The 71,822-nt window shown below is 45.8% G+C and overlaps 3 protein-coding genes and 1 pseudogene across 4 annotated transcripts in view; 2 read left to right on the top strand and 2 right to left on the bottom strand.

Moving 5' to 3' along the window:
- LOC125508801 (xylan O-acetyltransferase 4) overlaps positions 1-5,932 on the top strand; it is a 6,120-nt gene extending 188 nt beyond the window's left edge. Inside the window, exons 1-4 of the mRNA XM_048673597.2 lie at positions 1-568; positions 700-1,071; positions 1,173-1,328; positions 5,266-5,932. The exon at positions 1-568 is cut by the window's left edge and continues 188 nt beyond it. Coding sequence (XP_048529554.1) covers positions 108-568; positions 700-1,071; positions 1,173-1,328; positions 5,266-5,659 — 1,383 coding nt within the window. The 5' untranslated portion in view covers positions 1-107 and the 3' untranslated portion in view covers positions 5,660-5,932. The remainder of the gene's footprint in view (positions 569-699; positions 1,072-1,172; positions 1,329-5,265) is intronic.
- LOC125508803 (DEAD-box ATP-dependent RNA helicase 35A-like) lies at positions 2,251-5,259 on the bottom strand (annotated as a pseudogene). Its single transcript, XR_015604614.1, has 2 exons — positions 4,023-5,259; positions 2,251-3,133 (listed from the first exon to the last, which is right to left on the bottom strand). The product of XR_015604614.1 is annotated as a DEAD-box ATP-dependent RNA helicase 35A-like (transcript).
- A 33,799-nt stretch (positions 5,933-39,731) lies between the features above and the next one.
- On the top strand, positions 39,732-51,026 carry LOC125508800 (clathrin heavy chain 1). Its single transcript, XM_048673596.1, has 30 exons — positions 39,732-39,965; positions 40,114-40,318; positions 41,825-41,913; positions 42,022-42,100; positions 42,216-42,343; positions 42,633-42,731; positions 42,813-42,921; positions 43,093-43,172; positions 43,256-43,483; positions 43,570-43,635; positions 44,224-44,340; positions 44,812-45,009; positions 45,127-45,243; positions 45,340-45,399; positions 45,510-45,596; positions 45,714-45,797; positions 45,883-46,017; positions 46,094-46,156; positions 46,229-46,333; positions 46,418-46,530; positions 46,620-46,872; positions 46,970-47,106; positions 47,189-47,467; positions 47,563-48,565; positions 48,663-49,148; positions 49,338-49,508; positions 49,591-49,776; positions 49,942-50,064; positions 50,148-50,258; positions 50,439-51,026. Exons 1-30 carry the CDS (start codon positions 39,921-39,923, stop codon positions 50,607-50,609), a joined length of 5,127 nt encoding a protein of 1,708 aa, XP_048529553.1. The 5' UTR covers positions 39,732-39,920; the 3' UTR covers positions 50,610-51,026.
- Positions 51,027-53,576: 2,550 nt separating this feature from the next.
- Positions 53,577-54,398, bottom strand: LOC125555952 (putative calcium-binding protein CML25/26). Its single transcript, XM_048718755.2, has one exon. The coding sequence runs from the start codon at positions 54,277-54,279 to the stop codon at positions 53,788-53,790; it is 492 nt and encodes a 163-aa protein (XP_048574712.1). The 5' UTR covers positions 54,280-54,398; the 3' UTR covers positions 53,577-53,787.
- Between the last annotated feature and the right edge of the window lie 17,424 nt (positions 54,399-71,822).

Here is a 71,822-nt window from a genome sequence, read left to right as displayed (position 1 = left end):
CACCACCCCCAGATCCCCTCTTCCTCGCTGCCGACACCCACCCACCAACGAACCAGCCACAGCGCCCCCGCGCGTCCGCGGCGGCGGTCACACCACAAGCCGCCGCCATGTCGCCTCCCTCCACCGCCCCGCCGCCGCCCTCCGCCCCGGCGGCCACCAAGCCGCGCCCGCGCCACCCCCTGGGGCTGGACTCCCTCGCCTCCACCAGCCGGCCCCTCTTCGCCGCGGCCCGCCGGTCCCCGGTCGCCACGCTCGCCTGCGCCATCGCCCTCCTCGCGCTCATCATGTACGGCGAGGACGCGCGCACCATCGCCGAGCTCTCCATCGACGACTACCTCTACCCGGACGCCGACATCTACAACGTCTCCGGCCTTCCCCCCATCGAGCTGCCCCCGCCCACCTGCGACCTCGCCCACGGCCGCTGGGTCTTCGACAACGAGTCCCTCCCCCTCTACCGGGAGAAAGAGTGCAACTTCCTCACCAAGCAGCTCACCTGCCTCGCCAACGGCCGCAACGACGATTTGTGGCAGTACTGGCAATGGCAGCCCAACAATTGCTCCCTCCCCACGTATGCTCGACTCTCGATCGCTTCGTTTCATTTTCCCTCTTGGTCAGATCTGCAACAAACACCTCCTTGAGATATTTCATGGCTGATCAATTAGATGGTTTGGTTGGTGAATCGTGGATGGATTCGATCAGGTTCGACGCCAGGAGGTTCATGGAGAGGATGAGGGGGAAGCGGCTCATGTTCGTGGGGGACTCGCTCAACAGGAACCAGTTTTACTCGCTGGTGTGCATGGTGCAGTCCATCTTGAGCAAGGGGAGGAAGAAGGTGGTCAAACGGGGATCAAACACCATCTTCCACGCCAAGGAGTACCGCGCCACGCTCGAGTTCTACTGGGCGCCATTCCTTGTCGAGTCCAACTCTGACGACCCCAATATCCACAGCATCGAGCACCGGATCATACGGCCCGAGAGGATCGAGGGACACGCCCAGTATTGGAGGGGTGTGGACTACCTCATCTTCGACACCTACATCTGGTGGATGAACACCGCCGACATCAAAGTTCGGTCAGTCAGTCCGCCGACCATCTCTGTAAACATTTTAACCACACTATTGTATCTGCTTGAACTGCATGCTAAAGGTAGCTCTTCTGTTTGAATTTCTGCAGGAGGCCAGATTCAAGGTCTTGGTCGGAGCACGACGAGGTGCCGAGGATCGAGGCATATGGCCGGGTGCTCAAAACGTGGTCGGACTGGCTGAATGAGAATGTCGATCCGGCGCGGACATCCGTCTTCTTCATGACAATTTCTCCTATTCACATCAGGTGATTAAAAGTTGCATTTGTGATGATTTTTTCCAGCCATATGAGTAATGGTGGTTCATTAAGGTCCCCGATAACTTGTTTAGGTCCTAGAGCAATTTTACGACAATGCAACAATCTTCATTGCTTTGGACTACTGTCTGTGCAATAGGACACCAAACCTAAGCTTAATAATTAAAAATGTTCGTTAAGTCCCAGTCGCGTTCTAGAGAAGCAAGCTACCCTCTTTCTAGTGTGAAGGTCACAATGTCATTGTCCATCACAAGATGTGGTCAAATGGAGCTCATCTGTTAGGTTTGCTCATGACCCACTAGGAACAGAACTGGCCTAATTTCTGGCTCTTATAGTGAGCATGGCAACTGGCAAGTCAATTTCACACTGGACCTTTGAAACCTCCGTACGGTGTTATACGCTTGGTATCGGCACTTAATATTTACTAGAATTTCCAAACCTTAGTAATGAACCAGATGGATTTGAAAGCTCAGTTTGAAATGTCTTGATGTACCTCTGGAGATTCACATGCTAACTGAAACCATTTAATAAAGGGAAAGAAACGCCCATAGTATGCCTTTAAAGATCTCTACAAATTTCTTTGTGGGCCCGGCTACCAAATAGAAGATTAAAAAGCATCATTTGGTACAACAACAAAAGGCGGACTGTTTCACATGGGTGTGTGGTACAGGGTGTGATGGAAGTGGGTGGCACCTTGTGCACCACAACAAAGCAATATGCATTACTAGGTTTTGACTTGTGAATACCCTCCAGAAAAGAAAAAAGGAGTTCCCTACTGTATCTGGATTGTCATCTCATTGTTTATTGATGTCTACACATGTAAGGTAAGGTGTGGTGTATGTCAAGCATGGATGAACTCACGTTGCAGCATTTTAGCTCTTGAAACAGCATTACACACAGTAACATGAGGCAATCATATCTCTCCTCGGTAACCTCCACCACCGTAGTAATCTCTTCTGGAACCAGCCATCACCGCGGACCTCTGGTGCTCCAGCTTAGGACAGTCAGCAATACGGTGCCCAAGGCCACCACATGACGCACATCCCTTTACACCACTCGCCTTTGCGATAGCCTCAGCATCCTCCAGTGGGTCAACTAGCTCAGCGAGCACTGGTGGTATTCTTTGCTTCGCTTCCTTGAGCAGATGCTTCAGGTCAAGAAGCGTAGTCTCTGTCTGGTTCTTGTTGATGAATGTAGTTGCTATTCCAGTTTTCCCACATCGGCCAGTTCGACCAATCCTGTGGACATAGTTCTCTATCTCGGCAGGCATATCATAGTTAATCACATGCTGGATATCAGGGAAATCAAGACCCTTTGAGGCAACATCAGTAGCTACCAAAACATCCTTCTTTCCATTCTTGAAGAACTCAATCGCACTCTGTCTTTCCTCCTGATCTTTTCCTCCATGGATTGCAACTGTTTCAACACCCTTTAGAAGAAGATACTCATGGATGTAGCCAACATCAGCTTTGTTTTCACAAAATATAAGAGCTGGGGGTGGAGTCTTTTGAAGGCACTCAAGGAGGTATATAATTCTGGCATCTTCCTTGACATACTCAACTTCTTGAATGACATCAAGATTTGCTGCTCCAGCTCTTCCAACATTGACAACAACTGGCTTCACAAGGGCGCTCATTGCAAAGTTCTGAATCTTCTTCGGCATAGTGGCAGAAAAAAGAAGGGTTTGCCTTGGTGCCTTGAAATTATCTTTTACCTTGAAATGGTTAAGAATCTCCCGAATGTCATCCTCAAACCCAAGATCAACAAGCCTATCAGCTTCATCTAATGTTACATACCTGTGCAAATCAAGAAAGCGCTATTAAGAAATTTGAAAACTGCATGCACTGCTTTTTAAAGGCACTGACAGGTTCTACTTGCATTTAAAAGAAGTGGTTATCTCCTAGGTAATTGGGGGGGGGGGGGGGGGGGTATGTGATATATCTCTTGGTACTGCAGCAGTGGGTCAACATCTAGGATCAGAATGGTTCTACCAAGCCAATCTATCTATTTTCCTACAGAGTTTGATTACTTACCAGTGATGGGGATTAGTTGTTTAATATATAACTTAGGCAAGTTTACATCTAAATTGCTGTCTATATAACAATGCCTATTGTAATCATTGGCATTAACTAAGAAGGACACTGAAATTGTCGTTATCTCATTTAAAATCTTTGTACCCAGTCTATGATAGCAATTTTTCATTTAGACTGATCTCGGATCTTGCTGGTGTTCGATAGGAGGGCCTGCAATATAACAATGCCTATTGTAAACTTTGGCATTAACCAAGAGGAAAAACAAAGTCTTAATCTAATCTGAATTATTTTCTACCCAGGCTATGGTCTCATATTCCTCCTACATCCCTCCCCATCAGCCGTATCTTCTGAAAGTCACCCCTACCTGACATATAAGTGTACATCCCATTCATTCGATAATTATAGACACGCCAACCGCGCTCTTAAGTTTTACCCATTAGAAATACACTCACTGGCCCACCCACACTAATGTATCCCGCGTTTTTCGTGAAGATCAGAAAAAGACAGTAAGTGTATTTTCATGAGCTTATTAGAAAACAGGGTTCTTTAGAAGCATATCCTGATGTTGCTTTCATATTACTCCATCCGTCTTGACACAAGGCTATGGTCAAGATATGAAAACACCACATTGATCAGAATATCCGATACATACCTGCAATTGTCAAGGTTCATCTTCTTTTTGGCGAGAAGATCCTTGAGCCGTCCAGGCGTGGCGACCACAATATGCACACCCTTCCTCACCACGTCGAGCTGCGTCCTCATGTCTACACCCCCAATGCAGAGCAGGAACCCAGCCTGCTTGAGGGGAGCGAGGAACATATCGATAACATCATATGTCTGCTTGGCCAGCTCCCGTGATGGGCAGATGATCATCCCGAAGGGCCCCTCCCCAGGCACAATTGGCATCAGCATCTCCTCCTGCAGCGCCACCATGATGAGCGGCAGCACGAACACCAGCGTCTTCCCAGAGCCGGTGAAGGCGATGCCGATCATGTCGCGCCCGGAGAGCGCGACGGGGAGCCCCTGCACCTGGATGGGCGTGGGCTGCACGATGCCCTTCTCCCGGAGCATGCGGGAGATGGGCTCGGGGAACCGGAAGGTCGCAGAAGTCACGGGCGGGCGGCGGGACCTCCTCGCCCTCGACGAGGATGCGCCACTTGCTGCGGAGCTCGTCGGCCTTCTCGCGCGGCATGCGGCGGAGACGCAGCGGCGGCTTCCAGCCGGTGCGGAGCGGCTCGGTGTAGGTGATGTCCTTGGCGATCTCCCCCACGGGCTTGAGGGTTGTGCGGTAGGAGACCTCCTCGGCAATCTTCTGCTCCTCCTGTATCAACCGCTCGGTGGGGGTGATCTCCGGGGCGGTGCGCTTGCGCAGTGTGGACGTGACGAGGAGGCTGGGCTTGGCGGCGGGGGCGGAGTTGTTGGTCGGTGGGAGGGAGGGGACGGCGGGCTTGGGGAGGCGCTGGTGGCGGAAGCGATCAGCCTCCATGGCCCTGCGCTTGGCGACGGGGACGTACTCCTCGTAGTTGTCCTCGTCATCGGAGTTGGCAGCGGCGGCGGCAGCCATTGCTGGGGTTTAGAGGCAGGTGGGGGTTTTCGTGGGGGACGGGAGGGAGAGGTGGGTAGGTAAATCGATTAGATCCGGTCCGACCCTGGGAAGGAGACGGTTTCAGTTACCGACTCGGCTTGGAATTGAGTCGGTTGCTGTCCCCCAAGAGATTAAGCGCGGCCCACCACCAGACCCAACAGTGTCATGTTTTTTTTGTTAATATTTTTATTTTTCGTTTGTGCTAACCATTATCAGGTTTTGAATCATAGATAGATAGATCAGCATGATGATGGCACACACATTTCCTTATGCATCTCTCACTAACAAAAATTTCTCTTGTGATGCTCAGCCCAGATAAATGGGGAAACCCCCACGGGATCAAATGCGCCAAGGAGACGCTCCCGGTGCTCAACTACACGGAGCCCCTGGACCTGAACCACGACATGCGGTTGTACGACATGGTGGCGAGCACGGCCAGGTCCATGAAGAAAGTGCCGGTCACGCTCATCGACATCACCAGGATGTCGGACTACCGGAAGGACGCCCACACGTCCGTCTACTCCGTCCGGCGGGGCTACCTGCTCACCCCGAAGCAGAAGAACGACCCTCAGAACTTTGCCGACTGCATCCACTGGTGCCTTCCCGGCGTGCCCGACGTCTGGAACACGGTGCTCTACACGAGGATCTTCTCCAAATCGCCCCCTTCTTCGCCGCCGGCTCTCACCCTCCCGCCTCCCCAGTGAGAGAGACGCGGAGCCCCTCCATAGCAAGTGTCTTCTTGTTCAATCTTTTCTTTCTTTGGTGGTAGTCCGGGTAAAGGCTAGTAGAGGAGAAGAATGTGGTGGGCTGTTTACTGATGGCATGTAAAATCGTTCAATTGAACTGTAAATTAGTTTTGACCTAACCAGTTGAGCAGGCTTCGTTATACTAGTAAACAGCTGCACTTGTGTTGGATCCATATAGGAGGCGTCAAACAACAAACTGTGTCGTATACAAAGAAAGATTGTGACTGCTGATGCAAGGGGTGTCCTTTTTTTTTTTCTTTTTTGCCCTTTCTCTCTGTTTCTGTATACCGGAGTAGAATGTCTGAATGTGTAACTTCCGTGAAGAATTCGTGTTTGCAAAGCGAATGTAGTGTGGCATTCATTACGGAACTGTTTACTGCAAGCAGAACTGAGATATTGTCTGTCGTTTCTCTTGTGATTTTACTGCTGGCGGCATGCTCAAGGTCAACATCATGCCAGTGATACACATGATACACAAAAGGTACTGTTTTCATCAGTGGCCACAAGAAAATGATGTTATTACGTTTTACTTTTACTTATTATATTTAGAGTTCCCAGACCTAAAAAAAATATATTGAGTTCCCGGTTCTTTGCAACTTGTGCTGTATGTGTTCCCTGAATTTGTGTCGCCTCCATGTTTTGTCAAATTTCAAGCGGTTCTTTTTCTTTGTTTGAGGGGATCAAATTTCATGTATAGTGCCACCCACAAAAAGAGAGAGAAGGAGGGAAACAGAATGATCATAGCTGGCTATAGATGACATGACAATTTGTTATAGCTACCGGCCAGCTATATTATTAACCATGCTCTAATAGTATTTTTTTTTCCAGAAGTACAATTAGCTGTCATGATCAATGTAAAGGTTCGGAGTATTTAACAAAAAACTACCATAATTCGTGAAACCGTACCTACAAACTACCACTTTATAAATTTGTGCTGAAAACTATCATTTTTTTACTAATTCTTTACAAAAACGCTAGCGACTGATTTGGACGAAATTAAACTCGATTATGACAGCCGCCGGAGTACTTTATCTTCTCCGCCTCCGGTGAAGGCCGCCGCCGCCTCGATCTCTTTCTCCGGTGACCCGCATGCCGCCTCTGCAGTTCATGGCGGAGCTGGTGTGGCCGGAGCGGCTGGCGACGGTTGGTCTTCGCCGCCGACGCATAGCCGCGGCCACACACGGCAACGAACGGCAATAGAGGCGACGTATAGCCACGAGCAGCTACTACTGCCCCCATCCTGATGTTCCCTGGCGGTCCTACTGCCACGTACGGCCACGAGAAGCAGCCATGGTGGCGGTGCACGAGCACGCGGCGGCGCCCACGCGGGGCGGCAGATGCGGCGACGGCGCATGGGCACGCGGTGGCTGATTGCGGCGGGAAGGCACGAGAAGCAGCGGTGGAAGCAAGGGCGCGAGGAGCGGCGGCCGCCATGGGCGACGAGATCCACCGCGCGGGCGTTGTGGGGCAACGAACCATGACCACGGCCATGCGCTGGACCGGCATGGCGAGGCGCCTCGTGTGCCCGGGAAGAAGGCGGCCGAGGAGCTCGCAGTCGTCGTCTCGCGTGGACGACACCATTGCTCGCCGTGGGGCACGAAGACGAAGTGTTTCTTGAAATGCCTAAGAGAGATACAGGAGGAGCAAGAAGATAGACACTGATGTGTGGGCCAACTCTGTCATAATCGAGTTTAAACGAGTCGAATCAGGCATTTTTCATATATGGTAGGTTTTAGTCAAAGATTAATGAAAATAATAGTTTTTCATATAAATTTATAAAGTGATACTGTAATTTGTAGGCACGGTTTCACGAATTATGGTAGTTTTTTGTTAAATACTCAGAAACAGAAAGGTACTACTAATATGATCAAGTCCAGGGAAATAAAAGCCACCTAACATACCGGTGATGTGTGCCTGACTAATTAATCATAGCTAACATCTCCTTGTGTAAACAGTTGGTGCTTTGGAAATGTGCATGGCCACAAACTGTACTCTGATGGTAAAGTGTTGGTAGAAAAATGTAAAATGATAATACTATGAAATTAGGCTGGTCACAAACGGGAGGAACTTAGGAGTAACATCACACACTCCAATACAACTTTGCTTATGTGGCACATATTTAATGAAGAGAGAGGTGCTTGTGGTAACTAGCTAAATTACCGGAACATCACACACTTCAAGAAACAATGAGTCTATAACTTAATAAATACATTGTTGCATGACACTACATAGATGTTCCTACCCACTTTGTAGGTAGTAACATAGTCTAGGGAAGTGTGTAAGTTACTAGACTATGTTCTTATCCATTGTGACCAGCCTTATATGATGACAGATCCAATGACACTATTTTCACCTGTTACCAATAAAATATTGACGAAGACTCGTTGTCTACCTACCGTAGCCCAAGCAGCATATACGCATGTTTCTTTCCAGCTCAGACCCAGGCCTAGCCACATGAAGTTAGCTACGGGGATCTAAGCGTCGGTACTTTATATATAATACTCAAGTGGGAAGTGGTAACCAATATGTTTGGTCCAGTCATTCATCTCGTGCTGTCCATGTAGCCAGCCATCTTTAGCTTCAAGTAATGTTCACAAAGGAGTGCCTTAGGAAATTTGGAATTGCATATATGGAAGTACTACACGCCTGATGGTTCTTGCATGTCGGTCCAACGTCATGCTGCATAGAACTCATGTATAAGTAAAACAATATGCTTTTGCGTCTATTTTTCAGTTGCCGTTTGCAACATTTGCTGGATCAAGTGTTTGTTACTGTCATAAATAAAAAAGTTATATGGTGTAATGATTTATTTTTTGTCTTGCGGCTATGTATCTTCTCGGGCAAAGTTATGTCGAAAGAACTCGAGGTGTGCAACATCTTGGCTCCACACCGATGAGTTGGACGTAAAGAAGGATAATAAGCACGGGGCAATAAGATGGTATCTAGTCAAGTAACCAACCTCTTTTCGAGTGTATGTGATAGCATATCAAATGAATACAATGGCTTCAAGCACATTCATATAACATTGATCTAACATAGTTTCCCATAATCATGGAAAAAGGCTACAATACTATATCACACGTAAGTAATCAGATGCCCCTGCCACATGGTTGTGTGCTCAAGCGCCTAAAGGCTCATGGCATTCCAATGCGTCAAATAATATGGAATGATTTACTGTATTTGTCTACCGTCGTCATGACGTAAATATTTCAGATGCAAATAATGGTTTGACCAACTGCGACGTGCAAGGACAACAAAAAGGCGACGACAAAATATTGTTAATGTGTCGGAACATAAGTGCCAAACAAATGTAGATATAAAAACATGTGTATATACATGGTTGGTACAACAATAATGAACAAAACGTTTTTTTTTGGCTCAAGGAAAAACTAGCATGCTGCATAGAACTCATGTATAAGTAAAACAATATGTTTTTGCGTCTATTTTTCAGTTGCCGTTTGCAACATTTGCTAGATCAAGTGTTTGTTATTGTCATAAATACAAACATTTCTGATTCGATACACTCCCCTTAAACACAAGGATGACTCAGATTAGCTCATACCTCTTCATAAGAAAGGGCATGATTGTTCTATTTACGTATACGCTGTACATGAACGGTCACCCTCTCGCACTGGGCCGGCCCATTCATGCTTTTGAAAACACTTACTACTTAAAATTGTTATTGCATTCCAAAAAATATTTTAAATTTCTAGACAGGTTTAAAATAGTAATAAATTTCAAAAAGAAGAATAATGAATTGACGGAAAAATAGAAGAAAAACAAAAAATAGGAAAAATGCTTAGGCCTTGGCCCAACCAGGCGACGACATTCTTAGCAGTTTTTTAAGGCATGGGTATTTTATTTAGAATTTATGTAAAATTTATTAAAATAAGAATATTTTTAAATTGTTTTTTTGGAAAACTAACATTTTTTGAATTTTTGAACAAATTATTAAAAAGTGCGAGCATTTTAGGAAAATTAAAAATAAACAAAATAATGAAAAGGAAACAGAATACGAACCAAAAAAGGGAAAAACATGCATCTTTTCTGGAAAAATATTTGATAATCTAAAAATATATTCATGATTTTGATAAATATTTCCTGGATTTGAAAAAGGTTCATGGGTTATGCAAACAAAAGTTGTAAATAAACTGAAAATGTTCACCAAAGTATTAGCAAAAAATGAAAAAAAGTGTGGATTCGGAAAAAAAATCATGAATTATTTTAAAAAAATCGCGAAGTTGAAAGAGATTCACAAATTTTGAAAAGGTTTTAAATTTTTGGAAAATTCATGCATTTGAAAAAATCCAAAAAAAGTAAAAAAAATAAAGAAGAAAAATAGAAAAAGAAAAAAGGAAAATAAAGATTATAAAACCAAAAAAGAAGAAACTAGACTAAGAAGATGCACACCAAGAAGAATAAAAGAAGTAATTAGACACAACAAGTTAGTCGTCCCGGATGGTCATAGGGGGTGAAAGTAAACTAGAAGGTTGGGAGTTTGAATCCTACCTCTTGCACCTAATTTTCAAAGGTTAAAAAATAAAAATAAAATGGGACAGGCCTAGGGTGGAGGGGGTGTGATGGAGGCGTGTACACGTACACCTAGGACGTGCTGCATATGGAGGTGGGTATACCTCATGGTGAAATGACTATATTGCCCTTATACAGTTTGTGAGGGGGGTGCCAAAGCAATGATCAATAAGTGTGGAGCACAGGGCAACAAGATGGTATCTTGAGTCAAGTAACAACCTTTTTTCGGGTGTATGTGGTAGCATATGAAATGAATACAATGGCTTCAAACACATTCATATAACATTGATATAGCATAGTTTCGCATAGTCATGGGAAACGGCTACATACTATATCACGCATAAGTAATCAGATGTTCTTGCCACCTGGTTGTGCGCTCAAGTGCCTAAATGCTCGTGAGTCATGACATTCCAATGCGTCAAATAATATGGACTGATTTACTATATGTAACATCCCAATTATATTAAATTTGGATGTTAATAGAATCATTCAATGCATATCATATTTCTTTGCATTTTGGAGTTTTTGAAATATTCAAATAATAGTTTTCCACTCGAGAAAAACAAATGAGAGGGGATAAGATGACTTCCTCAAAATATAAAAAGAGTGGGAAATTTTATTTTGAATATTACTTTAAGTTTTGGAGTTGTTTGGTATTTATTTTATTTGCAAAAAGTGCATTAGTTGCATTAGGAAAATTATTTTCAAAATGTTCTGTGCTTAAGTTAATGTTCATTAGGCTCTAAATATTATGTAGTTATTTTAGAAATTAATTTGGTGTTTTTATTAATTCAATTGAATTAGTTATGAGCATTTTGGTCTCCTGTTAGAAAACACACACACACACACGCAGCCTGGACCGAAACTGGATTCGGCCCAGGAGCGCCCGACCGGCCCAGCTGGCCATTTCGGCCCAAGGTTGCCCGCGCGCCCGAAACCTCCCGCACCGGTCGACCGCCCGCGGCCCCCCCTCCCTCGCTCGCTACCGCCGCCTCCTCTGACTGGTGGGCCCCGCTCCACCTCATCTCCCCCAACCTCCCGCTTTCCCCACTCGGGTGAGCTCGCCGCCGCGCTCCCGCAACCGCCGGGCGAGGCCCTCGTGGATAATGTATATCCGCGGCACCCGCACGCCCTCCCCTCGCCTATAAATGCCCCAAGCTCCCCTCAGTCGACCTCGCCGTCCCGCTTCTCCCCACGCCGCCCATAGCCGCCGCTGTCGCCGTTTACATCTCGCCGGAGTCGCGCCGCTCCGTCGTCCCTTCCGCCGCCAGTAAGCCATCATGGCCCCCCGCGACAAAATGCACCCGTTTGACACCTTTTCCTCGCCTAGGTCCCGCCGGAGACGACGCCCCGACGACGCCCGACCTCGCCGGAGCCCACGGAGCGCTGCCGCCTTCACCTCGCCGACCCCGACGCCCCTGAGGAGCCCCGACGCTGCCATCCGGACGCCCAAGCCGCGCCACACCTCCCCGTCTTCTTCCCCGTCGACGAGGACCACCGCAGCCGCCGCCCCCTCCATCACCGACGTCGTGTCGCCGTCCTCTGCTCGTCGCCGACGTCGCCAACCGCTGTAAGCCGCCGCACCTCCCCTCGTTCGTTAGATCGAAGATCCACGACCCAGATTAGATTAGGTCCATTTTTTTTATTTCGCGAAGAGGTACGCGGTTAACCGCGGTTCCCTTAGACCATGCGGTTTATTTAAACCGAGCGTCGGTTTTTCTTTAATTAGCCATCGCCGTTGTTTTTTTATTTAGCGGCTGTTCGCCGTATAGCCTCCGCAGCGGACGCTGCTCGGCCAGCCAGGAGCTGCCACGTGGCCAGGGACTTGTTTGCGATAGTTCTTTTTCTGTTTAGTCCCTGTAAATAGCAGATTAGTCCCTGATCTTAGATTAGCCATAACTTTTTAACCATAGATCCAAACTCGATGAAACCAGCGGCAAATTCTTCGTATTGTCTAGATCTATCCAGTAGCATAGTTTTTGCAAACTTTTGTCAGATTCAAATTTGAATTTATTCAGATTCGAATTCGAACTTCAAATAGCCATATCTCCCAAACCGTAGCTCCGATTAAGTTGATTCTTTTACATGTTGTCACCGTAGCAAAACCCTATCACCTGGACCTTTGTCACAATAATTTTCACACACTAGAATCTGCCCTTTAATATTTTTTACTAGTATGCATAGTATGCACTATATTTCACATCACTCTTTGAACCATAGGCCTATGATGTTTTGCACTTAGAGTATTTCTGTAGTACCTTAGTGTGTTGTATGTTCATTTGGTTTTTACGAGACTTTTTGCTATGCATGTTCTTTTGGTTCTCTGGAATGTTTGCTTATGTTTGTTATCTTCTTTGCGATAGATTGCCCGGAGTGCGAAGCAGAATATTATCAGTCTTTAGAATTCAACCAGCAGTACCAAGGCAAGTTGCATCTTGATCATGTTTCATTACCTATGTTTTTATTATGCACTTAGTTCTTTGCGGTAGGACTGCATGGTAGGAAACTGGTGCCGCATGACTTTGCTTTTCACCCAGTAGTTCATTGAGGTAGGTCTGAACCATATAACTTTGTCACCATCGTTTTACTTTATGTTGCTATGCTAAGTAGACGTGGATTGGGGAGTGACCATTGTAAAGTTTGAGTGACAATGTAGTAAAAAGGACCTAAGTTAATTAATGAACTACCTGGGCAGAAACTTGTGGGAATGGTGGCGAAGTACAGTGGGGCACACATGGGAAATCCATGGTGGTGCACCACTAGTGGACCGTCCGCTCAGACTTAAAGAAATCAATCGTATTCCCATGTCTAGAAGCTTACGTGTGCAGCCACAGGCCAATATGGGCTCTGGCTTAGTTGAGTAGTTAGTGTGACCCCTTCCGGGATGGGCTAGCAGATGTAGAATGATGTAGGTGTACCGGCCTATCCGTGGGTTAAGGGGAACATTTTCGAAAAGCTATGTCTCAATCTTCCGATCATGGAGGTGGTCGATTCTTGTGGGGAAAAGTGCACAACCTCTGCAGAGTTTCGACCTAATCGATTAGCCGTGTCCCCGGTTACGGACAACTTGAGCATCTAGTAGTGGAAATGCCGGGAGATCTCCTCACCTTTAAATTAAACAGTTGGGTTTTAAATGAAACTTGGGAACGGATGGAGTTGGGTTTGCCAACTCATCCTATGCAAATGTGTAGTAGTAGAATAACATCTTTTCTAATAGGGAAAAACTAGCTTTATGCAAAAACTAAACTTAGAGCTTTCCACCAGACAAATTGCATGTAAAAGTAGGTTCATTACACTATGATGTGACTTGCCAGTACATTCAATGTACTGACCCATTTGGCTGCAACTTATCACGTTGCAGATATATCCGACGAGGATTAAGGTGCGATAGGTCGATGTTCTACACTCAACCTTGCTCGTGGAGTTGGACTCATTACTTCTTTGCTTCCGCAGTATTTGCTTATTGGCTCTATGCCCTATTTTGTAATAAATGTATTGCTCCTGGACTATCGATGTAATAAAGAGATGTGTGTTATTTCTGTTATTTCATCGAGTACTGTGTGTGCTAGCAAGTCGATCCAGGGACTAGCACGGTAAGCACAGAGACTTCAACTCTTACCGAGTCGGGTCGCTACAAGATGGTATCAGAGCACACGTTGACTGTAGGACGCGGCCCCTAGAAATGGAGAAAAGCCATAGGATAAAAACTATAGTTTTCATTTTCCATATATATCCTTTGGTCTCGTACCTTCTCTGCTTCAATACTAATTTCTTCTCTTTTTCAAAATGTAGATGTCGTCCGCCCTTGTTGAGTTCGAGCAGCCCGATGAGACCATGCCCTTTGGAAGGCAGCTAGTGAAGATCACGAAGCATCTGAAGATTGGGCTTCCCACATTCACTGGAACCTTCACAGCCACCCTGCCCGAGGAGACACGTTGGAGGATTGATGCTCATATCCCCGAACGCATCCTCGGAAACCGCACCAAGCCCATTGATTTCCATGTGGATACCGCAACATGGGGCTTGGGCAGGGGTATCGCTGCTCACATTGCTCTCGGACGCATTCGGGAGGTGTATGACGAAGACCTCAAGAGGACCTCCTTCATGATGTACGGACGCCGCGACGCAAATGGAGATGTGGTGCGTACCCTGGAGGACGAGATGATAGCATCCCATATCCAGGACATGGAGGAGCACATTCGTATGATGGAGCTGGAGCTGTCTGACAACATGGTCGTCATCAAGAACCTCATGACCCGCAAGGCCGAGCTAGAGGAGGAGCTCCAGGATGCTCGCATCAAGCACGAGGGAGAGCTGGACGCACTGCAGGAGAAGATAGACGACCTGAAGCTTGAGCTCAAGGAGGCCGAGGAGAAGCTGGATGAGGGAGAAAACATCCAGGAGGATCACTCGTATGGTGCCTATGTCAGCCAGGAGAGGGACCAAAATGATGAGCTCGGAGATGACGACACGGAGAGCGATGCAAGGACACCCAATGTAGACATGGTTGACTGGTCCTCATCTAATGAGAGTTAGATTTTATACCACCATGAGAGTTTAGAAATTCGATTTCGTTACCCGATTAGTTTTATTTCATTTGTAAGACCTTGTCAAATCTTGTGACATGGCTTACCTTAGGTTTGATTATTCATGTGAACCTCTTTCTTTGAAATTGAATTGGAGTGATTTGAAGTTTTATTGCTATCATGTGCATATGGGTAGTGTGATTTTACTCGCTAGGCCTTGTTCTATTCTAACTCCTCATCCACTCTGAAACCCATCAGATGCCTCCAAGACGTGACCCCGGATTCAACTTTCCACCGAAGCTTACGCAATTGATCCAGCAACAGAATGCTCTTATGCAGATGCTCATTCAGAACCAGAACCAGAACCAGAACCAGAACCAGAACAACAACAAAAACAACAACCCACCACCGCCACCCCCGGTTGACAGTCTTACCCGTTTTCTGAGGCTGAACCCACCCGTGTTCTCCAGCAGCACGGAGCCGATCGTCGCAGATGATTGGCTCCGCAAGATAGGAAGGGAGCTGGCCACGACAGGATGCAATGATGCGGAGAAGGTGAAGTTTGCTGCCCACCAGCTGGATGGACCGGCAGCTGCTTGGTGGGAGAACTACACCACCACATACCCCATGGAGAATGTGACTTGGGCTCAGTTCCAGCGGGCGTTCCGCACTGCTCATGTCTCAGCTGGAGCCATGAGTCTAAAGAAGGAGTTCCGCAGCTTGCGCCAGGGAGGACGCACGGTATCTCAGTATGTTGATGAGTTCAGTAAGTTGGCCCGTTACGCCCCAAAGGACGTGGCCACTGATGCAGCCAAGCAAGAGAAGTTTGTGGAGGGACTGAACGATGAGTTGGGAGTTCAGTTGACCGTGGAAACATTTGCAGACTATCAGGAGCTGGTTGATAAGGCTACCATTCTTGAAGGCAAGCACCAGCAGATGGAGAATCGTAAGAGGAAGTATGGTCACGGGAAGTATAACTCGGGAGTCAACAGAAACCCCGCTACAGCCCATACTCAGGGAGTTCTGGATCAGGCACTAGCAAGTTTGGAGGGAATCACCATAACCATGGGGGCCACATTCATCATGGAGGGAATGGACACAACCACCATGGTCACAAGCAGGGCAATGGTAATGGAGGAAATGGCAATCGACAACATTTCAATTCTTCCACACTGATGAAGAAGGACCTGAGTCACATCACCTGCTTCAAGTGCAAGAAGACAGGTCACTACTCCAATGAGTACCCTGAGGCGCCAGAATGGAAATGGAAATGGCGATGGGAATTCTGGAGGCAAGAAGCCCAATCCTTTCACTAAGGGACATGTGAATCATGTCAATGTGGAAGAGGTTTATGAGCAGCCTGACGCAGTGATTGGTAAGTTCTTGGTTAATTCATTTCTAGCACTCATTCTTTTTGACATTGGTGCATCTCATTCATTCATATCAAGGGGATTTGTGGATAAACATAAGTTGCCTACCATAGCTCTTAAGGCACCCATTCTAGTGAGTTCCCCAGGAGCCGAGTCTATGGCTAGTCAGGGATGTTTCCAATTGCCTTTGAACATAGGGGGACATGTTTTCCCCACAGATATGATTATACTAGAGTCACAAGGGTTGGATGTAATCCTGAGGATGGATTGGATGTCCAAGTATGAGGGAAACATTGATTGTGCTAGTAGATCGATTTTTCTCACCACCCCAGAGAAGAAGAGGATCAAGTACGTATCCAGGCTTAAGCCTAAGAGGACTCAGGTGAACTCTCTTACGGGAGTTGTCCAGGAAGAAGTACCAGTGGTGAAGGATTATCCTGATGTATTTTCGGATGAGCTACCGGGTATGCCGCCAGATCGGGAGATTGAGTTTTTGATTGAGTTGCTGCCAGGCACAGGGCCTATCTCCAAGAGGCCATATCGAATGTCTGCTAATGATTTGGAGGAAGTCAAGCAACAGATTAAGGAGTTACTAGAGAAAGGGTATATTCGCCTGAGTTCATCACCTTGGGGAGCCCCAGTACTTTTAGTGGAGAAGAAGGATGGAACCTTGAGAATGTGTGTGGATTACCGCTCTTTGAATGAGGTGACCATCAAGAACAAGTATCCCCTACCGATGATCAATGACTTGTTTGACCAGCTAGAAGGAGCTAGTGTTTTATCCAAGATCGATCTTCAATCGGGTTGTCATCAATTGAAGATCCGTGAGAAGGATATACCCAAGACAGCTTTTACCACAAGGTATGGGCTTTATGAGTATACAGTCATGTCCTTTGGTTTGACTAAGGCCCCTGCCTATTTTATGAACATGATGAACAAAGTATTCATGGAGTTCTTGGATAAGTTTGTTGTGGTATTCATTGATGACATATTGGTTTACTCCAAGAATGAGGAGGAACACGCTGAACATCTGCGCTTAGTTTTGGAGAAGCTCAGAGAACATCAACTTTATGCCAAATTCAGCAAGTGTGAGTTTTGGCTCAAGGAAGTCGGATTTCTGGGACATGTAGTGTCAGGTGAAGGGATTGCAATGGACCCTACCAAGGTAGAGTCAGTCACGGAATGGAATGCACCCACCACAGTTGGCGAGATTCGTAGTTTTCTTGGACTTGCAGGATATTACCGGAGATTTATTGAAAATTTCTCCAAGATTGCCAGGCCCATGACAGCATTGTTGAAAAAGGACACCAAGTTCGTTTGGACTGAAGAGTGTGAAGCCAGCTTTCAAGAGTTGAAGAAGCGTTTGGTTACAGCCCCAGTGTTAGTCCTGCCTGACGTACACAAGGACTTTCAGGTGTATTGTGATGCTTCACGTCAGGGACTTGGAGGTGTTCTTATGCAAGAGGGGAAGGTTGTAGCTTATGCTTCACGACAGCTTCGACCTCATGAGTTGAACTATGCCACGCATGATTTGGAGTTGGCAGCTGTAGTGCATGCACTCAAGACATGGAGACACTATCTTATTGGGAATCATTGTGATGTTCACACAGATCACAAGAGTTTGAAGTATATCTTCACGCAGAAGGAGTTGAATCTCAAGCAAAGGAGATGGTTGGAACTTATAAAGGATTATGACATGAGTCTGCATTATCATCCAGGAAAAGCCAATGTTGTGGCAGATGCTTTGAGCCATAAGAGTTATGTTAATACCCTTACAGCAGGAGGTTTACCTCAGAAGTTATGTGATGAGCTTAGAGACCTTCAATTGGAAATAGTTCCAAGAGGTTATGTTGCTGCACTCGAGGTGCAGTCCACCTTGTTGGGAAGAATCAGAGAAGCCCAGAAGTTTTACCAAGGTATTGCTGAGATAAAAGAAATGATGAGCAAAGGGAAAACAGAAGGATTCCATGAGGATGAACATGGAACCATATGGTTTGAGCAACAGATTTGTGTACCCAATGACCCGGAGATCAGGAAGTTGATTCTTCAGGAGGCTCACGACTCACCATATTCGATACACCCAGGCAATACCAAGATGTATTTGGACTTGAAGGAAAGTTTTTGGTGGGCCGGTATGAAGAGAGAAATTTCCGAGTATGTGGCAATATGTGATGTATGTCAGAGAGTAAAGGCAGAACATCAGAAACCAGCAGGATTACTTCAGCCGTTGCCGATACCTGATTGGAAATGGGATAAAGTTGGTATGGACTTTATCACGGGGTTACCCAGGACCCATTCAGGTTATGATTCCATTTGGGTGATAGTTGATCATTTGACCAAGGTTGCTCACTTCATTCCAGTGAAGACCACCTATACAAGTGCTAAGCTGGCAAAGATATATATGACTAGGATCGTATGTCTGCATGGAGTTCCAAGGAGCATCGTATCAGATAGAGGGACACGGTTTACCTCAAAGTTTTGGAAACAGTTACACGAAACTTTGGGTACCAGGCTAGAGTTCAGTACAGCCTTCCACCCACAGACGGATGGGCAGACAGAGAGAGTCAATCAGATTCTAGAGGACATGTTGAGAGCGTGTGCGCTAGACTATGGGTCTAGTTGGGATGATAACTTACCCTACGCAGAGTTCTCGTACAATAACAGCTACCAAGCCATTTTGCAGATGGCCCCTTTTGAGGCATTGTACGGAAGGAAATGCATGACAACTTTGATGTGGGATGGAGTTGGAGATCGCAAATTGTTTGGACTTGATTTGATCAGGGAATCTAAGGAGAAGGTCAAGTTGATTCGAGACAGACTTAAGATAGCCCAGTCAAGGCAGAAAAGTTATGCCGATACTAAACGCAAGGAAGTGATCTATGAAGTGGGAGATAGAGCATATCTTCGAGTGTCCCCACTTCGAGGTATTAAAAGATTTGGAGTCAAAGGAAAGTTAGCACCACGATTTGTGGGACCATACAAAGTTCTGGAACGTAGAGGAGAGGTTGCATACCAGTTGGAATTACCAGAGGCTTTGTCGGGAGTTCATGATGTGTTTCATGTTTCCCAGCTGAAGAAGTGTCATGCAGAGATGGCGGACATTCCTTTGAGAGATACAGTGCCACTCGAGGCAATTCAGTTGGAGAATGATCTGACTTATGAGGAGAAGCCTATTAAGATTCTTGAGACTGCAGAGAGAATCACTCGTACCAAGATCATCAAGTTCTGCAAGGTTTAGTGGAGTCACCACACCGAGGAGGAAGCCACTTGGGAACGAGAGGAAGATCTTAGGCAGGACCATCCACACCTTTTTGCTGGCTAACCCGAATCTCGAGGACGAGATTCATCTTAAGGGGGTAGGTTTGTAACATCCCAATTATATTAAATTTGGATGTTAATAGAATCATTCAATGCATATCATATTTCTTTGCATTTTGGAGTTTTTGAAATATTCAAATAATAGTTTTCCACTCGAGAAAAACAAATGAGAGGGGATAAGATGACTTCCTCAAAATATAAAAAGAGTGGGAAATTTTATTTTGAATATTACTTTAAGTTTTGGAGTTGTTTGGTATTTATTTTATTTGCAAAAAGTGCATTAGTTGCATTAGGAAAATTATTTTCAAAATGTTATGTGCTTAAGTTAATGTTCATTAGGCTCTAAATATTATGTAATTATTTTAGAAATTAATTTGGTGTTTTTATTAATTCAATTGAATTAGTTATGAGCATTTTGGTCTCCTGTTAAAAAAACACACACACACGCAGCCTGGACCGAAACTGGATTCGGCCCAGGAGCGCCCGACTGGCCCAGCTGGCCATTTCGGCCCAAGGTCACCCGCGCGCCCGAAACCTCCTGCGCCGGTCGACCGCCCGCAGCCCCCTCGCTCGTTACCGCCACCGCCTCTGACTGGTGGGCCCCGCTCCACCTCATCTCCCCCAACCTCCCGCTTTCCCCGCTCGGGTGAGCTCGCCGCCGCGCTCCCGCAGCCGCCGGGCGAGGCCCTCGCGGATAATGCATATCCGCGGCACCCACACGCCCTCCCCTCGCCTATAAATGCCCCGAGCTCCCCTCAGTCGACCTCGCCGTCCCGCTTCTCCCCACGCCGCCCATAACGGCCGCTGTCGCCGTTTACATCTCGCCGGAGCCGCGTCGCTCCGTCGTCCCTTCCGTCGCCAGTAAGCCACCATGGCCTCCCCTTCTTCGTCAAATGGCTCCCCGTGGCAAAACGCACCCGTTTGATACCTTTTCCTCGCCTAGGTCCCACCAGAGACGACGCCCCGACGACACCCGACCTCGCCGGAGCCCACGGAGCGCCGCCGCCTTCACCTCGCCGACCCCGATGCCCCTAAGGAGCCCCGACGCCGCCATCTGGACGCCCAAGCCGCGCCGCACCTCCCCGTCTTCTTCCCCGTCGACGAGGACCACCGCAGCCGCCGTCACCAACATTCTATATCGAGGTACGTAGAACAAATTTCCTGCAGTCCGTGCTCAACCCTCCTCTATCTCTCTTCTCAGCCAGCCAGCGGACGCGCGGAGCCCATCGTTTGTTTGCTCACATGCGGCCCCACATGCCAGTGAAAACGCAAGAGGACCCACTGAACCTGCACATCTTTCACCTCGACGTGCTGGTGATGAAAAACAAATCCAATAAAGATCTTCGGTGGCCGCTTTTGGAGTTACTCAAGAGTAGTAAGATTCTATTTACAGTTTAACCCAAGATGCACATCTCGTGGCTTCAACTACCACTCTATTTTCTTTCATGACACGACCTGGATGCTGGATGTCCCACGTGTCGGTAAAAGGAGGAAGAACACGACCAAATCTTCGGTTCTGCTCTTGGATTAGACTAGTTGTGCTAACTTAAAAATTTTATTGTGTACTCTCTCCGTTCCAAAATACTTGACTTCCATTTGTCCAAAAATGGATGTACCTATATACTAAGACATGTCTAGATACATATATATTTTGACAAATAGAAGGCATGTATTGTGCAACAGAGGGAGTAGAATGGATGCAAGTTTTTGTATTGGGAAGAAGAGTACATCCATATATTGATAGAGCGCAATTTAGTAGATGTTCTATCACTTTTAGCTAGCATAGACGCAAGATCGAGCCTCCGCAGATCAACAATGAATGCATCGAGAAGGCACTAATCCAACTTACAGGAGTAGTAAAATGTATTCTTATGGTTCTTGTTTTCTTTGGTCTTGCTTTTCTAGTCAAATTATCGTTGGAGTTCATGCAAAACGGAGGTGCGTTTGGGGTCGTGCGTTGGAGTTAGCCTTACAAGTGGGACCACAGTTAAGGAAACCGACTATCGACAAACCCCCACCTCGCCCGCCGCGCGATGGCTGAAGTTAGAGAAACGACGAGGTTGAAGAGATTGCTCTAGCACGGACTCCAAGAAATAATATGGTGTCAGATGGATGTCGTGGTGGTGGCGTGTGCCGTACTCCTGGACGTGAATGCTTGTTCTGGCCCATGCCACCCTATTACTCCTACTACTTACTCCTACTATATAGTACTAGTATCGAGGATTCGAGGTGCCGGTTACGTACAGCGAACACATTAACATATGGCTACAGTAAAAACACCCGCCCGACGCGCGAAGCATGTGAAGCTAGTACAAATTTAGAGAAGCGACTCGAAAGCCATTCATAAATTTAGTAAGTTTATCACATGCATATCATTTTATTACATACAACATGTCATCAACCCACATCGACAATGAGGATACATTATAAATACTAAAGTTTTCACCACACAACGAATAACAAGCAATGAAATGAACTTCAACTCAACCATTCCTCAGCGTTGGAAACGCTTGCTTTGAACCACAAGTGATTCTCTGGGACGGGCCATCGATTGTCGATCTGGAAACCAACGCAGGACTGATCATCCAGGCTGAAGCGGCCTACTATATCAGTACCAGGGTAGGGAACCACCCAAATTTTCGAGGTATAGACACAGTTGCTTCTCATAAATGGTACGGTTAACATTGTGTCAACAGCAGTTGGATCGCCTTTCACCATCATCGGATAGTTTTGTCCAAGGAAGAGCGAGTTTTCTCCAAGACTATCAATTCTGTACCAGGGAGAAGGAGTTGGCGCTATCACACTAGTATCCATCCTGAATACCATGCAACGGGTGTTGGAATAGGTCCGGAGAGTGCGACCATGGGAGACTACACCTGCTTCGTTAGCAGTAACATCATCAGTGGGCTGTATACACACAAGAAGAGGTGATCCATCGGAATTAGTTGCCAGGCGCCACAGAGTATATGGGCGCTGCTCGTCCTCATGCTCGTGACCATCACCATCGTCATCTCCCCCTTGGTTATAAAAATTTTCAAGTATAGGTGGTGGGATGTTCACAGGACCTTGGAAACACAAGAAGAAGGTTAATTAGTAAAGGGAAACTTGCTAACCTGCATGCATGTGGATGAAACAATTATAATTACGGTGGAAGACAAACGTACCGAAACTATGAGGATCCCATGCCAAAACAGTGCCACTAGTGGTGGCAGCAATCACAAGGCCCTCGTATTGAATTGCATCACAGTACTCATCCGTGTACAAAAACTGATTTTTGAGCAATGTCCATCGAGTCGAACCACAAAGGACGGCAACAAGCTTGTCGAAGATAGCAACAACTTGATAGTTGTTGTAATTCCAAGAGCAGTTGGGAACTCGACAAATTGCTATCTTCCGTAGAAGACAGTCACAATGATCGTATTTGAACGTGCGTACAATACCGGTGTGCTCAACCTCTGGGCAGTGTGCTGAGATTTTTGGAAGTGGAACCCGGTCACGAGTGTAGACATTCACAAGTTCCCACTCGCAGTTGGACCCAATGTAAACAACCCAATCTCCATTTGCGCCCGCCCAAGCCTTGCCCTCAAGCGATGGCATCTTAACATCATACATATCATTATCAAGCGGCATCAACTGGCACAGGGCGAGGCCTCCGTCGTGCCGGCGCCAGTCATCAGGGTCATGGCGAAGAAGATAGGGGAGATCAAACCGCTCCTTGACTCTTGGGTTCTTTGTAATGATGTTATTAGTTGAGTCGAGAATGGGCTTGAACGAACCTGCCATGCTAGCCGAGGTGATGACGTCGCACCGATCAATGAGTTCCTCCACCACGTCATCTTTTAGATCGCGGCAAGAATAACGATATCATTTCCGGCATGTTCCCTCCATGGAGAAGACGATCGAACAATGGCAGAAGAAAGGGTGAAGGGCTGAAGGAAAATGGAGGAGGGAGAGGAAGAGCGTGCGACAGCAGTTCCAAATCGAGAGGGAAAGGCGAAGAGTCAGTGGACGGTTGCGAGTTTGCCACGGTTCATGAAGAGGCGCCCCGGCCTACACGTCCGTTCGGAAATACTCCTACTACTCGTCGTCGTCTCACTGATATGTTGGAACGGGACCACATGTCAACGAAACATGGTGTGTAATTTCTCGTGCAAAATGCGATCTGGCCGCGTTGGCCCGAGGTGCCGCATTAGTTATCGACCTTTATTTTTTTAATGGCATGCCGATCAGTTTTGAAGCACGACTAACTAGTACTGTACGTAGAGAAAATATAAACTACTCTACCACTATCCCACCTCCAGTACTAGTAGTATAAAAAAGATATATAGGCTGGAGCTTCAGCGCTTTCTTGCTAAGGGCTGCCCACTTGCTTCTCACACTACCACCCTCTCTCTAGATCTAAAAAAGAGGGCCCCTCTCTCCCTCCTCACCGGTGGTCACAGATCCGCCGGGGAAGAAAAGGACGTGCATCGTTGATGCACTCGTCATCGGCGAGCGAGGTCACGCACTGACGACAAGGCCGTCCTCTCAGACCTAGCGCCCGCGCGGGATGGCCTCCCTTCCCCAAGCTCGCTGTCGTAGTGTGTGCGGAGGACGATGACCACGAGCGAAGCCACTTCCCGCCGACCCTCAGGTATGCTACCTCTTTTCGAGCCATAACCTTGTTCTATTGCCCCATCTACTACATCGCTGCATGTGGATCTTTTTCCACTCCACCATCTTTCCAATTTGCTATCCTCTACTCTGCTGGCCACGCAGACGAAAACCATAATTTGCACTATTAAAGGAAACCCTACTTCATGCAGACTAATCCATGTCTGGGTTGAATAAGGAAAGGAAGGGAGACTGTATTGTCCAAGAGAGTAGGCATCGAACCCGCATCTAGGTTGAAAAGGGGGAAATCAGTAGTTAAGGAACGAGTCTCGTGTCTCTTGGTTGAAGAAGGGTAGAAAGGCATGACAACGCAATAGAGAATGACCAGGTCGATCGATTTGTTGTCCTCGCATAGGAAAAAGGTGGCTAAAGAGAACAAAAATGGGACGTAATCCACATATGTTGCCTGGATATTTGTTGCTCTGGGAAACCATACCTCCCTCACCACTCTGCGTCCGTGGAGGTACATCGTACTGGTGCGCCCACTGTCCAAATGGGCCTCCCATGCTCTTATTGCCACTTTTTTGCTGTTAGTATAACGCCAGCAGTGAAGTCAAGCAATGCTACTGCTAAAGTGATGCCACATTTAACTAATGCCGCTCTCACTCTAATGCCACCCATAAATTTAAGCAATGCCATTTAATGTCAATGGATTATTTCAGGGTTAGCTGTTGATTGTGGATGTATTAAAGATTTTTCAGCTAAGGCATTCTAATGTTGTTGCACAGCCAGTATACCAACGATGAAACTTGTTACTACCTTCAGATTTTTAAACTGTTAATGTTTATAGATTACATACCTCACTTTCATGAGATAAGTTAATTTTTTTGTACAGTGTCACCAAAATGCCAAGGCGCTGATGTCATTTTATTTTGGTTAAACTGCACAGACAATTATGAAGACAAGAGGAAAGGTCAAGAGTGGGCACCTCCTCCTCCGGCCGTTCTCTTGAGGAGGTCTGTATGTTTGTCTCTAATGCCTGTCGACTACATACCTGACATCATGATGTAATGTTAAGTCATTTCCTTTTGTAAAGTGTCACTGAATTGCAAGGCGGTGATGGCATTTTATTTTAGTAGAACTGCACAAAATTTGCTTAAAAGAAGAGGAAAGGTCAGGAATGACTCACTTTTCCAGAAAAAACTATGTATGCCTTCCTGACATCAGCCGCTGTTGCTTTATTTATTCCTTCAAGCAGGTGGTTAGAAACAGTCTTGCTACCTTTTCCCATTAAGAAATTGGAATGCTTATATTTGTGAGTCTATGCTTCAACTAGTGCCACTTTTAGAGTAATCACACTTTCAACATCTATGCAAACATGGATGCTCGATTTTAGTGGAACTACACAAAAAGTCCAACTGGTTCAACATTAGGAGCATGTTTTTTTCCAAACATTTATATCCAATTGGTGGCACTATGAGCTGTTCATTACGAAGGTACATGGTTTGCTACTATCTTGCTACTCTTTTTGTACTGTCATTAGATAGTAATACTAGTGGTTTGCATGTGAATTTATTGGCAGGGTGGACCTACATTGGAGGTGCAGGACAGGATTCAATGATTGGATGCTCAATTTCGGTTGTATCGATTTCACCTCTTCCATCACTGCGAACATGGATATCCTTGGTCTGATGAAGAATAGGCGCTATATTTCTACTCTGAACCAGCAAATCAATTCAGTATGAAATTGTCCAGGGCAAAACATAATTGTATCAGATTGTCCAGTGCAGAACATGACAGATGCTAAGCGGAAGAGACATGTTTAAACCGAAAATACAAGGTGTGGTATATGTTTACTAGCTGCTTGATATTTGTGCAGACAGAGATGTCTGCCCGTTGCTATTTGGCAAACAAAGAAAGTGCCCGCAATTTTGGTTGAACTACACAAGAGAATAGTATAGTCACTGCATGCAGTGGCATTTGAAAATAGACACAGAAAGATTGGATAGTCACTTCATGGACTGTAGAAAAGTAGTACTGTACTATTTATTGGCCAACACTAGGTGCTTCATTGCTTTGGTCTGATTATACAATGAGCATCATTTTGCCTAAGTTAAAGTTTGTATTCCGAAAATAGTCTCGCCGTGTGATCGGGAAAAGACCAAATCATATTGCAGTGGATGTTCCTCCATCATGTGTGGTTCATTCTCATGGTTCTAGCTGTTGGTGAAACCACTTACGTTTGCAAGAGGAATTGTAGACTTCATAAACAAATTTGTCTTTCAGTTTGTACTGAATGTTGGCCAAGAGAAGCATCCATGTTAGTAGGAAGAACATATGTTTTTTCTAGATCTTTGCTTTTGGAGCTACATATTTGTATATGATCTGCGAATCATTGAGATGCATTAACATGTTGATCTTATGTATGGGAATCGTACTAGTTAGTTTTAGTTGCGACGCAAGATCCGAAGTGGCTGATCTTTGCTTTTGGAGCTACATATTTGTATATGATATGTGAATCATTGAGATGCATTAACAGTTACTTATTTCTATTCGCTCAGTGTTTACAAGTTACTGATTGATCACTAGCTAGCCTACAAATGCGCTCTTGGCAGTTTTATTTACGACGCAAGATGCGAAGTGGCAGTTTTTTGAATAAAAATGCCTACCTCTAAAGAAACTGACAGGCTACACTATCGATCCTACACGGATAAAAATGCCTACCTCTGAAGAAACTGACAAGCTACACTATCGATCCTACACGGATAAATAGCGGATCACGCACGTACTACCTCCTTTCCCGTTTGCAGGGCTCAATTCAAGAAATGACCTACTCGATCCTACATGAATAAATAGCGGACCATGCACGTACTAGTACCTCCTTTCCAGTTTGCAGGGCTTAATTCAAACCTCTCACCAACCAAGGTACTCCCTCCGTCCGGGATTTATTAGTCCCGTGAGCAAAGCAGCAAGACCAAGGCATGGCAATAATTAACGGCATGCAGAAGTTTAAGCCTAATTAATTCCATCGATTTAAGTGGCTGCATGCGTGCCCTCGACTGCGACTCGTTGCATGCTGCTTCGGTACTGCCTGCGAGCGATTCTGAGTGCCTGCATGCAGTCAGCCATAATTAAGGCAGCTAACTGATGCGAAAAAGATACGCTTTAAATCCGTGGAATCATTATTGACAAGGAGGGAGATGATTCGAGTGCACTCGTTTGACCGCCATGCCGGCGTGCGACCCAGACGGGACGGGACGACACAATCATAATTTTAGTTTCTCTAGTTTTCCACGGCAAGCTGGCGCGCTAAGCCATTATGCATTGAATTCCGATGACCGTTGCGCTACCTTCCGCCTATAAGTACTGTTTCCCGGCCTTCTCAGGTGCCACCATGACCCAACTCGCCATATCCTCATAAGCCCCTGTTGTGAACGTAGCAGAAAACAAAAATTTTCCTACGGTTTCACCAAGATCCATCTAGGAGTTCATCTAGCAATGAGTGATTAGATGTATCTACGTACCTTGTAGATCGCGAGCGGAAGCGTTCAAAGAACGGGGATGAGGTAGTCGAACACGATGTGATCCAAATCACCGGAGATCCTAGCACCGAACGGACGGCACCTCCGCGTTCAACACACGTACGGTCAGCGTAACGTCTCCTTCTTCTTGATCCAGCAAGAGGGAAGGAGAGGTTGAGGAAGATGGCTCCAGCAGCAGCACGACGGCGTGGTGATGGTGAAGCTGCAGTACTCCGTCAGGGCTTCGCCAAGCACTATGGAGGAGGAGGAGGAGGTGTTGGAGAGGGAGAAGGAGGCAACCAAAGGCATGGATGAAGAGCCCTCCTTCCCCCACTATATATAGGAGGGCCAAGGGGGGGGCTCCGGCCCTAGGAGATCCAATCTCCTAGGGGGGTGCGGCCAAGGGGGAGGAATCCTTCCTCCCCAAGGCACCTAGGAGGTGCCTTCCCCTCCTAGGACTCTTCCTCCTTGAAACCCTAGGCGCATGGGCCTCTTGGGGCAGGTGCCCTTGGCCCATGTAGGCCAAGGCGCACCCCCTACAGCCCATGTGGCCCCCCGGGACAGGTGGCCCCACCCGGTGGACCCCTGGGACCCTTCCGGTGGTCCCGGTACAATACCGATGACCCCGAAACTTGTCCCGATGGCCGAAACAGGACTTCCCATATATAAATCTTTACCTCCGGACCATTCCGGAACTCCTCGTGACGTCCGGGATCTCATCCGGGACTCCGAACAACATTCGGGTTACTGCATATACATATCCCTACAACCCTAGCGTCACCGAACCTTAAGTGTGTAGACCCTACGGGTTCGGGAGACATGTAGACATGACCGAGATCGCTCTCCGGTCAATAACCAACAGCGGGATCTGGATACCCATGTTGGCTCCCACATGCTCCTCGATGATCTCATCGGATGAACCACGATGTCGAGGATTCAAGCAACCCCGTATACAATTCCCTTTGTCAATCGGTATGTTACTTGCCCGAGATTCGATCGTCGGTATCCCAATACCTCGTTCAATCTCGTTACCGGCAAGTCACTTTACTCGTACCGTAATGCATGATCCCGTGACCAGACACTTGGTCACTTTGAGCTCATTATGATGATGCATTACCGAGTGGGCCCAGTGATACCTCTCCGTCATACGGAGTGACAAATCCTAGTCTTGATCCATGTCAACCCAACAGACACTTTCGGAGATACCCGTAGTATACCTTTATAGTCACCCAGTTACGTTGTGACGTTTGGCACACCCAAAGCACTCCTACGGTATCCGGGAGTTACACGATCTCATGGTCTAAGGAAAAGATACTTTGACATTGGAAAAACTCTAGCAAACGAACTATACGATCTTGTGCTATGTTTAGGATTGGGTCTTGTCCATCACATCATTCTCCCAATGATGTGATCTCGTTATCAATGACATCCAATGTCCATAGTCAGGAAACCATGACTATCTGTTGATCAACGGGCTAGTCAACTAGAGGCTTACTAGGGACATGTTGGTGTCTGTTATTCACACATGTATTACGATTTCCGGATAACACAATTATAGCATGAATAAAGACAATTATCATGAACAAGGAAATATAATAATAATAATGCTTTTATTATTGCCTCTAGGGCATATTTCCAACAGTCCCCACCGGCCCGACGTCGCTCGCTCGGCCCCCGACCTCCCACCGTAACCGGGAACTCCCCGAAATTTTCCTCCCCCTCGCTTCTACCACGGTTTTTTTCGTCATGGATGGCCCAAAGAATGTCATGCAGCTGCGTCTCCGGCCCGCCCAGGACGAAAAGCCCATTTTCTGTCATGATTTTTTGTCATAGAAGTAGAAGCCCACCACATCTATGATGATACCGGGTTTTGTCACAATTATCGTCATAGAAGTGTCATATGTATGACAGAAAAAAAATTGTTCGGTCCAAAATGTCACGGATGTGTCTTTTTTTTGTAGTGATTCGGACACCGGAATGGTTCCGGGGGTTATTGGATATATACTGGAGTGCCGGGGGGTTACCGGAACCCCCTCGGGGGTTATTGGGCCTCATGGGCCCAAAGTGGTGGAAGAGGAGAGGTAGTAGGAGGTGACGCAGGGCCCCCCTTGCCCCAATCCAAATTGGGAAAGGGGAGGGGGCGCGGCCCCCCTTCTCCTTCCTTCTCTCCACCTCCTCCTTCCCCCTTCTCCTAGTTGGAATAGGAAAGAGGGGCAAAACCTACTTGGAGTAGGATTGCCCCCCCTTGGGCGCGCCTCCTCCTCTTGGCCGGCCCCCTCCTCCTCCCCCCTTTATATACGGAGGATGGGGGCACCCCATAGACACAACAATTGATCAAGTTGATCTTTTAGCCGTGTGTGGTGCCCCCCTCCACCATAGTCCACCTCGACAATACTATAGCAGTGCTTAGGCGAAGCCCTGCGTTGGTAGAACATCAACATCGTCACCACGCCGTCGTGCTGATGAAACTCCCCTCAACACTCGGCTGGATTGGAGTTTGAGGGACGTCATCGGGTTGAACATGTGCTGACCTCGGAGGTGTCGTGTGTTCGGTACTTGATCGGTCGGATCGTGAAGACGTACGACTACATCAACCGCGTTGTGCTAACGCTTCCGCTTTCAGTCTACAAGGGTACGTAGACAACACTCTCCCCTCTCATTGCTATGCATCACCATGATCTTGCGTGTGCGTAGGAAAATTTTGAAATTACTATGTTCCCCAACAGTGGCATCCGAGCATGATTTTATGCGTAGATGTCATATGCATGAGTAGAACACAAGTGAGTTGTGGGCGATATAAGTCATACTGCTTACCAGCATGTCATACTTTGGTTCGGCGGTATTGTTGGATGAAGCGGCCCGAACCGACATTACGCGTACGCTTACGCGAGACTGGTTCTACCGACGTGCTTTGCACATAGGTGGCTGGCGGGTGTCAGTTTCTCGAACTTTAGTTAAACCGAGTGTGGCTATGCCCGGTCCTTGCGAAGGTTAAAACAACACCAACTTGACAAACTATCATTGTGGTTTTGATGCGTAGGTAAGAACGGTTCTTGCTAAGCCTGTAGCAGCCACGTAAAACTTGCAACAACAAAGTAGAGGATGCCTAACTTGTTTTTGCAGGGCATGTTGTGATGTGATATGGTCAAGACATGATGCTAAATTTTATTGTATGAGATGATCATGTTTTGTAACCGAGTTATCGGCAACTGGCAGGAGCCATATGGTTGTCGCTTTATTGTATGCAATGCAATCGCCCTGTAATGCTTTACTTTATCACTAAGCGGTAGCGATAGTCGTGGAAGCATAAGATTGGCGAGACGACAACGATGCTATGATGGAGATCTAGGTGTCACGCCGGTGACGATGGTAATCATGACGGTGCTTCAGAGATGGAGATCACAAGCACAAGATGATGATGGCCATATCATATCACTTATATTGATTACATGTGATGTTTATCTTTTATGCATCTTATCTTGCTTTGATTGACGGTAGCATTATAAGATGATCCCTCACTAAATTATCAAAGTATAAGTGTTCTCCCTGAGTATGCGCCGTGCGAAATTTCTTCGTGCTGAGACACCACGTGATGATCGGGTGTGATAGGCTCTACGTTCAAATACAACAGGTGCAAAACAGTTGCACACGCGGAATACTCAGGTTAAACTTGATGAGCCTAGCATATAACAGATATGGCCTCGGAACACGGAGACCGAAAGGTCGAGCGTGAATCATATAGTAGATATGATCAACATAGTGATGTTCACCATTGAAACTACTCCATCTCACGTGATGATCGGACATGGTTTAGTTGATTTAGATCACGTGATCACTTAGAGGATTAGAGGGATGTCTATCTAAGTGGGAGTTCTTAGGTAATATGATTAATTGAACTTAAATCTATCATGAACTTAGTACCTGATAGTATCTTTCTTGTCTATGTTGATTGTAGATAGATGGCCCGTGCTGTTGTTCCATTGAATTTTAATGCGTTCCTTGAGAAACCAAAGTTGAAAGATGATGGTAGCAATTACACGGACTGGGTCCGTAACTTGAGGATTATCCTCATTGTTGCACAGAAGAATTACGTCCTGGAAGCACCGCTAAGTGCCAAGCCTGCTGCAGGAGCAACACCAGATGTTATGAACGTCTGGCAGAGCAAAGCTGATGACTACTCGATAGTTCAGTGTGCCATGCTTTACGGCTTAGAACCGGGTCTTCAACGACGTTTTGAACGTCATGGAGCATATGAGATGTTCCAGGAGTTGAAGTTAATATTTCAAGCAAATGCCCAGATTGAGAGATATGAAGTCTCCAATAAGTTCTATAGCTGCAAGATGGAGGAGAATAATTCTGTCAGTGAACATATACTCAAAATGTCTGGGTATCATAATCACTTGACTCAACTGGGAGTTAATCTTCTTGTTGATAGTGTCATTGACAGTGTTCTTCAATCACTGCCACCAAGCTACAAAAGCTTCGTGATGAACTATAACATGCAAGGGATGAATAAGACTATTCCCGAGCTCTTCACGATGCTAAAGGCCGCGGAGGTAGAAATCAAGAAGGAGCATCAAGTGTTGATGGTCAATAAGGCCACCAGTTTCAAGAAAAAGGGCAAAGGGAAGAAGAAGGGGAACTTCAAGAAGAACAGCAAACAAGTTGCTGCTCAGGAGAAGAAACCCAAGTCTGGACCTAAGCCTGAGACTGAGTGCTTCTACTGCAAGCAGACTGGTCACTGGAAGCGGAACTGCCCCAAGTATTTGGCGGATAAGAAGGATGGCAAAGTGAACAAAGGTATATGTGATATACATGTTATTGATGTGTACCTTACTAATGCTCGCAGTAGCACCTGGGTATTTGATACTGGTTCTGTTGCTAACATTTTCAACTCGAAACAGGGGCTACGGATTAAGCGAAGATTGGCTAAGGACGAGGTGACGATGCGCGTGGGAAATGGTTCCAAAGTCGATGTGATCGCGGTCGGCACGCTACCTCTACATCTACCTTTAGGATTAGTATTAGACCCAAATATTGTTATTTGGTGCCAGCGTTGAGCATGAACATTATATCTGGATCTTGTTTGATGCGAGACGGCTATTCATTTAAATCGGAGAATAATGGTTGTTCTAATTATATGAGTAATATCTTTTATGGTCATGCACCCTTGAAGAATGGTCTATTTTTGTTGAATCTCGATAGTAGTGATACACATATTCATAATATTGAAGCCAAAAGATGCACAGTTGATAATTATAGTGCAACTTATTTGTGGCACTGCCGTTTAGGTCATATCGGAGTAAAGCGCATGAAGAAACTCCATACTGATGGACTTTTGGAACCACTTGATTATGAATCACTTGGTACTTGTGAACCGTGCCTCATGGGCAAGATGACTAAAACGCCGTTCTTCGGAACTATGGAGGGAGCAACAGATTTGTTGGATATCATCCATACAAATGTATGTGGTCCGATGAATATTGAGGCTCGTGGCGGATATCGTTATTTTCTCACCTTCACAGATGATTTAAGCAGACATGGGTATATCTACTTAATGAAACATAAGTCTGAAACATTTGAAAAGTTCAAAGAATTTCAGAGTGAAGTAGAAAATCATCGTAACAAGAAAATAAAGTTTCTACGATCAGATCGTGGAGGAGAATATTTGAGTTATGAGTTTGGTCTTCATTTGAAACAATGCGGAATAGTTTCGCAACTCATGCCACCCGGAACACTACAACGTAATGGTGTGTCCGAACGTCGCAATCGTACTTTACTAGATATGGTGCGATCTATGATGTCTCTTACTGATTTACCGCTATCGTTTTGGGGTTATGCTTTAGAGACGTCCGCATTCACGTTAAATAGGGCACCATCGAAATCCGTTGAGACGACACCTTATGAACTGTGGTTTGGCAAGAAACCAAAGTTGTCGTTTCTTAAAGTTTGGGGCTGCGATGCTTATGTCAAAAAGCTTCAACCTGATAAGCTCGAACCCAAATCGGAGAAATGTGTCTTCATAGGATACCCAAATGAGACTATTGGGTACACCTTCTATCACAGATCCGAAGGTAAGACTTTTGTTGCTAAATTCGGAACATTTCTGGAGAAGGAGTTTCTCTCGAAAGAAGTGAGTGGGAGGAAAGTAAAACTTGATGAGGTAACTGTACCTGCTCCCTTATTGGAAAGTAGTTCATCACAGAAAATGGTTTCTGCGACACCTACACCAATTAGTGAGGAAGTTAATGATGATGATCATGAAACTTTAGATCAAGTTGTTACTGAACCTCGTAGGTCAACCAGAGTAAGATCCGCACTAGAGTGGTATGGTAATCCTGTTCTGGAAGTTATGTTACTAGACCATGACGAACCTACGAACTATGAAGAAGCGATGGTGAGCCCAGATTCCGCAAAATGGCTTGAGGCCATGAAATCTGAGATGGGATCCATGTATGAGAACAAAGTGTGGACTTTGGTTGACTTGCCCGTTGATCGGCAAGCAATTGAGAATAAATGGATCTTCAAGAAGAAGACTGACGCTGATGGTAATGTTACTGTCTATAAAGCTCGACTTGTTGCAAAAGGTTTTTGACAAGTTCAAGGGATTGACTACGATGAGACCTTCTCACCCGTAGCGATGCTTAAGTCTGTCCGAATCATGTTAGCAATTGCCGCATTTTATGATTATGAAATTTGGCAAATGGATGTCAAAACTGCATTCCTGAATGGATTTCTGGAAGAAGAGTTGTATATGATGCAACCAGAAGGTTTTGTCGATCCAAAGGGAGCTAACAAAGTGTGCAAGCTCCAGCGATCTATTTATGGACTGGTGCAAGCCTCTCGGAGTTGGAATAAACGCTTTGATAGTGTGATCAAAGCATTTGGTTTTATACAGACTTTTGGAGAAGCCTGTATTTACAAGAAAGTGAGTGGGAGCTCTGTAGCATTTCTAATATTATATGTGGATGACATATTGCTGATTGGAAATGATATAGAATTTCTGGATAGCATAAAGGGATACTTGAATAAGAGTTTTTCAATGAAAGACCTCGGTGAAGCTGCTTACATATTGGGCATCAAGATCTATAGAGATAGATCAAGATGCTTAATTGGACTTTCACAAAGCACATACCTTGACAAAGTTTTGAAGAAGTTCAAAATGTATCAAGCAAAGTAAGGGTTCTTGCCTGTGCTACAAGGTGTGAAGTTGAGTAAGACTCAATGCCCGGCCGCTGCAGAAGATAGAGAGAAAATGAAAGATGGTCCATATGCTTCAGCCATAGGCTCTATCATGTATGCAATGCTGTGTACCAGACCTGATGTGTGCCTTACTATAAGTCTAGCAGGGAGGTACCAAAGTAATCCAGGAGTGGATCACTGGACAGCGGTCAAAAACATCCTGAAATACCTGAAAAGTACTAAGGATATGTTTCTCGTTTATGGAGGTGACAAAGAGCTCATCGTAAACGGTTACGTTGATGCAAGCTTTGACACTGATCCGGACGATTCTAAATCGCAAACCGGACACGTGTTTACATTGAACGGTGGAGCTGTCAGTTGGTGCAGTTCTAAACAAAGCGTTGTGACGGGATCTACATGTGAAGCGGAGTACATAGCTGCTTCGGAAGCAGCAAATGAAGGAGTCTGGATGAAGGAGTTCAAATCCGATCTAGGTGTCATACCTAGTGCATTGGGTCCAATGAAAATCTTTTGTGACAATACTGGAGCTATTGCCTTGGCGAAGGAATCCAGATTTCACAAGAGAACCAAGCACATCAAGAAACGCTTCAATTCCATCCGGGATTTAGTTCAGGTGGGAGACATAGAAATTTGCAAGATGCATACGGATCTGAATGTTGCAGACCCGTTGACTAAGCCTCTTCCACGGGCAAAACATGATCAACACCAAGGCTCCATGGGTGTTAGAATCATTACTGTGTAATCTAGATTATTGTCTCTAGTGCAAGTGGGAGACTGAAGGAAATATGCCCTAGAGGCAATAATAAAGTTATTATTTATTTCCTTATATCATGATAAATGTTTATTATTCATGCTAGAATTGTATTAACCGGAAACATAATACATGTGTGAATACATAGACAAACAGAGTGTCACTAGTATGCCTCTACTTGACTAGCTCGTTGATCAAAGATGGTTAAGTTTCCTAACCGTTGACATGGGTTGTCATTTGATTAACGGGATCACATCGTTAGGAGAATTATGTGATTGACTTGACCCATTCCGTTAGCTTAGCACTTGATCGTTTAGTTTGTTGTTATTGCTTTCTTCATGACTTATACATGTTCCTATGACTATGAGATTATGCAACTCCCGTTTACCGGAGGAACACTTTGTGTGCTACCAAACGTCACAACGTAACTGGGTGATTATAAAGGTGCTCTACAGGTGTCTCCAAAGGTACTTGTTGGGTTGGCGTATTTCGAGATTAGGATTTGTCACTCCGATTGTCGGAGAGGTATCTCTGGGCCCTCTCGGTAATGCACATCACTTAAGCCTTGCAAGCATTGCAACTAATGAGTTAGTTGCGAGATGATGTATTACGGAACGAGTAAAGAGACTTGCCGATAACGATATTGAACTAGGTGTTGAGATACCGACGATCGAATCTCGGGCAAGTAACATACCGATGACAAAGGGAACAACGTATGTTGTTATGCGGTTTGACCGATAAAGATCTTCGTAGAATATGTAGGAGCCAATATGAGCATCCAGGTTCCGCTATTGGTTATTGACCGGAGACGTGTCTCGGTCATGTCCACATAGTTCTCGAACCCGTAGGGTCCGCACGCTTAACGTTTCGATGACGGTTATATTATGAGTTTATGAGTTTTGATGTACCGAAGGTTGTTTGGAGTCCCGGATGTGATCACGGATATGACAAGGAGTCTCGAAATGGTCGAGACATGAAGATTGATGTACTGGACGATTATATTCAGACACCGGAATGATTTCAGAGGTTATCAGATATATATACCGGAGTACCGGGGGGTTACCGGAACCCCCCGGGGGTTATTGGGCCTCATGGGCCCAAAGTGGTGGAAGAGGAGAGGCAGCAGGAGGTGGCACGCGGCCCCCCTTGCCCCAATCCGAATTGGGAAAGGGGAGGGGGCGCGGCCCCCCTTCTCCTTCCTTCTCTCCACTTCCTCCTTCCCCCTTCTCCTAGTTGGAATAGGAAAGGGGGGCAAAACCTACTTGGAGTAGGATTGCCCCCCCTTGGGCGTGCCTCCTCCTCTTCGCCGGCCCCCTCCTCCTCCCCCCTTTATATACGGAGGAGGGGGGCACCCCATAGACACAACAACTGATCAAGTTGATCTTTTAGCCGTGTGCGGTGCCCCCTCCACCATAGTCCACCTCAACAATACTATAGCAGTGCTTAGGTGAAGCCCTACGTTGGTAGAACATCAACATCGTCACCACGCCGTCGTGCTGACGAAACTCTCCCTCAACACTCGGCTGGATCGGAGTTCGAGGGACGTCATCGGGCTGAACGTGTGCTGAACTCGGAGGTGCCGTGCGTTCGGTATTTGATCGGCCGGATCGTGAAGATGTACGACTACATCAACCGCGTTGTGCTAACGCTTCGGCTTTCGGTCTACGAGGGTACGTAGACAATGCTCTCCTCTCTCGTTGCTATGCATCACCATGATCTTGCGTGTGCGTAGGAAAATTTTGAAATTACTACGTTCCCCAACACCGCGATCTAAATCGCTGCGTGTACGACTCCACCAACCGCGTTCTTGCAACGCTTCCGCTTAGCGATCTTTAAGAGTATGAAGATGCACTCCCTCTTTCTCGTTGCTAGCATCTCCTACATTGATCTTGGTGACACGTAAAAATTTGTTTTGAATTATTGGTATATTCTCCAACATTCTCTCCCTACATGTCATCTTGTATGAGACCGTTCGCCTTAATTTGTTATAATATTAAAAAAACACCGATTGCTATAATGAAGGACACTACATTGCACCCGTTTTGAGGCAATTAATTTTAAGGTGACTGTAGCTATTTCTTGTACATAAAAAAGCAAAGGAGATGACAACATTTATCTTCGTTGAGGACGATAAGATGATGTGTAGGGAATATCAAAGGTAGAAATTTAACTTAACCGCTGTTTGATTCTTGAGTGATCAACCCATGGCCGAAACAAATAGGGGAAGCGTGATGTCAAGGTTTGTAGTGTAGACGTGATATTGAAATTGGGCTATGACGCCATCTATCTTTGCCAAGTAGTTCATATAGGATATGAAGAAGGAGCCGGGAAGGTTAACACCTGCTTAAGGAATACATTCTGCTTAATGAAGGTTAACCCTGAACTTTAATACCGTCTAAATTACAACCCTCAATTCTCAAAATCGATCAGAATTTAACCCTTCTCTACCTCTTGACCGGGTTTGACATGTTGATTGGGTGAACAGTAAACCAAAAAAATCATGCTTTTATTTCTTTTCATCGGGTATGCAGTAATTTCAAAAAAGTTACATTTCTTTAGCTTGTTTGGATATTTGAGTAGCACTCAGCAAAAAAGATAAATGAAGACAAATGTAGGGCCTGTGAACATTTAACTGTTCATGCACTATTCGGGCTGATTTTGTTTTTTTTGGCTGAGAGCTACTCAGATGTTTGAACGCGATGAAAATTGGCATGGACCTCACGCATTGATACATCTTCCATGCAAAAGATATTCGAATTTTTCTGAATTTACTGTTCAGCGAGTGAAAAATCAAACATATTTTTGAAAATTTACTTTTGTTCCACTTATTTTTTTTGAATTTATTGTTCACCTTGTGGAAAAAACAAACTTACTTTTTTTTCAACTTTTTTTTAATTTTTTAATTTACTTTTCGCTAGCCAAGGGGTCAAAACCGGTCAATAGAGAAAGAAGGGTTAAATCCTGACCGGTTTTGAGAGTTGGAGGTTGTAGTTTAGACGGTATTGGAGTTTGGGGTTGTAAATTAGACTAGGGCAAAAGTTTGAGATTAAAATATGCATTTCTCTCGTTCTATAATAATAAGGTGATGCATGAACTGCGAGCTCTTAAATGTTGATTAACTGATATCTATTTCTTTTGACAGGAGATCTAAAAGCATATTAATTATAAATTCTTTCGCACTTTTGATAGTAGTAATTAGATACTCAAACAAACATGTTGTACTTGCTAAAGATGCTAACCTATGATACTACTTCCTCCATTCAGTGGATAAGGCACACACTTTTTTCTAAATTCAACTTTCACCACAAATTACACAAATAATATATATTTTTATGACATAAAAATTATACTATTGAAAAGTTCTTTCAAATTGAATTCAATGGTATAACTTTTGTCACATATAACATACGTTTGATTGGTACTCCCTTTGTCCGGAAATACTTGTCAAAGAAATAGATATATCTAGATTTATTTTAGTTCTAGATGCATTCACTTTTATCCATTTATGCGACAAATAATTTCGGACGAAGGGAGTATAATTTTTGGTCAAAGTTGATTTTTGGGATGCTTGCACGCCTTATTCACTGGAATAGAGGGAGTATGCATTATGGAGATAATTTATGATACTCCATTTATTTATTTCACATATTAGATTCGTGTCGAGTTTATAAATTTTGATCAAATTTATATTAAAAGATATCAACATATACAATATCAAATACATACAACATGGAAGTATATTCAATGATGAATCCTAACGACACTGATTTGATATTTTAAGTGTTGGTACTCCCTCCGTCTTATAATGTAAGACGTTTTTTTGACACTACACTAGTGACGAAAAGCGTCTTACATTATGAAACGGAGAGAGTATTTTTTTACAAATTTGTTAAAACTTCATAAAGTTTGATTGAAGATAAACATAGCATGCAAAGTAAAAAGAAACGGAAGGAACACCACACACTATGAAATGTTTAGTTAGTGTTGATTGTTCTATAATAATAAGGCGATGCACGAACTGCGAGCTCTTAAATGTTGATTAACCGATATCTATTTTTTTGACAGGAGATCTAAAAGCATATTAATTCTAAATTCTTTTGCACTTTTGGTAGTAGTAATTAGATATACTCAAACAAACATACTGTACTTGCTAAAGAAAAGCTAAGCTTAGCGTGCACCGCTGTCATTATGGAGACACTGGAGGGCTAACGTGCAAGAAGACTTCCAACAGACACCCCACTACTAAAAATTCCATCATCTTCTCTGCCCCGTTGGTTCCTCCTCCCCCGTCCTCAGATCAGATCCGATCTCTCGCTCGCTCGCTCGCACCGGCCGGGCGAGGCGACGCACGACCGACCCCCCTCCCCTCCCCTCGACTGTGCCCTCTCGCCGCCGCCGTCTGCCGCCATGGCGGCGGCCAACGCCCCCATCGCCATGCGCGAGGCCCTCACGGTAACACGCGCGCGCATCATGCTCTCCGCCTCCGCCCCCCTTTCGGGAGTCAGATCAGATCTCCCGGCAGGGGCCGGAGCTTGCGGCCGACCGACTCGACTGACCGACTGACCGACTGACTCGTTCTCCATGGCGTTGTTGCTTGCAGCTGACGAGCCTGGGGATCGCGCCGCAGTTCATCACCTTCACCCACGTCACCATGGAGTCGGACAGGTACATCTGCGTCCGGGAGACCTCGCCGCAGAACAGCGTCGTCATCATCGACATGGCCATGCCCAGCCAGCCCCTCCGCAGGCCCATTACCGCCGACTCCGCGCTCATGAACCCCAACACCAGGATCCTCGCGCTCAAAGGTAGATCTCGCCGACCCCTTGCCCCTGGGATCTCGTTTTCATACTTGCTGCGGCCTCCATCCTAGCCCGCCGTGGGATCTGTCAGAGCCGGGCGGTGATCTCATCCTGTAGCTCCGTACTTAGTACAATGTGCAAATGGTGCAGTGGCTTTTAATTTGCATAGAAACCTGTGATCAAGTTTCAGCTGGGGATCTGTTAGCTTAGAGTGGCGATTGGCAATTATTTCCACACTTACAATGACAAATAGCACAGTATCTCAGTGATGAATACGCTTGTCATTATTTGCATATATAGATAATTCCGTTATGATATCATGCCCATGTTAGAAAGACAGTTTGGTGATCTAATATCTTAAAATTGTCGTTGAATTGCGATGAATACATATGTTCTTGACTTTGAAAAATGAATGCTCCCATGAAAGGTCAGATACATCCTTTCTATCTTGTGCTGATGTCTACTGACATCCCACACTTTAAATGCGTGTGATAGCTGCTGATCGGTTGTGCATTGAGTTCAGAGTTTCCATGGATTGCATGACGTCTATTTTGCCTATACTGTGACCATGACCATGACTTAGATTCCTTATAGTTGATCTTAGCTTGGACTTTGGATAGGTCACCGTAAGAGTTAATATATGAACCTGTGCAAGCCATTGTACGCTGTTGTTCTCATTTGAATCAATGACTTCTCCACGAACTGGATCTGCCTGTATTGTCTACGGCCTACTTTTGTCAAGGAAAATGCTACCTTTGTTTTGAGGGAAAACTGTAGGGTAGGATCCGGCAGTATGCATGTTATTTAACAACTAAAACGAAATATGCACAAGATATGGACGTGGAGGAATATGCAAATTACGTAGACTGATTGCTAGGCATCAACGGGATATACAATTGAATTATCCCAGGCACAGAACTTCCATATCTTCTCGTTTAAGCTTAAGGGCTTTCTGTCAATATGTTTTAAAGTCGAATGCTCCCTTATCACCTCTTTGTTTTGGCTAGTTATTTGTGATGAAGTAGAACTTGCATGTAAAATACCCATTTGATGTGATATTTTTTACGATGTTTTCTATTCCCTCTGTAAAGAAATGTAAGCGCGTTTAGATCACTACTTAGTGACGTTTAGATCACTACTTAGTGATCTAAGCGCTCTTTTAATCTAAGCGCTCTTTTATTTCTTTACGGAGGGAGTACATTCAAATAGTGATATCAGTTCTGCAAATAAACGGTAGCTGCCAGGTGATGTTCTTCCTGAATCAGAATTGTCTACTTGCAGAATCAGAATTGTCTATCTTTAATTTGATTTTTTTTTACGATGCTGTCTACATGCAAATACAATAGTGATATCAGTTCTGCAAATAAACAGATAGCTGCGAAGTGATGTTCTTGCACAATCAGAATTGTCTATCTTAAATCGTATAAAGTTGAAATGACTGGTTCATGCATCGATAGCATTTCAGGAGTTTACGAATAGACACGATAACATTCCACCTAATTATTTTTGCAGCTCAAATACCTGGAACCACGCAGGATCACCTGCAAATCTTTAATATTGAAGCTAAAACTAAAATCAAGTCGCACCAGATGCCTGAGCAGGTAAATGTTTTAAATTATTTTCAAGTGTTCTTGTTCCTTTTGTTTAAATGCTAATATGTAATCTTACTCGATACATTATCTTGCATATCTCCTCTTCTACAATTGCAGGTTGTGTTTTGGAAATGGATCACCCCAAAGTTGCTGGGTTTGGTAACACAGGCATCAGTGTATCACTGGTCAATTGAAGGTTACTCCTCTGACAAATCATAGTTATTGTCGGTTTAAGTGCTTCCAGCTTTGCATGATTTGGTGCTATGAATACAAAACCAAGATAATCATCGCTTGCTTTCGTTGGGATGCAGGAGATTCTGAGCCCATTAAGATGTTCGATAGGACAGCTAATTTGGCTAACAATCAGATTATCAACTATCGGTGTGATCCAGCGGAGAAGTGGCTCGTGCTTATTGGAATTGCACCTGGTGCTCCAGAGGTATGCTTAACAGACATTCTTGATATGTGTCATCATAACGTAGTGCACTGCTGTGTTCGGAATTGAATGCAATATAAAGACCACAATTGCTTTTGCCTCTCTTGCTGACATTTCTATCTCGATGATTTTTGACCCCTCTTGGTGTATAAGAATATAACCTATAATTTTCCAAAATTCGAAGCAAATTTACAACAGTGAGCCAGCAAGCAGTTGTTGTAGGCACTTATTAAACGATATACTTTGTCATATGTGCTTCTCATATTGACGAGCTTTCCTTTTCACCTATCAGAGGCCACAGCTGGTAAAGGGAAATATGCAACTCTTTTCTGTGGATCAGCAGCGTAGTCAAGCACTTGAAGCCCATGCTGCTTCTTTTGCAACATTCAAGGTACTGTTCAGTTATTTAGTGCTGCTTATATAATTGTTTATTTTCTAGTGTTTAACAACTGTGCTTGGTTTTCCTAACCAGGTTCCTGGCAACGAGAACCCATCCACCCTCATCTGTTTTGCTTCTAAGGCATCTAATGCTGGAACACTTACTTCTAAGTTGCATATTATTGAACTGGGCGCCCAGCCAGGTTTGTGTTTAGAACCCTGAAGTTCTACTTATCAATATTTTTGTTTCTGCATTCAAATTCAAATTCTTAGTAGAGCAAACTTGTCTACTGCATGGCCATTAGAATTTTGCTTTTATTTTGTTTAGATTCGTTCCTCTGTTCTTACTTTCGTTGTTGGTTCATTTCATGCAGGGAAACCTGGCTTTTCCAAGAAACAAGCCGATCTCTTCTTCCCACCAGATTTCCAGGATGATTTTCCTGTAGCCATGCAGGTATTATTTTAAGTCCCACAGGATGTATACCCTATATTAGCTACCACATAGATCTAATTCGTTTTATCTTCTTTTGATTACAGATCTCTCAAAAGTATGGCCTTGTCTATGTAATTACGAAGCTTGGGCTGCTGTTTGTATATGACTTGGAAACTGCTGCGGCAGTTTATAGAAATAGAATCAGTCCAGACCCCATATTCTTGACTGCAGAGTCTTCAACAACTGGTGGATTTTATGCCATTAACAGAAGAGGGCAGGTTTTGCATGCCACAGTTAACGATGCAACTGTTGTTCCTTTTGTCAGTGGTCAAGTATGTTGTTTTACTTTCTTTGATCCCTTGGCCATGTATATGTTAGTTAATCCTTTTAAAGTTTTAATACATTCTGGTGCATGCAGTTAAACAACCTTGAACTTGCCGTGAATCTTGCCAAAAGAGCCAATCTCCCTGGGGCGGAGAACTTGGTAAGCTCCGCAGCTAATTTTCTTCTGTGTATGATGATTTATATTTTGTGGCACCTGCTCTTTTTACCTATGCTTGTATTTTTGCATAATTAGTTAGTACACGTTTTGTTCGTGAGTAGTTCCTTGCTAAATTGTTGAGCTATTTGTTGCTAATTTCTTCGTATTCCATTGGAAATTGTGTAGCTGACATGTTTCAGTCTTCTACATTTAGCACTTGCATTCTTGCTGAATGAGCACTTCAGTCTTTTCAAGTTGTTTACGTAATCACTTAGCACAGTTCTCCTTCATAGTTGGAAATTTCATGCTTGCTCGTTGAATTATTTTGGCAGTCATCACTAATTGTTCCCTAGATAGCACTAATCTTTTTCCGCCTATACTTGTTACAGTAACTGTTTTGTCTTAGTGGAAATGGGGTGCTTATTGTTTTCTCTGTGAGTACTTATTGGTTGGTACTGGAGTGCTTACACTTGCAGTTAACTAGTCATGTAGTTGAGTTCTATGCTCACTGTAGAGTTTGAGATGTTTATCTTTTCTTTCATGCCACATATTGATTTGTAGATACTAAGTTTTGAAGTTTCTGAATTGCAGGTTGTGCAAAGATTCCAGGAACTGTTCGCACAGACAAAATACAAGGAAGCAGCAGAGTTGGCTGCAGAGTCCCCGCAGGGTCTTCTACGAACTCCCGAGACTGTTGCCAAATTCCAGGTCCCTTTCTTTTCATGCTGCCTATGAAGCTCTTAATGCTTACTTATTTCCTTTCTGCTGCTCAGTTGCCACCATTGTATTCCTTCTTAACGAGCCAGCCATTCTTCATACTGAACTGCGTGACTTATAAAGTGTGCTTACCGTATAAATTTTCATCAAAAGGATTATTAAAATTAGGGCTTTGCTATTTTTTTTACAAAAACAAACTCTTGGTAGTTATCATTTCCTGGAAGTATTATTGGGTTAGGACTAGAAATGTACACCTACAAAGACATATTATCTTCTTTCACATATACAGTTAATCTGCTTATAGTGTTGACATCTCTATTCCTTATTTGAAGGTATTATTTGTTAAGCGAAACACAACGGCCAAAAAGTTTCTTCTTATTTTAGATGTTACCCTTGTATAATCTGCTTTAATTGTAGGTTCTTCTGCTTGGCTCATTTGCTGTTTTTGTGCTTCACATGCAGAGTGTTCCTGTTCAAGCTGGACAAACACCTCCACTGTTGCAGTACTTTGGCACATTGCTTACTCGAGGGAAGCTCAATGCTTATGAATCCCTTGAGTTATCTCGACTTGTTGTCAATCAGAACAAGAAGAACCTTTTGGAAAATTGGTTGGCGGAAGACAAGTTGGAGTGCAGTGAAGAGCTTGGAGATCTTGTAAAGGTAAAATTGTGTTCTGCCATGTTTCTTGATTGCATAGAGCCATAGATATAGCCGTGCTTCCATTAATTTTGTTCACTATTGTGTCTGGAATGTTCACTCAGTGGTATGTTATTGCAGACGGTAGACAATGATCTTGCGCTAAAAATATACATAAAGGCTAGGGCAACCCCGAAAGTCGTCGCCGCTTTTGCTGAGAGGAGGGAGTTTGACAAGATCCTTATATACTCAAAGCAGGTATAGTGCTTTGGTACTGTTAAATCTTGTTTTCAGTTGGTATACCTGTGTTCACTTTGGACATTCACTGTTGACCTAACACTCTTGCTATTCCAGGTTGGATACACTCCGGACTACCTCTTCCTCCTCCAGACCATCTTACGTACGGATCCACAGGTAATAGTTTGTTTAAGAACTGTGCCAGGGTGAACCATTTTATACTTGATTGTGTGGTTCTTTGATCTGCATAAATCGCCTAACTGTATATCCTGTGTGTTCCTGGTCAGGGGGCTGTCAACTTTGCTCTCATGATGTCACAAATGGAGGGGGGTTGCCCGCTGGATTATAATACCATAACTGATCTCTTCCTTCAGGTAGCCTTTCTGTTCACATAAATGCTTATTATGCTTTGTTGATTTGTAATATTCTTTTTGCACTTTTTGCTGTGAATTTGGCTGTAATTCTTTGCCTTATGCATCTTTTGTTGACAGAGAAATATGATACGAGAAGCAACAGCTTTTCTGTTGGATGTTCTCAAACCAAATTTGGAAGAGCATGCTTTTCTTCAAACCAAGGTTAGCATTTACATTTTTTGAATATAGATGGCTACCATACATGTTTCATTCATTACTCAGTAGCTTCTGTCTGAATCCATTCCAGGTTTTGGAGATCAACTTGGTAACTTACCCAAATGTCGCCGATGCCATCCTTGCTAATGGTATGTTCAGTCACTACGATCGCCCTCGTATTGCTCAGCTGTGTGAAAAGGCTGGCTTGTACTTGCGGGCTCTCCAGGTTAGTATTTTTGCACGGATTCAGTTTGGGTTGATTCTTTGGCTCGCTATCTAATTATTCTTATACTGTAATGCAGCACTACGCAGAATTACCTGATATCAAGCGTGTTATCGTGAATACCCATGCTATTGAGCCGCAGGTTTGTTCTCTTCAGTTATAATTGGCCAGCAGTCTATTTTTTTTCCGGTCCACTGACTACTTTGTTGCACAGGCACTAGTTGAGTTCTTTGGAACCCTTTCTAAAGAATGGGCACTGGAATGCATGAAGGACCTTTTACTGGTCAACCTGAGAGGAAATCTTCAAATTGTTGTGCAGGTAACCTGCACAGTTACCTTCTCTTTCTCGTTGCTGCTCCCCCCTCCCCCCTCTCTTTGTTCTAATTGTCAAATTCATCTGTAGGCCGCCAAGGAATACTGTGAGCAGCTTGGAGTTGACGCTTGTATTAAACTGTTCGAACAATTTAAATCATACGAGGGGCTCTACTTCTTCCTAGGGTCCTATTTGAGCTCAAGGTACTTGTGCCTGATGTAACTTGATATGTTCTGTTTGCCCTTTTCTTACTGCGTCACACTTTAATATTTGACTTCATCACATGGAACAGTGAGGATCCAGATATCCATTTCAAATATATAGAATCAGCTGCAAGGACTGGACAGATTAAAGAAGTTGAGCGAGTCACAAGAGAGTCTAACTTTTACGATGCTGAGAAGACAAAGAACTTTCTGATGGAAGCAAAACTACCTGATGCCCGTCCACTCATAAATGTCTGTGATCGCTTTGGTTTTGTTCCAGATCTTACTCACTATCTGTACACAAACAATATGCTCCGGTACATTGAAGGCTATGTACAGAAGGTATATATAACTCTCATGAATTTAGTTTTATTTGAGTATCATTCTTGTAATATGTTGAGTATATGAATGGCCATTTACCCTTTTCTCTGTATTGTAGGTGAACCCTGGAAACGCTCCGTTGGTAGTGGGCCAGTTACTTGATGACGAGTGCCCGGAAGATTTCATTAAGGGTTTGATTTTGTCTGTTCGATCTCTTCTTCCTGTCGAGCCACTGGTTGATGAATGCGAGAAGAGGTTTGATTCTTAGCTCTTATCCTGTACACACATGCACACCTGCCTTTTCTTTTGGTCTTATTTGTTCACTATTTTTAACCAGGAACCGTCTACGTTTACTGACACAATTCCTGGAGCACTTAGTGAGTGAGGGTAGCCAAGATGTGCATGTCCACAATGCTCTTGGGAAAATTATCATTGACAGCAACAACAATCCTGAGCATTTCCTTACGACCAACCCGTTCTATGACTCCCGTGTGGTGGGTAAATACTGTGAAAAGAGGGATCCTACTCTTGCTGTTGTTGCTTACAGACGTGGACAGTGCGATGAAGAACTTATCAATGTTACCAACAAAAACTCGCTGTTCAAGCTGCAAGCTAGGTATGTAAATAGTTTTTTGTCCTTCTGATGTTCTGAATCTTTATATCCATTGGGTGTCTGCTTACATGCTCAAATCTTGTAATTTGAATTTTCAGGTATGTGGTTGAAAGAATGGACGGTGATCTGTGGGATAAAGTTCTACAGCCTGATAATGAATATAGAAGGCAGTTCATTGACCAAGTGGTTTCTACTGCATTGCCCGAAAGCAAGAGTCCTGAGCAAGTTTCTGCTGCTGTTAAGGCTTTCATGACAGCTGACCTCCCTCATGAACTGATTGAACTTCTTGAGAAGATTGTCCTTCAGAATTCCGCGTTCAGTGGAAACTTCAATCTTCAGAATCTGCTCATCTTGACAGCCATCAAGGCAGACTCATCTAGGGTCATGGACTATGTTAACAGACTAGACAACTTTGATGGTCCTGCCGTCGGAGAAGTAGCAGTTGAAGCACAACTTTATGAGGAGGCTTTTGCCATATTCAAGAAGTTCAACTTAAATGTGCAGGCTGTTGATGTTCTGTTGGATAACATCCGAAGCATAGAAAGGGCGGAAGAGTTTGCATTCCGTGTTGAAGAAGATGCTGTCTGGAGCCAGGTTGCCAAGGCCCAGTTGCGTGAAGGTCTAGTCAGCGAAGCAATCGAGTCCTTCATTCGTGCAGATGATGTGACACATTTCCTTGATGTCATCCGTGCTGCTGAGGAAGCCAATGTATACCATGATTTGGTCAAGTACTTGCTGATGGTAAGGCAAAAGGCAAGGGAGCCCAAAGTCGACAGCGAACTCATCTTTGCATATGCTAAGATTGATAGACTCAGTGACATTGAAGAGTTTATTCTGATGCCGAATGTTGCCAATCTCCAAAATGTTGGTGACCGTCTGTATGACGAAGAGCTCTACGAAGCTGCAAAGATCATCTATGCCTTCATCTCAAACTGGGCTAAGCTGGCTGTCACCTTGGTCAAGCTGAAGCAGTTCCAAGGTGCTGTAGATGCTGCTCGCAAGGCTAACAGCGCTAAAACATGGAAGGAGGTCTGCTTTGCTTGTGTTGACGCTGAGGAGTTCCGTCTAGCACAAATCTGTGGTCTCAACATTATCGTTCAGGTATATAAGCAGGGACATCCTTTTGAGCTTAATATATGTTCCTTTCCGAGGACCTTTTTCATCTCATCCTTTCTGACATGCCTTCTTTTTTGTTTAGGTTGATGACTTGGAGGAAGTGAGTGAATACTACCAGAACAGAGGTTGTTTCAGTGAACTTATTTCCCTCATGGAGAGTGGTCTTGGACTTGAGCGGGCACACATGGGCATCTTTACTGAATTGGGAGTTCTCTATGCTAGATACCGCCCTGAGAAGCTCATGGAACACATCAAACTCTTCTCCACCCGTCTCAACATTCCTAAGCTTATCCGTGCTTGTGATGAACAACAGCACTGGAAAGAGCTTACATACCTATACATTCAATATGATGAATTTGACAATGCTGCTACCACTATCATGAACCATTCTCCAGATGCATGGGATCACATGCAATTTAAGGATGTTTGTGTTAAAGTTGCAAATGTTGAGATTTATTACAAGGCAGTGCATTTCTATTTGCAAGAGCACCCTGATCTCATCAATGATCTTCTCAATGTGCTTGCACTTCGTTTGGATCATACCAGAGTTGTAGATATAATGCGCAAGGTTTGTACCTAATTGAAGATTTTGGTGTCTTAGACTTATACTCCCTCCGTTCCGAATTACTCGTCGCAGAATTGGATGCATCTAGATGCATTTTAGTTCTAGATACATCCATTTCTGCGACGAGTAATTTGGAACGGAGGGAGTATATACCATGCTAAAACTTTGAACTGTTCTGTTATTTTTATGCAGGCTGGTCAGTTGCATCTTGTGAAACCGTACATGGTTGCAGTTCAGAGCAACAATGTCTCTGCTGTCAATGAAGCTTTGAATGAGCTATATGTCGAAGAGGAGGACTACGAGAGGCTCCGTGAATCTGTTGACATGCATGATAACTTTGATCAGATAGGTCTTGCCCAGAAGGTAAGAGAACTAGACAAATATGAAATGCTTTTTGATGTTATTACTGTTTTTATTATAACAAGTGCCTGCTCTTGTTGACCAGCTTGAGAAGCATGAGTTGCTTGAGATGAGAAGGATTGCCGCCTACATTTACAAGAAGGCTGGCAGATGGAAGCAATCTATTGCCCTATCGAAGAAAGACAACATGTACAAGGATTGCATGGAGACATGCTCACAGTCTGGTGACCGTGAGCTCTCAGAGGACTTGCTTGTCTATTTCATCGAACAGGTCTGAATTCTATGCAAATTGAGTTATATGCCTTTTCTTGTGCTGGTTTAGCAGTGTGAATTTTTTTTGAACTTTAGTCCTATTGCATGAAATCTGCCTCCAGTATCTGTAGGCAGCACGTGATATTGCTTTTCTTATCACTAAAGGTCTCTGGTTTTCATGCAGGGAAAGAAAGAATGCTTTGCTTCTTGCCTCTTCATTTGCTACGACTTGATTCGTGCGGATGTCGCTCTTGAGCTTGCATGGACGAATAACATGCTGGATTTCGCGTTCCCCTATCTATTACAGGTATATATTTTTCTATGTGAATGTTTGGAAATATCCACCTGTGTACAATTTTGCTTTAATGGCGTTGTTGCTGTCCCGTGCAGTTCATCCGTGAGTACACAAGCAAGGTAGATGATTTGGTGAAGGACAGGATAGAATCGCAGAAGGAAGAGAAAGCTAAAGAGAACGAAGAGAAGGAACTAGTTGCGCAGCAGGTAATCTTGAAGTGCACCTTTGTTTTGGTTGAACGACGTATTATCTACTCCCTCTGTACCGTAATATTTGTCGCTGGAGTAGCTGGAGTTTAGCTACTCCAGCGACATATATTACGTTACAGAGGGAGTATTATTCATGCTTAAGGAGCCAACATGACAAATATGCATTCTGTTTGACAGAACATGTACGCTCAATTGCTTCCTCTGGCCTTGCCTGCTCCGCCCGGCATGATGGGCGGTCCACCTCCTATGGGCGGGATGGGCATGCCGCCGATGGGCGGGATGGGTATGCCGCCGATGGGTCCTGGTCCAATGCCAGCATACGGGATGCCTCCAATGGGAAGCTACTGAGTCAACCAGCCTCTGTTGTATGAATTTGAGGAGTACAGATGATGTGAAGTATTTGAGTTGACGCAGAGGGAGGGAAGAATCATGAATATCTATCCCAGAGAGGTATCTTCCAAGGTGTATATCTGCGTCATCGGTTGTTCCAGTTAATATTCTTTTGGTACCAGGACAATTTTGGCAAGCGAAATCTCTAGCCGAGTTTGAGTTAATTACAGGACTGCTATATATTATATATATTATATTACGGTTGGATAGGATGAGCAGCAGCATGAGTGGTTAGGCCCCTGGTACCATTTGTATAGGTGTTATATTGAAAGTTTGTAGACATTCTGCATGTACACTCGTCGGTGTTGGTGTTGCTGCCAGCCATAAACACATCAAATACTGTCTGTATGTTGTTAATTACCGGTTTCCATCTCTTGTCCAGTGCTTAGTTTTTTTGTAACCGAATGAACGCTTTTGTTGTACTTCTGAGTTGCTGATGGTCTATAGTTTTTTCCGTGCATCGTACTAGCTGTGCTCAAATCCGATAGAATGTACAACTGACTGTACTCCGCTCCTTGATGGTTGTTTTGTGACTGGTCATGCTCCAGCCGAACCAGAAGTTCCGCGAAACTACTCGTGTCAATTTCATATTTATGGAGATGTTTGTTCGCTGACAGTAACATCTTAAACTACGTAGGCGCGTGGCCCCAGTAACGCAAGATTAGCAAGATTATTTCATTCTAGCCCATTCAAGACGTCTGAATCCACTATGTCTATCCTGGAAGGACCCATTCCTGTCAAGTATTCAAGAAGGGACCACTCCAGAATGGTCTAGAATGTGCATCCAGTTGCAACTAAGCCGGCGACTATAACGATTTCCCTTGCTACCGCTTTGTTTTCGTGCAGTTCCTGTTTCTTTGCATCAGCTGCGTGCGTTGACAAGCATTTGTCACCTTTAGTCGGTCCATCTACTTGTTCGTGAACCTTCCTTTGTCACCCAACATGTCTCGATGCATGCATCTCTTGGTTAAGACCGGTCAGTTACCCATACCTGTCCTGTGGCTCCTCTACCCGACATTCGTCAAGGTAGCAAGAAGCGTCGACTCTGTGTCTTGTCGTCGGCAATTACGGGTCAAACGACGGAGAAGGACGACTGTGCATATGGAAACGAGTGGGTTCCTTCTCCCTTCTTGCACATCAAGGCGCCCTTTGCCTTGTTTTCTCTACGTAGGGAAATCACTTGGAAAGGCCCCCGCTGAATCTACTTTTATTCAGCTTTGCTGATTGTCTTAAATCTTTGGAAGCATCACCTAAGGTTTCACACTTATAACTAGGCCAAGGTCGTAAAAAAGGAACCCAGAGCTCCATTTTTTCTCTTCCAGAGATAAAACGCGGTTGGCACTCGGATGTTTTTTCACGACATTCTTTTATGACAAACTCAAAGTAGCAACGCGTATGCATGTCTTCACATGCGGCTGCTATCCAATGTGATATTTGCCTATATAGAAAGAGTACACACATGCACTCAGAAATCTTACATTCTAGTGTAGCAGTTAATGGGGAAAGGAGGATCTGAAATATTATTTGGAAAGCTAATGTCCCTCAGAAGATCAGAATACTTGCTTGGCGGGTGGCTTCTAATATTTTGGCGGTTCAAGTTAACAGGGTTAAACAGCATCAAGCTATCCTGAGAACATGTACAATTTGTGGTGTTGAAGATGAATGCACTTTTCATGCGTTGGTGAGTTGCCCAAAGGCGCGTGCTCTTAGTTTGGCTTTGATAAAGGTATGGAATTTGCCGGCCGAAGTGCTTTTTAAAAATATAGGGCCAGATTGGTTTCTTATTTTACTGGATCAATTAAGTCCGACAGCGCGTGAGCAGACTATATTCATGTTGTGGAGAGCCTGACATTTGAGGAATGATTTAATTTTTGCTAAAGGTAAAGAATACATCTAAGCCTCTGTGAATTTTGTACAAAATTACTTGGCTTCCATTTCGTCTTGCCAAACAAAAGCGCAGGGAGTGATAAGTAAAGAAAGGCAAGGAATTGGAGGAGGGCATTCAGGTTTCGAATAATGTGGAGAGGAACCTCCTAACGCGGAGTTTTTCAAGATTAACGTCGATGCAAGTTTTGTGGAGGCAATCAACGCCGCGAGTGTGGGGGTGGTTGTCAGAAACCATGTTGGAGAAGTAGTAATTTCCTCTTGGGATTATATTGGAGCCTGCTATAGCGTTGAAGAAGCGGAACTTAGAGCGGCAATCTCCGGATTGTATATCGGTATCACAATTCACAAACCCATCATTTTAGGAACTGATTGTTCTTTTGTAGTTGGTGTTCTAGGAAAGGATATTTTTGAAAAATCTCCCCTTGTTGACCTTAAGAAGGAAGCATTGAGTATTTCAAAGATGCTTGCGAATGTAAAGATTTCCAATATTAGCAGGGAAGCTAATATGGTGACGCATGAGATAGCTAAGTTTAGTTTTAATAATAGGTCTGACAGTGTTCTTATTAATAGTGTTTCGGCCTGTGTGGCAGATGCTGTAATGAATGATTGTATAAAGATTCTAATTTAATTAATATATGGGTGTGGTTAAAGAAAAAGAAATCTTACACATCATGTTGACACCATCATATTAGTTGCTAAACGGGAATTTTAAAAGTGATTTATCTCGCAAACCGTTAATCCGATTAGCGACCTTTCTTTCATCGGTGGGTTCTCCGCCTTGACGAATGAAATCGGACCGTCTACCAGGCCAGCGGTTTGAGATTCTTTTTAAATTCAAACTTTAAAGAATTTTTTGGTGATGTCATGCTCATGTGTTAGTGTTGCATGCAAAGGAGAGAAGGAAGTGAGTTGCCCCATGAGAAGGCCAACATGCGGCGCCAATATCCTTTATTATCTATTCAAAAAAGAGTAAACAGAGGGTTTACCATTTGCTTAAACTAATCACGAACAAGATTCTTATCAATGAGCTAGAGGTCAAATAGGAAGAGGTATGAGCTTATTTACAACATGACACCCTCAACTTCTCTTCATCATCAAAATTGAAAAGATAAAGAAGAACAAACAAAAGTTAAGCATCACACCCAAACCCCCAGCATACAATTGAAACATCCACCATGTGAACAAGTGCAACCACATGTCAAAAACACAGAAGAAAAAAGCGAACGAATGAAATGAAACCAACCGTCCTTTACAAATTGGCCATCATCATGACCCTGAACTCGTCGAAGGAGAGGACGCCGTCGCCGTTGAGGTCGAACCTGCAGATCATAGCCCTGCACTCCTCCAGCCCCATCTTCTCGGCCCCCAGCAGCTTGCCCAGCATCCGCCTCAGGCTCGCCGGCGTGATCCTGGCGCCCTCCTCCTCGCCGCCCCCCGTCGCGTACATCGCGAACGCCTCCCTTAGGCACCGCCGCCTCACCTCCTCGTCGTCGCCTCCGGCCGCCCCACCGTCGTCTCCGGCGGCGGCGAGGCCGAGCCGGGAGAACTCCTCCTGGTCCAGCAGCCCGTCGCCGTCGGCGTCCACCGTGGCCAGGATCGCCGCCGCCTCCTCCTCGGACACCTCCTCGCCCAGCGCCGCCGTCATGGAGCCGCGCAGCTCGGCCGCCGACACCTTGCCGTCGCCGTCCTTGTCGAAGGCGGCGAACACCGACGACGCCTGCGCCACGGCCTCGGCCACCATCCGTGAATGCTCAATCTTGTTTGCTTGCTGGCTTCTCTGTGACCTCTATGTATCTTGCTGGTGAACTGCTCACAACCTTATATCACGTGGCTTGATGGACATGGTGTGGCGCATGGGTGTTGATGCTATATATGCTGGTACGGGCCCTGTACGGGCAGAATGTCAAATAATTCCAGAGAGTTCAGGCTTAGAACCTTCTCCATGACCGTGGCAACGCGTCAGCAACGCTATCAGGTTCCGTGGATATGCGCGTAGCCGTAGGGTTACCAGCAGCTTTCTGTGTGCTGCGAACTGCGATGCATCGTGCGTCCTTCATTCCCAGTGCGTTAATTAATTAATTAAGCGTCACAACAAAGCTCTAGTACAAAATGATTATTTTTGCATTACTTGACTTCGAGGGAATATTTCACGTCAAACATTGGTATCGAATTTCTTTATTTTTGCTATACTATACTATATATTTGGGTTTTTTTAGAGATCATTTTTTCATGGTATTGAGAAAATTCCCAATACCATTGGTTTGTGAAACTCACAGAAATCTTTTTGGGTCTTTACTTAAGGCAATTCTGTTAAGAGTCTCTCGTTTCATGCTTTCCCATGATGGGTCATTGTTTTCAAGATTGTGTCCAAAATCATTATTTTGACCAAATTTCGAGGATGTGGTTAGTACTTTCCAAGTTTCTTCTGTTTTGCCATGGTTCCATTTCAGGGTAACACTTTTATACCATTATATAGTGTACGGATAATTTTGAATATTGATCACTGGATGAGGCCAGTATGATGGTACAAATGTGACAAATCCAATCACTATTAGTCATTGAATATCATCTCCATCCATCGAATTCTGCCATATGTATTATCTTGAAGATTGAGAGCTTAAGCACAATGTACAAATCTCAAAACACAAACACTTCTTTGTTTTAGAGTATTCCATGCTTAAGTTCTCCAAGCCTTCTTTTGTCACTAAATGAATTATCATTATGTTTTAACTTTATGGTTTACAATGTATAATATGCACAAACCTCAAACCAAGGCACTCCTCGGTTGTTCTAGACTTTACCACGCTTTATTTCGTCATTTTTTTTGACATTTACTCTTACTTTATGATTCATTTTAAAGGCTGACCACAACTTTATGAAGTCCACTTGTCTTAGCAAATGCAATACTTCATGCATAAATTACTCCAGACTTGCATGTTTACCTCTTATGACTTCGTATGTCAATATTCATTTGTATGCCGGTTATCTGATTTCTCACATGCAACACACATGTACCTTACTAGTACATATGGCAGCAAAATGTGGTTTCCCATTGGGAATAGAGTGTCGCAAATTGACAATACATCATCGTTTATTTATTTATTTTTGTGAATACGCCATCGTTTATTTCCCTTGTAACCGCCAGATATACAAATATCTTGATGAGAATCCCACAAAGAAAGTATTCATGAGAAATAGAACTTTTGTCTCTAAACTATTGGCTGAATCTACTTTTGATCCCTAAGCTTTGAAAGTAAAAAAAACTTTACTCTCAACTCCCAGAATCTCGGGGTCTACTGCCTTTCAGCGTCATCCATGCTGAAATTCACCATGACCATTGTCTACTGGCCTACAGACCACTCCAAGAAGGACGAGTTCTTTGCTGAACTCTGTGTTGTCTCACTGACACCGGGTTCCCGGCTGTTCGCACTCGGCCACTCTAATCATGTTTATCGCGTCTGTGACAAAAACAACAACACCAACATTAAAAGAAGTCATCTTAACTGGTCCGGTAGCACCCTTGAAGATTGTTATCTCAAAGGATTCCACTTGTACAATAGTCGATTCATATGGAGTAATGAAAGAGAGAACTCTACCATGAGCAAGGTCGATAATTTCTTCTGCAATGATAACTGTGACGTTTCCTTTGACGGTCATATCCTCCACGCCTTATCCTCCTCGCTCTCCGACCATTATTCGCTCTTGCTTGCTAGCAGCCGCGGTCAGAGGAAGCCGAGATCGTTCAAATTTGAGTGCTTCTGGACGCGCATGCCAGGGTTCTCCTACGTGGCCCTTCAAGCATGGAATGAACCTTGCACTCGTTCTGATCCATATAGGATCCTTTTCCACAAGTTGCAGCACACTAGTAGGCGCCTCCGGATGTGGAGCAGGTCCCTTCTCTCCAACACCAAGCTTCAACACCACATGGCCCTAGAGGTCGTTCTTCACCTTGACTTGGCCATGACGACCCGACAGCTTTCACCGGAGGAGCTTAGAGCACGGCTCAGTCGGCGTGCCATTGCACTTGTCGTGCTTGAGAGGTCGCAAAAGAAGCAATTGTTGGGAACGTAGTAATAATTCAAAATTTCCCTACGTGTTACCAAGATCAATCTAGGAGATGCTAGCAACAACAGAGAAGGAGTGCATCTTCATACCCTTGAAGATCGCTAAGCGGAAGCGTTACAGGAACACGGTTGATGGAGTCATACTCGCGGCGGTTCAAATCGCGGAAGATCTGATCTAGCGCCCAACGGACGGCGCCTCCGCGTTCAACACACGTACAACCTGGGAACGTCTCCTCCTTCTTGATCCAGCAAGGGGAGAGGATAAGTTGAGGGAAAACTCCGGCAGCACGACAGCGTGGTGGTGGAGCTTGCGGTTCTCCTGCAGGGCTTCGCCAAGCATTACGGAGGAGGAGGTGTTGGAGGAGGGAGGGGCTGCGCCAGGGGAAGGGGTGGGGCTGCCCTCTCTCTCCCTCACTATATATAGGGGGGAAGGGGGGAGGAGGAGGCACCCTAGGGTTTCCCTAGGGGAGGGTCGACGGCCACAGGGGAAACCCTAGATGGGTTTGGGCGCCCCAACCCCTAGGAAACTTGCCCCCCAAGCCGAGAGGGGCGGCTGCCCTAGGGGAGGCGCCCCCACCTCTCCAGGTTACGTGAGATGGGGTGGGAGGGGCGCACAGCCCCTTAGTGGGCTGGTGCCCCCCCTTCCCTTGTCTCATAAGGCCCCCCAACGCTTGCCGGGGCCTCCGAAACTCCTTTCGGTCACGCTGGTCATCACCCGGTACTCCCAGAACAATTCCGGACTCCAATACCCTTCGTCCAATATATCGATCTTCACCTCCGGACCATTCTGGAGTTCCTCGTCACGTCCGGGATCTCATCCTGGACTATGAACAACCTTCGGTAACCACATACGATTCCCATTACAACTCTAGCGTCACCGAACCTTAAGTGTGTAGACCCTACGGGTTCAGGAACCATGCAGACATGACCGAGACACCTCTCCGGCTAATAACCAATAGAGGGATCTGGATACCCATATTGGCTCCCACATGTTCCACGATGATCTCATCGGATGAACCACGATATCGGGGATTCAGTCAATCCCGTATACAATTCCCTTTGAACATTAGTATGTTACTTGCCCGAGATTCGATCATCGGTATCCCCATACCTCGTTCAATCTCGTTACCGGCAAGTCTCTTTACTTGTTTCGTAACACATGATCCCGTGGCTAACTCCTTAGTCACATTGAGCTCATTATGATGATGCATTATCGAGTGGGCCTAGAGATACCTCTCCGTCATACGGAGTGACAAATCCCAGTCTCGATTCGTGCCAACCCAACAGACACTTTCGGAGATACCTGTTGTGCACCTTTATAGCCACCCAGTTACGTTGTGATGTTTGATACACCCAAAGCACTCCTATGGTATCTGGGAGTTGCACAATCTCATGGTCTAAGGAAATGATACTTGACATTAGAAAAGCTCTAATAAACGAACTACACGATCTTGTGCTATGCTTAGGATTGGGTCTTGTCCATCACATCATTCTCCTAATGATGTGATCCCGTTATCAACGACATCCAATGTCCATGGTCAGGAAACCATAACCACCTATTGATCAACGAGCTAGTCAACTAGAGGTTTACTAGGGACATGTTGTGGTCTATGTATTCACACATGTATTACGGTTTCCGGTTAATACAATTATAGCATGAACAATTGTAAGGGAATATTTATCCCCAAGGTGTTTTGGTGATTGATGACAATGCATTTGCGGACTAATCGTGTGTCTCGAGTATTTCAGATATTTCATTACTAGGCACAAGACGGTTAGGAGCCCCTCGAAGGTTATTGAAGATGGTGTTTTTCTACGTTCCTTTTTCGGTGGATTTGAGTCATAGGAAAGCCGTACTATTAAGAGGGGGTCCGCTTTGGAAAGGTTTGGGTGGAATCGTCACGTACACGTTTACTCCTCTTTGCACCGGCTTTCCCTTAGCACTTTGGAGCATCCTCCGTTTCTTCGTGTTTGTGCAAAAAGAAGAATTCCTAATGTTGCTGTTCTGAGGCTTGCGGTAGTACTGCTCTTCGGAGCGATAGTACCGCAGGCCCCTGCGGTAGTACCACATGCCTTTGCGGTAGTACCGCTCCTTGGGAGCCATAGTACTGTGAGTCCTGGTCCGGCACAACACCATTAGCGGAAGTAGGGGCGGATGTAATTTTTTACATACGCTCCCTGCGCGGTAGTACCGCTTGCCTTCAGCGGTAGTACCATGTCGGATTTTTGCACTATTTGAAAATCAGCGGAACTGGCCACGTACGTTTCTTTATTTGTCCACGGCCTTCCCAGGCTGGTCCAACCCTGCCTTGTGGTAGTACCGCAAGGGGGTGCGGTAGTATCGCGCGGGCGGCAGTACCGCTCCAGCTTCGTTGCTATAGGCCTGGGTTAGCTCTTGCCGTGGCCACGGTAGTACCGCGGTTCGCTGCGGTAGTACCGTGAGCCCTTGCGGTAGTACCGCTTGGCTGGCGCGGTAGTACCGCATGTCGCGGGCTGGTTAAGTGGATAACGGTTGGATTTGTCTCTCCACTATATAAGGGGCATCTTCTTCTCCGAATTGACTACCTCTTCCAACCCTAAGCTCCATTGTTGCTCCAAGCTCCATTTTCGCCCGATCTCTCTCCCTAGCCAATCCAACTTGTTGATTTTCTAGGGATTGGTTGAGAAGGCCTCGATCTACACTTCCACCAAGAGAAATTCGATTCCCCCCACTAATCCCTTGCGGATCTTGTTACTCTTGGGTGTTTGAGCACCCTAGACGGTTGAGGTCACCGCGGAGCCATATTCCATTGTGGTGAAGCTTCGTGGTGTTGTTGGGAGCCTCTGATAAAGTTGTGGAGATTTCCCCAACCTTGTTTGTAAAGGTCCGGTCGCCGCCTCCAAGGGCACCAATAGTGGAATCACGGCATCTCGCATTGTGTGAGGGCGTGAGGAGAATACGGTGGCCCTAGTGGCTTCTTGGGGAGCATTGTGCCTCCACACCACTCCAACGGAGACGTACTTCCCCTCAAAAGGAAGGAACTTCGGTAACACATCCTCGTCTTCACCGGCCCCACTCTTGGTTATCTCGTACCTTTACTTGTGCAAGCTTATTTGTGTTATTTCCCTTGCTTGCTTATGTGCTTGTTGTTGTTGCATCATATAGGTTGCTCACATAGTTGCATGTCTAGACAACCTGCTTTGATGCAAAGTTTAATTTGGTAAAGAAAAGTTAAAACATTTAGTTGCCTATTCACCCCCCTCTAGTCAACTATATCGATCCTTTCAATTGGTATCAGAGCCTCGTCTCTTTACTAAGGACTTTGTCGTCCGAAGAGTATGGTTGACACCGTAGACGGTGTGGAGGAGCACTCCGGTGTGAATCCGATCTCGTCTACGGGCGATGGGGGGAACCGCGGTCTCTCGTGAGGAATTCAATGTGGCTTTGGAAACATTGAAAACCTCCATGACGACTGAGGTTGAAAGCATGTTTAATAAATTCATAGAAGGGCTTAAACTTTCCACCGCACCGTTGAAAGTGAGTGATCCCACTAACAAGGTGACGGATGCTAACTCCGACAAGGGGGAAGCTACAAGTGAAAAGGTTCCTTCTTCTAGTGGTAAAAATGGCACCGGCCTCTTTGCCCATGTGGAACCTCCACTTGTTTATGGTGGACCGATTCCTTCCACTCATTTGAATCATGCCGGTCCTCCCACTAAGATTGTGAAAAATGAGGACTTTGATTCTTGGGTCTATCATTTCGAGCGTCATTTAAATCATGTGAATACTAATCTTTGGAGAATCATTGAAGAAGGTTTCTATCCGCATGACCGAAGCAACTTCACTCCTAGAGAAGCCGCGGATAATCAATTCAATGAGAATGCTCTCTTCATCATCCAAGATGCAATTCCACCCGAAGATCTTCCTCACCTCCGGCCCTTCGCCATGGCCAAAGATGCATGGCACCAAGTTGTTTCCCTCTATAGGGGAAGCGCAAGCATTCAACGCTCCAACTATGAAGTGGTGCAAGATGAAGCCGATGAGTTTGCAATGAAAGAAGATGAAGAACCTCGTGAGCTTTATCGGAGAGTAACCAAACTCGCGGTCTCACTCCGAGATCATGGGAGCAAGGATACAGATGACAATTGGATCAAGCGCAAATTCCTCAAGGCAATGATGCCTTACCACAAGGCCATGTCCTCCATCATTCGTCAAAGGCCGGACTTCCACACCTTGTCCTCAAGTGAAATGTTGGATGAGTTTGTGGCTATGAGCATCTTGGACAAAACCGCCGACAATGCGGTGCTACGTTCTCAAAGAGCAAAGAAGCCCAACCTTGCATTAAAAGCCAAGGTTAGGGTGGAAGAAGAGGACGAAGAGGAAGAAGAGGAGAGCAACCCCGAAGATACAAAGTGTAAGTGCATCTAGTGCCACCCCTAGTTGGTTTTGGAGTATTGACGACAAACCTGGTTGAGGGACTAATGTGTTTGTGAGAATTGTAGGATAACACAGGTAGTAGTCCCTCATTGATTTGGTTTACCTACCGGAGATGACCCCTAAAAATGTGTGAAAACATTGAAGACTATGGTGGTATGTGAAGATATTCACATTGAAGACTATGACATGAGAAGACATCGCATGAAGACTTTGGAGCGCGAAGACATAGTTGTTTCGTAGTTTCATCTTCTTCTTTGTTGAGTCATAGGAACCACCGTACTGTTAAGTGGGGTCCAAGTGAACATAGTCAGAATGACTAAAGTGATGCTCAACCAAATCCTAAGTCTTCGAGCGAAGACAATGAGAGCAAGTCTTATCCAGAGCTAGATAAGTCAGCTTTACTTGTAGCCCAAGTTAAGCTGTCGCGTGTGTTTGAAATCTGACCGTTGGAACACGTGTCAGTTCCTTAGTGACCCAGGGTCATTTCGGACAAATCAGGTCGGGTTGCCTAGTGGCTATAAATAGCACACCCCCTACACCATAAATTGGTGGCTGCTCAGAGTTAGCGCACGACTTTTGTCGTTTGAGAGCAACCCACCTCGAAGCCTTTGAGAGAGAAATCCTTGCGAGGACAAAGCCCTAAACACCCAGAGCCAAAGAGTGTTAGGCATCACTGAAGTCTTCCTGTCTGTGTGATCTGAAGACTTGTTACACTTGAGGACTGTGAATCCTCCAGCCAGTTAGGCGTCGCATTCTGAGCATCCAAGAGTCATTGTGGATCGCTGGTGAACGAAGTCTGTGAAGGTTTGGAAGTCTACCTTGAAGACTTACCTGAGTGATTGGGCGAGGACTGTGTGTCCTTAGCTCAAGGGGAATAAGGTGAAGACACAGTCTTCTGAGTTAAATCTCAGCCTCCCTAACGAGACGTACAGTTGTCACATCAACTGGAACTGGTCCAACAAATCCCTTGTCTTCACCAAGCAACTGGTTCTATCCTTTCCTTCTCTTTATTTATAGTTGGTCCTTGTGGAGTCATTGCCTGATTGCATTATCTATTTGTCTTCACTATGTGACTGTTTGTTCTGATTGGCTTCATACTATCTTCCATCCCGATCCATACTGCCTAGCTGCTATTAGTCTTCGTGATTTCACTTCATTGTATACTTGACTATGGCTTGCCTAGTGTAGTCTACCTTTCGCTGCATGTTAATAGGTTCATTTCTATCGTTTGTCTTCGAAACTTCCATATTTTGAAGACTTCAATAAAAATCGCCTATTCACCCCCCTCTAGTCGATAACTAGCACTTTCAATTGGTATCAGAGCAAGGTACTCCCTTGTTCTGTGTGATTCGGTTTAACCACTTGGAGTTTTAGCTATGTCGACTGCAGGGATAATCAAAGTCTCCGCTGCGTGCCCCATCTTCGATGGAACTGAATATCCCTACTGGAAGAATAAGATGCGCATGCATCTTGAAGCCATTGATGTCGACCTCTGGTATGTCGTCAAGAATGGCGTTCCCAAGACTAGTGAAGGTGTCATCCCTGCTGATGTGAAGAAGTTCGTTCAACTGGATTCTACTGCCAAGAACATCATCCGTGGTCATCTGACCAAAGGACAGTATGGCCGTGTGAGTGCTCTGGAAACATCGAAGCTAGTCTGGGACTGGCTCTCCAAGGTCAACGAAGGCGTCTCAACCCAGAGAGATCAAAGGATCAGTGTCCTTCACAACCTCTTCAACCACTTCAAGAGAAACGACAATGAGAATGTTTAGCTCACGTTTGATTGCCTCACTGACATCACAAATGAGCTTCAAGCTCTCGGTGCTACTGAGATCACCAAACATGAAATCGTTAAGACGCTCCTGAGATCACTTGACAGCTCGTTTGACATCCTAGCCCTGATGAGGGAGTCCTGGATTAGGGGGTGTCCGGATGGCCGGAGTATACCTTCAGCCGGACTCCTGGACTATGAAGATACAAGATTGAAGACTTCGTCCCGTGTCCGGAAGGGACTTTCCTTGGCGTGGAAGGCAAGCTTGGCGATACGGGTATGTAGATCTCCTACCATTGTAACCGACTTTGTGTAACCCTAACCCTCTCCGGTGTCTATATAAACCGGAGGGTTTTAGTCCGTAGGACAACATACACAACAACAATCATACCATAGGCTAGCTTCTAGGGTTTAGCCTCTCTGATCTTGTGGTAGATCTACTCTTGTATTACCCATATCATCAATATTAATCAAGCAAGACATAGGGTTTTACCTCCATCGAGAGGGCCCGAACCTGGGTAAAACTTCGTGTCCCTTGCCTCCTGTTACCATCCGGCCTAGACGCACAGTTCGGGACCCCCTACCCGAGATTCGCCGGTTTTGACACCGACATTGGTGCTTTCATTGAGAGTTCCTCTGTGTGTTCGCCGTTAGGCTTGATGGCTCCTATGATCATCGATAGTGATGCGGTCCAGCGTGAAACTTGTCTCCTCGGACAGATCTCTGTCTTTGGCGGCTTTGCACTACGGGCCAATTCACTTGGCCATCTGGAGCAGATCGAAAGCTATGCCCCTGGCCGTCAGGTCAGATTTGGAAGTTTAAACTACACGACTGACATCCGCGGGGACTTGATCTTCGATGGATTCGAGCCACTGCCGAGCGCGCCGCACTGCCACGACGAGCATGATCTAGCTCTGCCGCCTAACAGTGCCCTGAAGGCCGCACCCGCATCGGCTTCGACCCTTAATTCGGAGCCAACTGCGCCAATCAAGGATGGGTGGTTGGACACCGCCTCGGGGGCTGCGATCCTAACGGCGATCGAGCTGAACACCAGCCCCGCACTCCGCGAGACTCGTGATTCCAAGGAGCCGGACTCCTCTCCGGACTCCGAACCATTCGCGCCTCTGCCGATCGAATCCGATTGGGCGCCGATCATGGAGTTTACTGCCGCGGACATCTTTCAGCACTCGCCCTTTGGCGATATTATGAAATCACTAAAGTCTCTCTCTTTATCAGGAGAGCCCTGGCCGGACTACGGTCAGCGAGATTGGGATACGGACGATGAAGAAATTCAAAGCCCACCCACCACCCACTTTGTAGCCACTGTCGACAATTTAACCAACATGCTCGACTTCGACTCCGAAGACATCGACGGTATGGACGCCGATGAAGGAGACGATGAAGAACCAGCGCCTATTGGGCCCTGGAACGCCACCTTGTCATATGACGTATACATGGTGGACGCACCAAAAGATGACGACGGGGAGCGGAAAGATGCACCGAAGGCTTGTTCCCTCGAAAAGCAGTCAAAGCGGCGACGCAAGCGCCGCCACAAATCCCGCCTCGACAGAAATAGCGATCACACAGACCCAGCGCTGGAGCAGGGCGAACCGCTGCCGGACAACGGCAATCTGGATAATCAAACCGAACAAACAAATCCTATCAAGGATAATGGTCCGGACGACATAACGCCAGACAGGCACCCGGAGCAGCAGACTGCCCGTAAAAGGCTCGTTGCCACCGCGAGGAGTCTGAAAAAGCAGAAGCAAAGGCTCAAGGCTGCGCAAGACACACTCCACATCAGATGGAGTAAAATACTCAACACAGCAGCGATGTACGACGACAATCGCCCCTCCAAGAGCTACCCAAAGCGGAAGCTGCTACCTGAATTCGATGAGGAGGCCTCAGACCCCCCACAACCAAATATCAAAGCAGCCACCTGGTCGGATAGACGACCCCTCTATCAACACAGAGCGGCATATAACGCCACTCACAATACAACACCCGACCCATGCGAGGGCTCGCACCCAAAGGACGGCGCAACAAGATCCATCTATGGACCACGCAAGCGCGCCCCAGCATACAATGCAACACAACAAACATCTAAACAACGCGGTACACCCAGCTACAGTGGTGCCGCACACCCCCTATGTTTCACCGATGAGGTGCTGGACCATGAATTTCCAGAGGGATTCAAGCCCGTAAACATAGAGGCATACAACGGAACAACAGACCCTGGGGTCTGGATTGAGGACTATATCCTTCATATCCATATGGCTCGAGGAGATGATCTCCACGCCATCAAGTACTTACCCCTCAAGCTCAAAGGGCCAGCTCGTCACTGGCTCAAAGGCCTCCCCGAAAGCTCCATTGGAAGTTGGGAAGAGCTCGAAGACGCCTTTCGGGCAAATTTTCAAGGGACTTATGTCCGACCTCCAGACGCGGACGATTTGAGTCATATAACTCAACAGCCCGGAGAGTCAGCCCGAAAGCTTTGGAACAGGTTTCTTACTAAAAAGAACTAGATTGTCGACTGTCCGGATGCCGAAGCCTTGGCAACTTTCAAGCATAGCATCCGTGACGAATGGCTCGCCAGACACCTCGGCCAAAATAAGTCGAGAACGATGGCCGCATTAACAAACCTCATGACCCGCTTTTGCGCGGGTGAGGACAGCTGGCTAGCCAGATGCAGCACCAGCGACCCCAGTACATATGAAGTTAGAGATGGAAACGGGAAATCACGGCGCAACAACAATAACAAACGCCAGAATAAATAAGACAGCACGAAGGGCACGGCAGTAAATTCCGGATTCAAAAGCTCTCGGCCAGGTCAAAAGCCGCCCCCTAAAGGCACCAGGGATGAACTATCCAGCCTCAACAAAATTCTGGACCAAGTATGTCAGATCCCTAGTACCCCTGGTAAACCTGCTAATCATACCCACAGAGAATGTTGGGTCTTCAAGCAGTCCGGCAAGCTCAACGCTGTACACAAGGGGGAGGATACACCAAGTGAAGACGAGGACGAGCCTCCCAAGCAAGACACGGGGGAACAAAAGAAATTTCCACCAGAAGTCAAAACAGTAAACGTGTTACACGTGATCAAGGGAAAAAACAACACGGCACTCCCAAGAAAATATACCCAAGTGCCTGTCACCGCAAAGTCCTGCCACTGGTTGTCTCAACCGATCACTTTCGACCATCGCGATTACTCAGCAAGTATCCGACACGCAGGATGGGCTGCCCTGGTATTAGACCCAGTAATTGGCGGATATCACTTCACACGAGTCTTGATGGACGACGACAACAGCCTAAACCTAATATATCAGGATATAATCCGCGGGATGGGGTTAGACCCAACACAAATTCGCCATAGCAATACTACCTTTAAAGGAGTAACGCCAGGCCTAGGGGCTCGTTGTACGGGCTCCCTCCTACCACAGGTGATATTCGGCTCCCCCGATAACTTCCGTCACGAGTACTTAACCTTCCACATCACTCCGTTTCAAAGTGGCTATCAAGCACTGCTCGGACGCAAAGCTTTCGCTCGCTTTAATGCAATACCACAGTACGCCTCCCTCCCACTCAAGATGCCCGGTCCACGTGGCATCATTTTAGTGCACGGAAATATCAAGCGATCTCTGCGCGCCGAAGAGAGTGAGGCTGCCTTGGCAGCCGCACACTAAAGGCGCCCGGGCCAGCGAAAGCATCCAATAGGTCGTCAAGACCTCAGACACAACTAATCGAGTCCGGCGCCGCTACTTATACCGAATAAATGGTCACACCCCTATTTGTCAATACAAGGGGCTCAGCGCGCGCAGACAAGTGGCAATTTCTCCCCATCTTGAATTATACATGGTTTCCTTAAAAAACTATCTTTTTGCACGACAACTTTTTCACATAAATTCCTCTCTTTTACAGACGATCATCGTGCTACACCCGTCCAGGATACGACACAACGGAGACACAGGCGCAGACGCGCAGCAGGGACCCGCTCCAAGGATTCTTTTTAGATTAAGACCCTGCGTAAACCTTTTTTACTGTCTCTTGTTGATACATATCCACCGTTGAGAAGGATGCTGACGTCTTGGCATGTGGCCACGCCAGAACAATGCACGTACCTGGACATAAGGGGCTTCTTACAAAGGCCATTTTTAGGCCCGGTTTATACCACTAAGACCGAATACCTTAGGGAGTGTTCGGCGTCGCGAGTTTGGCCTTATATGCATCAGCTCCGAATCATTGTCTTTGGTCAAATGTTGGGTTTGCCCGGCTCCTATGTTTTGGTGCCTTACGTTCCGCTTTACCGGCTAAGGTAGCACCAGGAGAACTACTGCGATTGTGCCCTGGTTCATCCGGACGAGCACCTCAGTAGAGAAAGCCGAAATCTGATTGTCATGATATAGCGTGAGACTGGTCAACCACTCGATGACCTGTTGGAATGTTAGAATTCCTCCGCCTTAACGAAGGGCCGTTTTCCGGCCAGGCATGTACGCACCCCGGGATCGGGAAAGTGCGGAGCCACCAGGGGCTATTTAGTAGCCCCACTGTCAAACTCCTATGGCTAAGTGAAAGTGCTAAAGCATTATAGTCCGGTTGCCTCGCTCGCTCCACTATCACCTCTTTAATAGGACCAAGACGTTGGGTTAAGTGTGAATGCGTGTTTTTGCGAGCACCTTCGCATTATATGCGTGAGGGTTGAAGCCGACGGCTGCAATCTTTCAGGTTATACACATGTATACATAAACGGCCGCCCAGGAGGTATCATATTACTTTCAGGCAAAAGTATAAAATAGCCTTATAAAAATTTATAAAAGCATTTCGCTTACAATGAGATTACATATCACTCAAACATAATATTCTTTGAGCACTGGGTCTCTAGCAAACGAGCACCCTCAAGAACTTCTTCAAAGTAGTGCTCAGCAGCCCTTCGACCTATGGCCGAATCCCGCGCTGCAACAGTGGTAGCATCCATCTCCGCCCAGTATGCTTTAACACGGGCAAAGGCCATCCGTGCGCCCTCTATGCACGTCGACCTCTTCATCGCATTAATTCGCGGCACCACGTCAAGGAACTACTGCACCAAGCTGAAATAGCTGTTCGGTTTTGACCTTTCCGGCCACAGCTGATCCACAACAGACCTCATGGAGAGTCCGGACAACCTATTTAGTCCGGCCCATTCGGCTAATTGGTCAGTGAATGAAAGCGGACGCTCGGGAGAATGGAATTGTCTCCAAAATAGCTGGTCTACTTCACGGTCCGTCTGACCCTGGAAATACTTGGCCGCATCGGCAACGCTCGCCGCCAAATCCATATATACATCCTCCGAACTCCACAGCCAATCCAGAGGGGCATACCGTGGATCTCCGAACTTCCTCCGCAACATAAAGGATTTCCCAGCTACAATATCCCCGGCTTCCCGCAGCTCCTCCTTCTTTGCCCTCATAGCAGAGCGGAGGTCCTTTCTCGTCGCAGCAGCCTTCTCAAGGTCCGATGTCTTCGCTTGGTTTTCCTTTTCAAGAACCCGGCAATGGTCGGCGACGGATTTTAATGCTATGGCCATCTTGGCCATCTTGTCTCGGCTCTCACCATGTGCGGCCTTCTCGGCTTGCAACTCTTCGGCCGCCTTCAAAGCAGCCGCATTACCCAACCTCGCTTGTTCCTTGGCTCGGGCAAGTTCTGCCCGCAAGGCTTCAACAGTGGCAGCTCCATCTGCAGTCACAACATATTAAGGATACTGGCATCATGCTGCTCTTCCTATGTGGCGTTTACCAGATAATGACACTTACCCTGTGCCTCGTCAAGCCTTTTGTTAACAAGCTCGATGTCGGCGTCTGCCGCATCCAACTGCCGTTCTAAATGGGCAAACTCGCTAGTCCGGCTAGCCACCGGAGCTTCCATCACCTGCACATAGAGGCAGTATGGTTATTACCTGGGAATATGATCCTCTGTTCGTCGTCGTTTCCGACGACAACCAGAGTCTCAGGGGCTACTATCTACACAGGGCACACCTAGCATGTGCAGGACTATCATACATTCTTTTACGTACCTCAAAGCCTGTCAGTAGACTCATAAAAGCTTCATGCAATCCACTTTTGGCGGACGATATTCTCTCCATCACCGTATTCATCAGCACACGGTGTTCATCTGAGATGGCTGCTCGCCCCACCAACTCCCTCAGAACATCCTATCGCACACTAGACGGTGCCGGACTCTTTCGTCTGCTCTCTTCGGGAGCCGGACACTGGGAGCTTCGGGGGTCAATGTGATTATCTTCTGGCCTCACCGGACTCGTAGAGGCCCTCCGCGACGACACTTCAGGGTCGCCCGCTTCCGGAGCGGAGGAGTCCGGAGGAGGTGTTTCGCTCTCCATCATCTCTGGAAGAAGATCCCCCGAAGACGAGCTCATTTGAGAGGGGCTAAGGCCCGAACTGCAAAGATATATGCGGTGGTTATTTTCTCAGAAGAAAAAGATGGCATATCTGTACTATTAAAGTATTTTGGGTCACTTACGACTCGCGGGAGAATTGATCCCCCCGCGGACTTTGTGCGGCAACAGCGCCCCCCAAGGTAGGACCCTCTGTGGGAGACTTCTTCTCCCGTTTGGAAGCTTCGGCTTCCAAATCCCCGGGCGCAGTCCTTTTCCTCTTCTGGTCGTCTTCCTTCATGGAGACGCTCGCTCCCTCGGTTAGAATGGGCAGCGTTGGGGGCCCGCGTCCGCCCGTATTATCCTCCACAGTATCTTCCTTCAAGGGCTCCGGGCAAGGTGCGGTCTGGAGCATCTTTTCCAATACTGGATTTTCCAAACCCTCAGGGAGGGGGGCCGAACACCGAATCAACTTCGCCTTTGTTAGCCAGTCCTGGTCAAAAAGCGAACTCTCAGAAATAACTTTGTAACAAAGGAGAGATTGTATGTTCGGCCGGAAGAGCCTTACCTGTTCGGCGGCACGGTTACTACTCAGACCCACGTCCTCGGTGATTTCCGGACACTCCACCTGAGGCCCGAAGAATGACTTGTACATCTCCTCATGCGTCAGGCCGAGAAAATTTTGAATGACACGTGGTCCCTCGGGATTGAACTCCCACAGGCGAAGAGGCCGGCGTTTGCAAGGCTGGACTTGACGAACCAGCATAACTTGTATTACCGCAACCAAACTGAAATCTCCATTGAAGAGATCTCGAATGCGGCTTTGCAGTATAGGCACGTCCTTGGATGGACCCCAGCTCAGACCTCTGCTGATCCATGACATCAGTTGTGGTGGAGGGCCCGAGCGGAAAATAGGGGCGGCCGCCCACTTGGCACTTCTAGGAGCCGTGATGTAGAACCACTCATGCTGCCACAATTCAGACACCTCTGGGATGGAACCTTTGGGCCACAGAGCTCCCGTCATCTTGCGTATTGAGGCACCTCCTCACGCTACATGTTGCCCCTCAATCATCTTCGGATTTACTTCAAAGGTCTTGAGCCATAGGCCAAAGTGAGGGGTAACCCGGAGGAAGGCCTCGCACGCAACAATAAATGTCGTGATATGAAGAAAGGAGTCCGGAGCTAGATCATGGAAGTCTAGCCCGTAATAAAACATCAAACCCCTGACGAAAGGATCCAGAGCAAGGCCTAGACCTCGGAGGAAGTGGGAGATGAACACGACGTTCTCGTTAGGTTTGGGGGTGGGAACGGCCTGCCCTCAGGGAGGCAGCCGATGCAAAATCTCGGCGGTCAGATATCTGGCCTCCCTCAACTTTTTGATGTCTTCTTCTGTGACGGAGGAAGGCACCCATCGGCCTTGAAGGCTAGATCCGGACATGACTGAAGGTTCGGAGCACCGGACCTGAACTTTGGGCGTTTGAGCTTGAGGTGGGGGAAGGATTCGATTGAGCACGGGAGGGAAAAATAAAAGCCTTGTCCCTTTATAAAGAGGGTGAATATCAAGCGTCCTCTCCGTGTCCGTTTGGACTTGCCTATAATCTAGGAGTCCTAGAAGAGGTTGGGTTACCCACGCCCGTATTGATGAGAATCCCGGAATAAGGGGACACGATCTCTGCTTTAACAAGACGTGCCAAGGAAATCGCCTCGCATGACGCGCTGAGGTGGGATAATGAAACGACTCGGATAAAGGCTTGGCCGTGGTGTGTCACACTACGGAGTACGTCAGCAGATTAGATTTGTGTAAATATTATTCTCTCTATGGCAATATGTGGAAACTTATTTTGCAGAGCCGGACACTATCTTTGTGTTCAAAATCTTCTATAAAGTACTTGGAGGAGGAACCCGCCTTGCAATGCCGAAGACAATCTGCGCGCCGGACTCGTCGTCATTGAAGCCTGGTTCAGGGGCTACTGAGGGAGTCCTGGATTAGGGGGTGTCCGGATGGCCGGACTATACCTTCAGCCGGACTCCTAGACTATGAAGATACAAGATTGAAGACTTCGTCCCGTGTCCGGAAGGGACTTTCTTTGGCGTGGAAGGTAAGCTTGGCGATACAGATATGTAGATCTCCTACCATTGTAACCGACTTTGTGTAACCCTAACCCTCTCCGGTGTCTATATAAACCAGAGGGTTTTAGTCCGTAGGACAACATACACAACAACAATCATACCATAGGCTAGCTTCTAGGGTTTAGCCTCTCTGATCTCGTGGTAGATCTACTCTTGTATTACCCATATCATCAATATTAATCAAGCAGGACGTAGGGTTTTACCTCCATCGAGAGGGCCCGAACCTAGGTAAAACTTCGTGTCCCTTGCCTCCTGTTACCATCTGGCCTAGACGCACAGTTCGAGACCCCCTACCCGAGATCCGCCGGTTTTGACACCGACACTTGATGATTCAAGAACGCCCTGACTTCAAGACACTCGATCCGTCTGACATACTTGAAAGGCTCAACACACATGAGTTTCAGCTTTCTAAGAAAAGAGATATCTACGGTCCCAACTATGGCCGAACTCGCGCCTTGAAGGCAAAAGCTGTTTTCTCATCCGAAGAAGAATCTGACTGCAGTTCTGATGATCCTGAAGATATTAGAAAGGAGCTTGC

This window comes from Triticum urartu, chromosome 5A (genome assembly GCF_056163025.1).
Source record: "Triticum urartu cultivar PI428250 chromosome 5A, HENAU_Tu73, whole genome shotgun sequence".
Lineage (NCBI taxonomy): Eukaryota > Viridiplantae > Streptophyta > Magnoliopsida > Poales > Poaceae > Triticum > Triticum urartu.
The sequence above is the reverse complement of the archived record's forward strand: the minus strand, read 5'-3'. Positions and strand labels throughout refer to the sequence as shown.

Excerpts from the sequence above, each read along its gene's own strand:
- LOC125508800 (XM_048673596.1), top strand. The coding sequence starts at position 39,921 with ATGGCGGCGGCCAACGCCCCCATCGCCATGCGCGAGGCCCTCACG. Across the intron at positions 40,319-41,824 it reads CAGGATCCTCGCGCTCAAAG|CTCAAATACCTGGAACCACG; the intron begins GTAGATCTCGCC and ends TTATTTTTGCAG. Across the intron at positions 44,341-44,811 it reads AGACTGTTGCCAAATTCCAG|AGTGTTCCTGTTCAAGCTGG; the intron begins GTCCCTTTCTTT and ends CTTCACATGCAG.
- LOC125555952 (XM_048718755.2), bottom strand. The coding sequence starts at position 54,279 with ATGGTGGCCGAGGCCGTGGCGCAGGCGTCGTCGGTGTTCGCCGCCTTC.